Genomic DNA, 72,089 nt, shown 5'->3' on the forward strand with positions numbered 1-72,089 from the left:
ACAGAACAATTCCACACCACCCGCCGTCAGTGGTAAGGTATGCCCAACAAGTACGTGCCATAGCAGGGGATAGTATATGTGGATATACCGTCACAGTAGGCATGTGTATGGGCATATAACGACAATAACATGCCTAAGGTGGTCCTGCTGTGCAAGTATGCTTTTAATTATGGGATAATGTGTAAAATATGTGTAATGTACAGTACTGTAGGTAGATATATCAGATATTCTACACAGCACAACTGTTACATCATGCAAACAAAAGGTATCGTCAATTGGCATGTACAATACACAATAACAGGATACATATTGCTTGTAGTCACGGGACACTGTAACAGTATGATAGCTAATCAAAATGGAAGTGCAACTCAATTAACCATGCACAAAGGACATGTAATAGCTTCACAGGTACATAGTGAGGTACTATGCTGTCTGGCAAGTCTATGTGTAAGCCCAACTACAGTGTTTACACCAGCGGCACCTCTCTAGGGTAGTGTCCTGTCTGTGAACAGCAGAGCCATGTGTTACCTGCACCTCTGTACAGTACAGCCACTGCAGTGATCCCTGATGTATCAGTGTGACCGCCTACAGAGTCACCTATGACCAGTGTGTTGGGTATGTTATAACACCCTATTGGCTGTAGTTGATGGGCACACATGAGTCTGTGGGCTATAAGTAATTGTTGTTGTTGTGTTTGGTAATGGGGGCTGCCTCTGGTGCCTACACAGAGTATGGAGAGTTTCTGCAATTGTCGTACTCATACTATGTGTGGCCTGTGGTTGTGAAGATCTAGTGAGACTATGTGATGAGTGGGGTGTGTTGCAAATATTAAACATCCCCACATGAATGTCAGGTTCAGTCTGGGTTGCTGAGAGCATTACCCCCAGCATGGCCACATATGTGCATCTCCCACAGGCTGTAGTGTCGTATGTTGGGAGGTGAGCATTGACTGTGTACATGAGACAATTGCTCTATTGCCACATGTTTGCCATATTCATCATATAGACAGGCAATAGCACTGGTACGTGACACTTGGACATGCCTGTATATTCAACCATGTCTCACAAGATATGTGAGTTACGTGAGTACAACAGCTGTTGTACTGTAAGCAAGCTGGAAATGTAAGGATAGACAGTGTACTTGTAAGACATGAGTTGGAATGGTTGCTATAGTAATCAGTAGCTCATGAAGTGCTCACATGTTCTGAACAAGTGCTGAGCATGAATATGCAATACAGATAGGGTGTTGGATAATATCAACCCACTGCAACCCACAAGTGGAGACGACCGTCATAATTGGAGGCACTGCACTATTACCCTGCTGAGTATGGTCTGCCAATCTATGAACCGTTATCAACGTAGATGTTAGCAGTACAGAAGTAGATGACAGTACGGATGATTTCACACTGCATAGCATACCTGTGACAGGTCATAGGACATCATCACCCATACCGTGTTCCAGCTACATTAAGTATACTAGATGTACCTTTGTATGTCACAGGAGTGTTCTACCAGTGGCCTGTTGACAGAAGCAACACTACAAAAGATGTCTGAGTGACATGTGCATATCACACCAGTGGCAGCTACCGTAAAACAGGGTTAATGTTGTGTAGTCCCCCCTCAGTGTAGCCCACACCACACAGACAAATGGGAGGCATCTGTGTATGTAAGGATGTGAATGTCCATGACCTAGGAGCAATAGCTGTCTCAGTGTTGTGGACAACATACAGAATGGGCTTTGTGGGTGAGGTGTGTCACATATGTGGACAATCTGACAGCTGATAATAGCATTGTCACCGCTAGGTGAATAACCCTGTACACATTAACTACCACCTAGGCAGCGGTCAACATTATGGATACTGTGTAAGGGATGGTGCTGTGCAGTTCACCTGCCTGAGTTGGTGATGTCTGCAGGCCTATTAGGTAGTCATACAAGGCAACCATGTCATGACAGGGTGCCATCCATGAGCATGGAGATCATTGCACAGGCATACTCAGCACTTGGGTGACCAATATCGGATCACATATCACCTTTAAGGGGTATTGGCCATGCGTGGATGGGCGATACCAGCCTTCACAATTCTCACTTCCACTATGCAGCATGCTGGCTACCTTGCATAAAGACATGTGCTACACTGTGATGATGGACATGCTACACATACATATCCTGATCTGAAAGACATACGTCATGGACAGCCACCATCCTACTACAAGGATCGCCACATGCTGGACAGATCCCTGTGCCATACAGGATACATACTCCTGCCATACCATGCAACCCTGTCCATCAAAGCTGCACATGTCATCTCTGTCATACATGGTGCGATGACCACATGGTAGATGTATTATTAACTGTCTGGATCATTAATGTGGCACTGATGCACCTTGCGGTGGCAAAATGGCTGTCGGATACAGCTAGAAAACCTTGCCCGTACATGCCATAGTTGATAACCATCCCTGCGAATGATGTCCGGCTAGCCATTGTCCCATGTCTATCACATGTGCAACACAGGCGATACGTGGCAGGATGTTGAACTGCTGTACAGTGCCGTGTAGATGTATATGGCAAAACACATGCATGTAAAGGTTTCTGTGTGTATGTGTGCATTGTCACTGCTCATGTCCATTAAGGCAGTGTACGTGTTGATATGTGACATATACACAGCATCAAGGTCAACAGCATTACTGTGGACACATCCAGGCATGTGCTGATAGGTAAGAACACCAGTACAGGCAAACAGACATGCCCACATCAAGACAGCATTCACATGGAGTATGAACAATGTAATGAAGTGACACACATATATGGTGATGATATCCAATGCATAACGGGTGTTACGTGTGTGTGACACAAACATGGCAGTCGTGTCAGTGTCATGACAATTTGCAAAGATAACTGTTCAGATGTACTAGATTTAATACAAATGTATGTGCAGCTGTATCTCTGTACATCTCTGTGATACTGTGACCTGTCTCCATCATTATGTCTTCCAGATAATGCCTCGTTCACGCCTGCCAGCGTATAGCCACCAGGAGGATGATGCCCTCATCCCGTACCTCCATGAGAACTACGAGGTGTTGTTCAGCCATGTGCCACAGCTTGCCCAGCAGCATGACGACCTGTGGCAGGACCTTCGCAGGAGGGTTAATGATGTGGGTGGCCATAACCGCACCTACCAGCAGATGTGCAGGCAGTGCACGGACCTGATACGACATGCAAAACAGTGTGCCAATGCAATTGCCAGGGAACAAGGTGGAACAGGTGGTGGCCCACCAACCCAGCCCCCACTCACACACACCGAGGAGCTACTGGCCAGCCTGGGGACACCCTCAGAACAGCATCCACAAACACTAGCTGCCATTGTGGAGGTGGGTGTCTCCCAACCAATGAGCCTGGAGTTGCCTGGTAAGTCACTACTGCACATATGACTATTATATCCCATTTAGTTGCATGTGTCACTGTACAATATGTAATGTAACATCATATGCAAGGTATGTTTACACACACTCCGCATACTACAGTATGCTACCCTGTGTATGCACATATGTGCATACTATATGCTATTGTACAGGCGAATGTGTTAACATGCACAGTGCACCCTGTGGCTGTCATACAGTCATGGATAATGTTCAAACTGCTGTGTCACCCCTATACAGGTACCTCTGGCATGCCACACAGACATCAGTCCATTGCAGGTGACACAGTTATCAGTATCAGGCATGTTAATGCATATATCTTTATGCCATGTGGCCAGTTAACACATATACACATAATGTATGGTCCAGTCATGATATACAGGTCGCATCTGTCATCATTCACACTGGCTACCCATGTGCAATATATACAAACTAAATGAAACACCAACATGAAACCACAGTACCTGTCATTGCTAGATGTGTGGACAGCTGTGCATACAATGGTGGAGGTGTTCAATGTAGGCATATGTACTATACATTGGAACAACACATGTGTGGTACGCAAACAGTACCACACAGTGAGCTGGGATATGGGCAGCCCACATGAGTCACCATTGTGTAATATGCCCCTGCAATGGGTGCACACATTGTGATGTGCCATCTGACATGTCCCAGACATGTAATGTTCCGGCTGCAATATTGTCTCACTATCCCATAGTACATACCCCACATACCAAACATGCAACCTGTTGTCTGCATAGCCCTGTGGGCAGTGACATATCTGACATCTATGGGTGTATGTCTTATGGGACAACACAGACATGTGAGATAGATGGCCATCACAAACATTTGGCCAACACATGTTCACACATGGCCATGGAGGATGGCCAGAGACATGTAGCCACACAGTAGTTGTGATGTGTATACACCCTGTTGCACATTGTCCACACATGGTCCAACTATAGCCTTAGTTGACTGATTATATAGTTGATGTGGAACACTGGACATAGGTTCATAGGTTCATAGGTTCATACTAGGCTATCTGCCCGAGGGCATTTACAAGCCTAGCCCATAGTTTTGTGGCTTACGCCACCCCTTTAGTATGGGGAACTATTCCCATTATTTTGCTGTGCCTCTGTCGAGCAGTGACACTGAGGTAATCCCTGGGGTATATCTGTGATCTCCCATCCATTGGTCAAGATTTCTCTTGAACAAGGCCAGCGAGGTGCTCTGCCTCACATATACCGGGATTTTGTTCCACAGCATAGGGAGTCTTTGGGTGATGAATCTATCCCTCCAGCACGTCCTATTTATAGCCGTGTCGAGGTTTAAGTCTCCCGCCCTTGTGGCTCTGACGGATCTAGATTTTTTGAGGTGAAGCATATTCATCAAATCTGGGTTTGACATGGCCTTGTATGTTAGGCAAAGGTCACCTCTGAGCAAGCGGTAAGCGACTGAATAGAGCTGGAGTTCTTTCAGTCGGGCAGCATAGGACAGATGTTTGAGACCTTTTATCCTTTTGGTGAGGAACTTTTGTGGCCTCCAGCTGCTGCAAGTGTCGGGTCAGATACATTCTGAATGGGGCATTGTACTCAATCATTGGTCTGATGAGTGATGAGTATAGGGAGACTATGACCTCCCTTGATCTAGATGAGAATCCCTTCATGATAAGGTGGGCAATGTAGAAGGTCTTCCTAACTACTTTAGCTACATGGGTGTCGAATGACAGACTACTATCAACCTGGGTGCCCAGGTCCCTGATAACTTCTTCTGTGCTCAGTGGATTGCCACCTATTTGGTAGCTAGGGGTAACCTTGTTTTTTCGAAGGGTATGACTATGCATTTTTGGCATTTAACTTTAGGCCATGGCTCTGGCACCAGTTATCCATTTCTGTGAGACCCTTCTGAAGGATATCTGTGTCAGATGTGTTTTCTACTATGGCCCAGTTTGCAGTCATCTGCAAACTTTGTCAGCCATAACCCTCCTGTGTTTGCTTGTACTTCAGAAAAGTAGATGCCAAACAAGAGTGGGCCCAGGACTGAGCCCTGTGGTACACCATTTGTGACAGGCTTTGAGTCTGACATGGCGCCAGCAACTCTGACCCTGTGGGTTCTGTCACTCAGCCAGTTTGCAACCCATCTTGTGATGTATGGGTTAACATTTAAGCTGATGAGTTTTTCAATGATACCCGAGTGGGGTATTGTATCGAAGGCCTTTGCCAGATCGAGGTAGGCTATATGGACTGCCTTTCCCTCATCAATGGCTTTGGTGACTGTTTCGAAAAAGTCAACCAAGTTTAGAAGGCATGATCTGCCTTTGACAAAGCCAAACTGGGATGGATCCAAAGTCTGCAAATTCCCTATGTCTTTATTTATGAGGTCCATTATGATCCTCTCCATGGCTTTGCAGATAAGGCTTGTCAAGCTAATGGGCCGGTAATTTCCAGGGTCAGTGAAGGCACCGCCTTTGTGAAGTGGGACCACAATTGCAGTGCGCCACTCCCTGGGTACGTATCCAGAGGTAAGACTATGATTAGCTGTCCTAGCTGTGGGTTTAATTCCTCGTTGAGTTCGTGGAGCACACAGCTGGGGACACCATCAGGTCCCATGGATGCTGTGTTTTTTGCTTTGGAGAGAGCAGTTCTCACTTGGGCGTTGGAGATGTTTGGGGGGCTGCAATCACTTGGTATAGATATCTCTCCTTTGGGGAGGTGAGAAGTTTGCACTGAACCTGTCAGCCAGTATGTTGGCAATGTCTGTAGGATCAGTAATCTTCACATCATTTTGAACTAGTTCTGAACATATCTGGGAGTTTCCTCCCAGGTTTCTAACATAGCTAAAGAAGGCCTTATGATTGTCTTTTGAGTCTTTAGCTATTTTTCTCTCAAAATTTGCTTTGGATGATTTTATGAGAGCTCTTAGTTTTTTACTTATAGTGATCAAGGGTGTCTTACCTTTTAAGGATTTTGCTCTATCTTGTAGTAGCTTCCTCCTTTTGTTGTAGAGTTTGTTTATGGCTGGGGTCCACCAGACTGGACGCTTGCCTTTGGTACAAAGAGTCTTTATTTTGCTTGGGATTGCCTTATCCATGCAGTCCTGCAGGTGCTGGTAGAAGGCATTTGTAAGTGATTCAGCAGCTTGAGTACTGTTTTCCGCCTCGGGGCCTTAAAGGAGACCACACTAGTCTTTAGAAGTGTGAAGTCGGCCGAGAAGTTCTTTACTGTGGTCTTTTTTATTTCAGGTGGGGTGGGATGAGGACCTCCAGCGAGATTAGTTTGTGATCTGATCTCACCAGTGAGGGTATACTTCGTGTTGAACATTGTGCTCCCATGTTCGTGATGATGAGATCAAGTATGTTTTCTCCTCTTGTGGGGATGGTGACTAGTTGTTCCATGGCATTTGAGTTTATGAATTCCAGGAACTTTTGGGCTAGGGTGTTTGGGCTTGAGTAGTGTTCCCAGTCTATATTAGGGTAATTGAAGTCACCTAGTATGATGGTGTTTGGTGATACATTTATCCCTCTAGTGTTTTCAGGAAGGCCATGTGAGGTTCCTGAGTTTGTGAGGGTGGCCTGTAACATGCTACAATTTGCAGAGCAGTCTTGCCTATGGTTAATTGCATCTGGATGGTCTCCGATGCATCATGCATTGCCACCAGTCTTGAGGTGGGTGTCCTTGATGAATATGGATACCCCCTCCTTTCTTGGTATTGTCCGGTTTTGGGGCGGAGCATGATATGAGGTAAAACCTGATAGTGCTGGGGTGCTCTCAGGAGCCTTGAACCAGGTTTCTGTCACAGCACAGACATCGATGTTCTCCATACTGAGAAGTGCCTCGAAAGTGCATTTTGAGATTTAGACTTCTGGCATTGAGCAGCATTACCCTTAATTTTTTTCCTTTTTTGTGTTCTAGGGTGGTAGGTTTAGAATTTGAGCCTTGCCTAAAAAAGGCACTATGGGGGTGGCAAGAGCCTTTGCCAATATCCGGAATCCCAGGGGTGACAGGTGCAAGCCGTCCCTTGCGAAGCAGCGTGGCTTGTCCAGCATGTCATCCCAGGCAGACAGACATTGGATCCCCTTTGAATGACACCAGAGTTTAAGCCAATTGTTAAAGCTGATCATCTTATCTCTGTATTGTGGCATCATTCTTGGTGAAGGTAGGATACTGCTCAAGGTCAGGGTCATACCTGCCTGGGCTACATAATCAGAGAGCTCCTCAATGTCTCTTTTCATGTAGTCCAAATGTCCTAAACGCCTATGCACATCTAGTGGAGGTGTCACTTAATCCGACCATATAAGATGTGTTGAACATCACGATTGTGTCATAGCATGACAGTAGTCACCTGTACAGCATCCACAGACATTAACACCACATCAGGCCACAGATACTGTACATTTCCCTTGCTGCTGTAGGACATCACCGTCAGCTGTGCACCTCGTGTGTTTGGTACATTAATGTCATGTAAAACATGGTGTATTGACAAGTCTGCCATGTGCGGACATGGTTGCCAGGCAGCTAAGACTTTGTAGTAGTTGTGCATGGGTGTAATACGTAGGTCTTCCAGTGACCTGTCACATGACACAGCATGGTTTGGTGTGTATACACCTCAGTGACGTGGGTCACAATCCACAGTTATGTAATGTGTATGCACACTGTTATGGCTATGCACTGTGTGCGTATTACACACTGTATAGCACTATAGATGCCTCATGATGCCATGCAATGTCACAGTGTCTGTACTTCACACTGTATAGCAATGTAGACACCTCACACTACTCTTCAATACTCATGCACATTTGCTAAAAGTGCATTCTATCTGTAGGGCATACAGACAACACTGCAATGTGATACCCATTACAATGATGTACATGTGTCAGGACACCATTGTGTCAGACATGTATGCATGTCAATGCACACATCAGCAGATTACATGTCAAGGTCACTTCAGCCATGTGTACTGTTAACCTGTGCTGGTCCACATGGTGTATCACAGGGATGCATGCTTACTACCATGATTGTGTGAACTGTATGGCTACTGATATGGCACCTGCTTGCTGTTGTCTGCAACCCAGGGAGGTATGCTAACTACCACTATTAATGTCTGTGCTGCATGCCATCTGCTGTATCACATGCATGCTGCATGCCGTCTGCTACTGATATGACACCTGCTTGCTTTTGTGTGCAACCCAGTGAGGTATGCTAACCACCACTATTAATGTCTGAGCTGCATGCCATCTGGTGTATCACATGCATGCTGCATGCCGTCTGTCAAATCACATGCATGGTGTGTCTGTGTGTCTGTGTGTCTGTGTGTTTGTGTGTCCATTGTAATGTAGAGTCTTTCTTTGCATTCACAGGTTATGTAGGTGCGTTACCCTCCTGCAGTCCATCTGATGTTAATGTCCCCACAGATACTAGCAGTGATGAACATATGCATGAGGTACAGGCAGGGTTGTCAGGGGCTGAATCTGTGCCAATGGTTGCCATCCCAGCTATGTCCCCCTCTTCCCCACACACAGTTCTCATGCCAACACATACCCCATCACCAGTGGCCATAGAGGAAGGACAGTCAGCGTGTGTTAGCTCGGAACAGGAACATGTGGTGGCTACTGAAGGTGTGTCTCCACACCATGGTGTCAGTGTAATGACTGCAGATGTGCCACACAGGCATGTGACCAGTGCTGCTCGTAGGAGGACATCTGGCAGACATGCACCTGCAGGACAGAGTGCAGCAGCTGGTGTCACCAGACGCATGTTCCAGACTGTAATGGCGGCACAGGCACATGCTGAATGGCAGAACAGTGAAGGGCAGAGGCTTCAGAGGGCTGCAATCCGTACTCTAAATGACAACATCCAGGCACTGGCAAATGCTCAACAGCAGATTGCTGATGTTCTGGACAGGCGACTGGGTGACATGGTTGGAATCCTTGACCATGGCATGGCAATCCATGAGCGTGAGCTGTCTGTGCTGGAACATCTGGTAGGAGTGAGGCGTAGGCCACATGGACGTAGGCCAGCTACACCACCTAGTGCAGGTCAACGTGAACGAGCCACCATACATGCCTGCTCCCATAGTGCCGGTAGCAGTAGCAGTGCAGCTGGTGCTGCGCTGTCCACATCAGGACACAGCAGGCCATGGGGACATGGCTCTGGACATTCCCAGTGGCGACACGGTTCCAGGGGACAAGTGTCATCAGAGAGTAGCCAATCTGTACCTCCGCCTGGTAGTGCCTGTGAAACCCCTGGCAGGCACAGGTCATGTGGCTGTGGCCGGACACAGTGATCTGTACATCCTGGTCTGTACAATCTGGAGCTGTCAATAATACCCCTGTGTAGGCCTGACAAAAGGCAGAACTGTGTGCACACATTCATGCACACAGCAGAAACATCTGTAGGGCACCGCAACACCCACATGCATATCGACCACACATGTCCATTCAGATCATCGGACCTTAACCACACACATGATGTCATCCACTGGTGCAGCCTATGCCCCTGGCAAACATTATCACCCTGTGCATATGATGATGCCTATGCCGCATCCCTGTCATCCACACCATTGGTGCAGGGACATTCACATATAGTCTGATGCACAGGGTGAACAGAATAGTAAGATAACTGCATATGACATTAGTTGTGTACTATTGACACGCACCAGACATACCATGTAGTAAGGTTTATAATGCATTGTTATATGTTCACAGTATGTGTCTTGGTAACAATGGTAACAGCATGTTGGTAATTATGTCCTGCTTCTCTCCTTAAGGTCCAATTGCATGTGCCATTACGTTACAGTGTTTGCAGTTGGAGTGCATTGTTGTATGTTCACAGTATGTGTCTTGGTAATAACAGTAACAGCATGTTGGTAATGATGCCCTGCTTCCTCCCCTTAAGGTTTACTTGCATGTGCCAATAAGTAGCAGTGCTTGCAGTTTCACATGTGTAAATGTGGAGTACTCACAGGCATGTACGGCAATACCAACATGCTATACGTAGCCTCAACTTCACTGTTAGAAAGGCTACCATTCCACAGATGTCCACACATCTACTGATCCAGAAGCATGTGGGCTGTTTAATAGGCTACAGTGGCTAGAGACGTGACATCCATACCAGGTCACATTACAGGTATGTTGACATGGTGCGGGGGGTTTACACAGCGGTCTGGCCGATGATAACGTTAGAGGCCACTTGATAGCATAAGGCCTCACTGTGTAGCAGTAATACCCTGTCACATTACAGGATGAGGACACACACAGACATACACAGAAACACACAGTAACATGCCCACACTCATGGGGTCAACAACACTATAACACACAATCGATAGTGTTGAGGTGAGGACCCCTGCCTATGTGGTAATCACCCTGCCAGTACTGTGCACCCACACGACGTGACACAGAGAATGAGCATGTACAGGTAGCCAGTAAGGCTGAGACCGATAGCATCAACAGGGTAGTAGACTGCATCACCATGAGGGGTTAGGGATCCTGTCTGTTCTGTATGGTAGCATACACCCTCACTCCATGCACCAGACAGCCATACATACATACACACACACACACACACACACACACACACACACACACACACACACACACACTGTGAAGTCCACAAATGTCATTCACATACAGATAGCTGACATGTGTGTGATACACACACCACCCCTGCCTACATCATGCTTTCCACACTGCAATATGTACAGATCTCTACAACAGTGTACAGGAGTGTGTAACAATTGGGATGTATTCCCACCATATGTAGGATATATGGTCACACAAGCAAACACACATGGCAGTACTGTGAATCATACATCTGCTATATGATGATACGTCTGACAGACATGCAGCAGTATTGGCTGCATTATGTGTACCAACGCTACCTTCGGCAATTGTGCTGCTATATGCACATGGGAGGATGTAAGTGTTACAGGTGTCAAGTGACTTACAGTAAGTAACACCCTGACCGCTGTGTAGGTTGTATGTCTTCACCATCAAGTAACAGTAACATAGCGTACTGTTTGCACATGTAATGGTAGGATGGCTTGTGACACACCTCTGAGCCGTCTTTGGCAAACATCCATCTGCAAAGGTGGATCACCACTTTATGTACACAAATCCATCCATACCTGATGTACCTCCTACCGTACTGTCAGTATTTCACTATATACAGGTGTCAATGATGGGGCTGCATTGCAACTGCATGTTGTAGTTAGGCATAGATGAATTACATACATCAGCTACTGCACATGCATGGTAGCTGCATGCACATCACTACATGTACATGTGTGTTGGTCCTACATGCCTGTCATGTAGCCATGCTTGTATGCATTGCAATTGGTGGACATTTGTGATGACATATATAACACATGGACTATTGTATGATATGATGGTTGTCATGGGTAACTAGTAGAGAGGGAATGTTACCTCAGTCAACATTGCTACCTTATGTACTGTTAGCATTCAACAGCCATGGACCTACCTTCCATGTGCATGCATGTGATTGCTGTAGCCACTTGTCTGCATGGAGGACAGCAAAAGCTATGCTATGTACATATGTGTTTTGTGTGTGTGTGGTCCATGTACATATCCACTGCGATTACATGTATGTTGTATCCAAACATGTGTGTTCTTTGGTGTACAGCGACTGTCATCTGTTACAGCTGTGTAAGACCCAGGGCCCCTGTTATGTGTAGAGCCGACCTGGTTATGAACAGTGGTATCATTGCATTGCATAACACATGATGGAACCCTGTCAGTACATGTGTAGTCTGCACAGTTGCTGTAGACCTATGTACAGTCCACTGGTCATGAGTCACATGGTGTTGTGGTAATGTATGGATGTGTGTTGCTGGTCCAAGGACATGGTGATGTCTGAGGGCTAATAGTAGAATGTGGCATTTACCTCTGTGATCTGGACCTGAGACATCTGTGATGGCTCTTGAGTGTGTACTATTCAGTACATGTGAGTGGCCTTCATGTACGTGGGGACAGTAACCCCATACTGTGCCCTTCCGTGTTTAGAATCCGTGTGCATGCAATACAGCCCTTTGCTACTACTAAGTGTGTGAGCATGCCCAGTATGCCATTGTATAGATGGACACACAGTACATTCCAAACGGGCGTGTGATACTAAGTGTGTGAGCATGCCCAGTGACACCTTGTGTCAGTGATGTGCCTCTCTGTATGGGCATGCCCATTCACATCCTGTATAGCGATGGTGGTCATCCAGGCAACAGATGTCCATACCCCACGTCAGGATGGATTCCTACATTGAACACACTGGCTGACTGTCTTGTAGGGTGTACTGTCTGTGGCATGTCTCGTATCTATGTAGTGTTGTAATAGTGCTCTGTAAATAGGCAGTTGTCCCGTTCACACCACTGCCTTGTGTTTGTCTACTTTTACCTTGGGACAGTAATATGCTTTTTGACTGCTCACTCTCTACACATTCCCTATCGGCGTCTTTGCCTTTGCGGATGATGTCATCCACCTAGAAGTATGCCTCTGGGAGTGCTGTGTTCCAGTAATCTCGGTAGCACATTCTGTAACTGTATAATCCTGTAGTGTGATAAGGTAGTTAGCTGTATGTTCATCTCCCAGCCCTGCTAAGTGTGTGTGTGTGTGTGTGTGTATGTGTGTGTGTGTGTGTGTGTATGTATGTGTATGTATGTGTGTGTGTGTGTGTGTGTGTGTGTGTGTGTGTGTGTGTGTGTGTGTGTGTGTGTGTGTGTGTGTGTGTGTGTGTGTGTTTCCAGCTGCCTGGGGACAGAGTAATGCTTTTAGATGGCTCACTCCCCATACATTCCCTATCGGCGTCTTTGCCTTTGAGGATGATGTCATCCAAGTATGCCTCTGGGATTGCTGTGTTCCAGTAATCTCGATAGCGCTTTCTGTAACTGCGTAATGCTGTAGTGTGATAAGGTAGTTAGGTGTATGTTCAACTCCCAGCCCTGCCAGTTGTGTGTGATTCCAGCTGCCTGGGGACAGAGTGATGCTTTTAGACGGCTCACTCCCCATACATTCCCTATCAGTGTCTTTGCCTTTGCAGATGATGTCATCCACCTAGAAGTATGCCTCTGGGAGTGCTGTGTTCCAGTAATCTAAATAGCACATTCTGTAACTGCGTAATGCTGTAGTGTTATAAGATAGTTAGGTGTATGTTCGACTCCCAGCCCTGCCAAGTGTGTGTGTGTGTATCTGTGTGTGTGTGTTTCCAGCTGCCTGGGGACAGAGTGATGCTTTTAGACAGCTCACTCCCCATGCATTCCCTATTGGCGTCTTTGCCTTTGCAGATGATGTCATCCACCTAGAAGTATGCCTCTGGGAGTGCTGTGTTCCAGTAATTTCGGTAGCGTGTTCTGTAACTGCATAATGCTGTAGTGTGATAAAGTAGTTAGGTGCATGTTCAACTCCCAGCCCTGCCAAGTGTGTGTGTGTGTGTGTGTGTGTGTGTGTGTGTGTGTGTGTGTGTGTGTGTGTTTTTCCAGCTGCTTGGGGACAGAGTAATGCTTTTAGATGGCTCACTCTCCATACATTCCCTATCAGCGTCTTTGCCTTTGCGGATGATGTCATCCACCTAGATGTATGCTTGTGGGAGTGCAGTGATGCTGGAATTCGGTAGCGCGTTCTGTTACTGCATAATGCTGTAGTGTGGTAGACTAGACAGGAAGGTGCTCGATTCCAAGGCATGGCAGGTGTGTGTGTTTGGCATTTATACCATATGTGTTGGTATCTGTGGGTGGCTAGCTGAGGGATGTGTTCAGTGTGTTTTGTTGCTGACTTATATAGTGTCCACAGCCCACATATTCTGCCTAGACACTGGGTTATCAACACATACATTTGCCAATAGGTCTGGTGAGTAACTGTCAGCAGCCCTACTCTTACCCTTGATACGGTCTGACCCGTGTGATGCAACAAAACACACGTGCCTTGATAGTAACAACACTACATGATGCAGGTGGCACATGTAGTTTCCTTTTCATTCCTGTCTAATGCATTGCTGTCATGTGGTCCGCTGTTGTGATATAAATGCCATATCTACAAATGTGTGTACATGTATATGTGTGTATGTATATATATATATATATATATATATATATATATATATATATATATATATATATATATCCATGTATATATGTATACAAATAATATATATGATATATGTAGATATAGAGGTGGACATAGATGTGAACATATATGTCTGGAGACATCAGTACTATCGAATGTTTGTGCCGGATGATCTGTACGTGATAACCTGGGATCTATATATATCTACCATGGCGTGGTGGTAATGCACATCGTCTGTAGTGTGCAGGGTCATGGGTTGTAGTCATGTAGACACCGGTTATTTTGTTGCTGTGAAGACCATGGGACATCGAAATTGGTGATAGTAAGGCACCTGTTGCCAGTTGTGTACAGATCTGAGCGACATTGAGCAGTGGTTATTAATTTGGAGGTTCGGTATGGGTCATATAACTATTCATTAGAAGACTATACTATGCAGATGAGGTTGACAATAGTGTATCCCATTTATCACCAGGGTGTGATGCTGGTCCCTGGAGTATATGTGTGTAGTCAGCCGGGTGCAGGTCGCGAACATAGTTGACAGCATGGGAGGGGGGTCAGGCATACTGTAAGTACATTGCAGAACTGTGCCTCAGGAGTGCTCCTGCCTTAGCACACCTAAGCTAGGGGTGTGTCTATACCTGCCTGGTGACATTGGGAGGGATGACAGCAGTGGTGGGGTAGTCAGTGTGTACAGGCTGCACAAACAGGTGTTGATCAGCACAATCAGCAGATGACATGGCCAGTCCGCACCTGAACAGTACGGTAATGCGAGCAAGCAGCATACACACAGGTTTCGTCCACACTCTACACCACCGGTGTATACCTGCGGGGACATTTCACGACACAGTCCAACCAAATGAGACGGGCTGCAGCAGGCAACATATACCAACATGTGCAGGAGGCTGGGGCAGTGAGGATGTGTATGCTGCTGAACAACCCTTACTGGGGTGACATAAGACTTTATGGACCCAGGGTGACTTACCAGGGGCTGCATGGGCTGGGGATGGTGGAGCACTATGGGGTGGACAGAGACCTCCTACAGCAGCTTGTTGACCTGTGCCTGCCACACCTGACACATCAAACAGGCCGAGGGAAACACATCACAGTGGGTACCACGGTATGTGTTGGCCTAGGTGTACTAGCCACAGCACAACTGGGGATATCATGGGTATCTCACAGGCATCTGCATCCAGAGTATTGCACCATTTCACAGACACCATGTCAACACATGCTAGTGAGCACGTACATGTCCTCAACGCATGTGATTAGTAGACCAGCAATATGCATCTGTTCAACCACATGGATGACTACCCTGGGGTACTGGGTGCTATAGCCTGCACACACATACACATCGTAGCACCACCCAGTGAGTGGGGTAGGGCCTACAGTCACTGCAGGGGCATACCCTCCAACAGCTAGGCCATATGTGATGGCCAGGGCATGAGATTGCATGTGTGTGCTGTCTGCCCTGGAAGCTATGATGATTCCGATATATGGCTTCTCACACAGCTGTAGCACAGAATGCCAATATGGACATCCCCTACAGTCTCTTAGTGAGGGATGCTGGGTAAACACTGGTGTCGTGGCTGATGACACCCATCAGCAATGCACACACACATGAACACTCACACCATACTGAGATGGATGCACAGGCAAGACATATACTTATGCATGTGTTTGGGATGCTCAGTTCACAGTTCTGGTATCCGGACACATCCGTTGGAGCTCTGCAGTATTCACAATCTACATGCATACAAGTTGTTATGGTATTTGCTATGCTACACAATCTTATCCTGCAGTAACAGTTGCAGCAGGAACAGCATGGGGCAGGGCCACACAGCCCAACACTACTGCCAAGGCCTGAACAGGCACAGTGTGACTTGGTGAAGGAACTACCTGAGCAGGGCACAGTCAGAGAAAGCCTGTGCACAGTATGACCTGCTCTTGGCAAAGAGGCAACACAAGGAATATGCGCTGACACAGTAGGTACCCACGGATTTCCCCTCTCTGACCCGCACACAGTACAATGGATGCCAAACATGACACTACCTGTGCTTGGCCATGTATAGAAGGTGCACTGTGTGCATCCGACATAGGCAGCCCTCCAGCACCATCCTCAAGTCCAGAACACACCCAGGGTATGTCTATTGACCTAACAAGTGACAGTTGCATTAGAATGTGTATTTACCCATTGCTATGGTATGTATGTGAGCATACAAGTGACTGTGGTGGCCAAATGTTAGGGCAGCAGACAGTACACATCCATAGTGGCACCATGACCTCTGTAGCACATACGGGGGTCACAATGGTAGCCTGTAGTACACAGGGTGTCCTGACCCACTGCAGATTATGGGCTGACCATCATGTCTGTCCGTACAGCCCACACACATTCCATGCAGCTGGACAGATGTGGACCAATACAGACAAATGATATATGATGGCCTATGGATATGCCCAATGAATGACCCCAACCCCCTAAGACACACACAGACTACAGCAGGCCAGGCAGTTTGATGTAGGTTGTGTAAGCTAGGACGTCCAACACCACTGTGCTGGTATTTAAAGCTGGGAACTGACGTACACTGGTATCCCTCCAACCAGCAATTTCGGTAGGTCCACACACTGACATGAAGTACCCGGCATACCAGTACAGTAGCAGCAGATGTGTACAACTGTTGACTGTGCCCCCCATCAAACCTACACATGTGAGAGTCATGTTCGCCACCCACGGTGCTGTGTAGGACTGTGGTTGTGGTTGGATGCCCCCCACGCTATGCAGACATGTAGCAACTGTCAATGCCACATGACCATTAGCTACCCTGCAGACACAGCATGACACCTGTCTGTGTAGAACGGAGTGGTCAGAAACACAGTACTAACTATCTGGACATGTGACACATGCGATACAGTTGACCATACTTGGCATGCTCACACACATGATGGTATGATAGTAATGTCGGTCGACAGCATGTGTAACAGTCATACTGGGCATGCTCACACACTGAAACACAGGACGGCCAGGCATGTATACACCAGTGGTCCGGACATATCTGCCAGTACATTGCTATACTGTTGGATGACTGAGCTGTATGGTGTGTGTGTGGTCTATTGTCTGTACATATGCCATGGTCTATTGTTAATTCACATGAGCTATGTGCCAGGGTACTGCTGCCAACACGTGAATAGGGTGGTTCTTTGTTTGCGGACAGACCGACGCCTTTGGATACGGACTGGGTAAGGCACATTCCAGCAGGTGGGAGCAGTTGTGCATGGGTTTGCACAGTGTTAAGCACTGCTGACCACTGGTCACAGCACCTTATACACATTTAGACTCCACATTTCTTTGACAGTGCACTACTGGCATACTGGTAGACAAACACGCTTACAGCCGCTCGCTCACCGACATTTCTGCTTACATTTGTCTGGGTGTGTGCGATCCCTTGTGATGCGTATTACATCGGACTACATGACTACAGTATCGGGTATGTGTAACCATTTTGCGACGGCAGGCGTTAGACTGTACGGACTCGGTGGCCTGTCCAGTGACGTAATCATATTATATCCGTGTTCCTCATATGATCTGCTCCCATCTGCCTGATACATGGGAACCGATACGCTGCAATGCTGACATGTGACTTGAGTTTGTTAACGCAGCTGTCCGCCGAGTCATGCTACCGCATACCTACTGCACATTGTCCACCTTTCAGATTGCACGATGGGAGACTGTAGGAGTGACACCTTTCCCACTTTGCATGGGACAGTCCCTCATTAGGCATATCTCATGTGACAATACCAGACCTCTCCACCAATCGGGGACACATTTCTACAGAATCAGGGACAGGTCAAGAAAACATCAGGGACACTTTTACAAAAGTAGTGCTATTAACTTGAAACATTGACAGAATCAGAGCATATGACTCAATACACATATTCTGAAGTAAAAGTAGTTCATAACTCTTACTTAATGTCATTAATCAGTAAGTGTGATTCCCCACCTTTCCTTCAACAGTCACTAATTTTAGGAGGGATTAAGAGGGACAGAGTTAAACTTTCAGTCAAACTCAGGGATGTACCTGAAATGCAGGGACAGTTGAGAGGTATGGACAATACTCTAGCCATTGCAACTGTCCTGATTAGGGGACATTCTCATGTTGTACGTGTCTGTACTGGTTGCTTGTTACAGGTCTTGTATACCTGACACGTCGATATGTCATATGTAGTAGCATAAGCAACTTTACTGCTGCTAGACTACGCTTTGATTTGTGCCGATATGTATATTTCTGTACTATGCATGGCTGTAGGTATGTTCTGCCCTGGTACGTCTGACATTTCTACAGAGCAGGTTCCACTTTGGCCATTCAGAATGGTGGCGGCCCTATAGACCCTATATGTAGAGCTATCACATGTGTCAAGGCAACACATACCCACAGCCAGTAGTAAACGGACGACTTCCACGGTTTGCATACGTTAAGGTTATTCATGTAGTATTATAATTGATAATACTGTTTCCTATTACATGTAGCTGTTTCTGATACAACAAATTAATGTCTGACACCACTACACACACTATATAGCTTCCATTCCCAAACTCACAGGCCATGTGCCATAACTGTCATTTTGCAGGACACAACTGCCCAGAGGGGTGTGTCCCTCGCAGGCATATGGGTGTTGAACCACTTCTATTATGCTATCATCTACCTAAGGTGGTCAGCAAATTATGCACTTTCCGTCAGTAGCAGAACTCACATACCAATGGGTGTGAATGAACACTGTATCAGGAACAATGCATAACACCCTGTGGGACACACTTAGACGATTGGTTCTATTAACCAGACACATTTACAGTCACAGAGCATATGTATTCATTCACGTTTGTCGAGGTACATGCTGTTTCTGACTCATACATGTTGTCATCTGTCATTACCTGCATTCCGCCACCTGTTCACCTAATATTACTAGTTCTGGAAGTGTTTAGTTGGACTTTGTTACATTTTGATACATAACTATGGACGTCCATGCTAATCGGGTACACGGCACTGATTTGGTCTCTATGTATTCCCCCGATGGTTTACAGACTATCCGGTAGATGTGCTCTTCAGGTTTGGGAGGTGTAGGCGTATGCTATGCCCACATAGGAATATTAATGACTTCCACTGGGCGGGCCTACTACATCTCTGCCAACCAGCACCTGCAAACTTAAGCCCATTATTGCATACCCTTGGTCCATGTACACTTACATCCTGCTCATATCAGTGTCAGCAGATTCACATGTACCCTAAATTTGTGGGGTCCCGCAAGGGACACCGTTATCCATGTTTAAAGTGTATACCTTGCAAATCTCTCCCACTGGTACTTTCCTACCGGTGTTTTGGACAGCGGCAGTGTATTGATCTGTATTGCCTGTCTGTATGTCTGTCCGGCCTAGCTGGGTGATGTGGGGGGTACAAAGTTTATTTATTGGACCTCCCAGTCACATATGCCCAGGCTGTAAATATGTTACCCCTAATTGCTGTGAAGTAACCTATTTATGTACATGTGTATATCTACACTGACATATATATTTTGTTTTGTGTGTATGTGTATATATCAATACCTGTTGTTTGTGTATATATATCTATCTATATATATCCGTAGTATATCCTTGTGTGTGTGTGTGTGTGTGTGTGTATATATATATATATATATATATATATATATATATATATATATATATATATATATATATATATATATATATATATATATATCTGTATGACTATGTATGTGTATGTAAATGAATATAGATATATGTATATATACGTTTTTATCTATATATACATCTGTGTGTCCGTTAACCTATACATTTCCCAGACATGGACACTTACACATGCGTATTGGGTTTTATCTCTGCTTCAACAGCATACTATTGCCTGAGTCATTATGACACCGACACTTCACTCCGGTGAACTTGTGATCAGTATATTGCACTTTATACAGCGAACAGATGTCGCGCGCTTTTCATGTCTGGGGTGCCGCTGCTAACTGGGATGTGATACAGTGTCATTCTACCTATTACTCGTATGCGCAGCCTGTTATTCCTGCTACTGTGTTTGTTTCTGTGCACATTCATATTATTACTGTTGATAGGATGAGTGTTTGTGTTACTGTGACTGTACGTCAACATATTGTTGTCTTTATGTAGTTGTGTCGCTCCATCTGGGAATCACACCTACGTACTAGCTGACCTCCACGGGCCGCTCCATTGCACGTGGCGCAACATACCCTAGCACTCCTGTGTCCATAATCACATATCCATAGTTTCTCCTGCACACCCGTGTTGAGGTTCCATGCATAACAGCCATTATACACCTGAAATCACAGCCATGACACACCTTTACACATTGCCCTCTCATGAGCATTGGGGCCCTACACACATTTTGTACCGCCTCGTGTATTCACAGGCTCACCATCCATTCATATTTGCACATACGTGCCTTTCCTGGTGTTATGGATTATGAACGATTTGCGAGTTACAAGTGTAGGTGGTCACAACATGTACTACATTCCGTCTGTTTACAATGTTGACGTAGCACTTCAACGATGTTATGGCCACTGGAATAACCCTGCCTCTGGTGTGAAGAGAGGTGCTCTACTCACACTTGTGCAGCTTTATGTGACATACGCTGCAAGCACTTTATAATTCCTTACTTGCTCTGGATTCCCTTCACAACCCTTATGTTTGCTTTCGTCTTTCGGCGTTCCTTACATATCTGTATATCTATATATATATATATATATATATATATATATATATATATATATATACATATATATATATATATAAATATATATATATATAAATATATATATATATATATATATATATATATATATATATATATATATATATATATATATAGATATATATATATATATATATATATATATATATATATAGATATATATATGTATGTATATATATATATATATATATATGTATATGTATATATATATATATATGTGTGTGTGTGTATATATATATATATATATATATATATATAAAAATATGTATATATGTGTATATATAGATATATATGTAGATATATAATTGCATATTTCTGTTATGTCTGTGTATACACACATCTATCTATCTATATATATAAAAGTTACAGCTGTACAAGACAACATACATTTGCTATGCTAATAGCTGCTTACACCTGTGCAGGAACACTTGCATCTCCTTATTCTGAGTTACATATGTTTACAGGCACTTCTTTGGGATTACATGTGCCTTATTCATTATGAAAGTACCACTTTGATGGAATCCGGTTAACGGACCCATGCGAACGCGGTCACCTTTACATGTATAAATGTTGGCTTTACAGCACAGAGGCATTCATTACACAATTAATATGTGCTATAGTCGTACTTGAACCGGGAATGCCTTTACATTGGGCGGATGCTGTAACCACTACACTATTGTTGTTCTGGCTCATTTATATGTATACCCATGCTTCATAGCTACTCTGACATATGCCTCACCGCTTCCCTTACACAGCAGGCATCCATTCTCCTGCTGGGAAAACCGCAGTACTACACTTAGGACATTCTCTGTTTCCTACTGCTCTGGACCCGTGCTGCATGTCTACTCACTCCAAGGATATTCAGAACTCCTACGCTTATAGTCCTTGCACATATGCATGTTTGATTGTCAGGGTGTTCATGTGCTGGTCCGGGTTTAGGCTCAGCTGACTGGTGACTAGAACTGCCCTGGCGCTCTTCAAAGATCAGACGTAGCACATGGACAGAGAGTCCAGATTTTAACATTCTACCTGTGTTTACAGATGCAGGTGTTTGGGCACCTCTGACAACATTATTAGGTTGGCGCTACATAATTTATTGTGGGGAGTGGTTCCACTACATAATGCAGGTTTGGGGGGGGGGGTTTCCATGTGTTTCCCTTCCCATTTGACTATTTAATTCATTTATAGATACAATGAATATTATTCTGGACATCAGTTATAAATTCACTACAGGTATGCAATAGTCCTGTCAACAGATGTGACAGTTGGTTGGTGTACTTATGTGTACGGACCTCTGTGATACTCGGGGACTCATTTTTACAGTGACAGGGACAAGGCTATGACAACTCAGGGACAATCATGGACACTTCCACCATATTAGTACTATTAACTTGGAATGTGTTGACAGATTCATAATACTACTATTTTTCTGCAGTTAAATGCGCCTATTACTCTTCATTGTTGTAAGTATTCATTCTCATTCAACACCTTTCCTCCAAAGGTCACTGGCTTTGTGAGTGGTTAAGAGGCTGGCCAGTTATTGTGCGAATGCTCTGACCATTGGTAGTGCTGACATTGTTATATGTACAGGTTGGGATGTATTCTGGGGACTAGGGTTGCCACATTTTCAAATGGCCAAGATGGGACATTTTCGGAACACACATCAGATTTTTAAGGCCGACACATACCCACGGTCAGTACAAAGGATAGAACTTTACTTATTTGCCTACATAAAAGCCTATTGTTGTAGAAGTTTAGTTGCTTATTCTGTTTCTTGTAACATTTAGGAATTTTGGATACAGAAATAATTATTTTATGCAGCTATTACATAACATATGGGACATAATTATGTCCTACAATCTCAGGACATTTGCCATTTTTAATATATTTTGTCAGGACACAACTGTCCAAAGAGGGACTGTCCCTCACAAAGTGGGACAGATGGTAACCCTACTGGGGACACCAGATTGTTTGGGCCAACACATAGCCACGGTCAGTGCAGGTTTAGAACATTCATTTGTTTCTTAGCTGTGAGCCTATAGCTTTGACACTTTTGTTGTTTGCCTGTTTCTTGTACGAATTATGTTTATTCTATCCTGACGTGACCGCTTTAGGCAACTGTTACATGCAGTATGGTGCATAGTTATTTCCTATAATCACAGGACATTTGGCATTCTATCATTGTTGGTCAGGTCACACCTACACACACATTAATTGTCCCTCACACAGTGGATCAGGGGGTATCCTGTTAACGTCATGTATGTGAAATACGGACACACCCATATACCATGTGCCACTATGTGAATGTGTGCAATATATTCTCTCGCTTATTCGTGTCGGGACACGTGCATCACGGGCAGGTGTTTGATCCTGGGTAGTAGGTTCTGCTTGACCATCTAGGGCTGGACAGTCTCTTGCACCACTACTGCACATTCCAACTTGTATCCAGATATCTACAGGACTGGACATCATTTCTTCATACCTATTCTAATGTTTACACAGGTTACTTATTGAGGGATATCCCAAAAATTTAACAAGACCAAAACAAGACGAATAGCGAACATTCTTCTGGCATTATGAAAATGTGCTGGGGGATTTACATGCAAGGGATACATAGTTTGCAATCCTGAAACTGCCTAGGGTGACACTACCTACTACATATGCATAGTGGTCACTATGTGTAGATGTGGCTGCATCAAACTAGTAGGCCAAGTATGGCTGGATTTGGTGGACATTCAGGTATGGGGGCAGGTTGTGTGCTGTGGAGGGGATGCTGGGTAGTCCATTATGCATCCAGGTGTGTTGCATTTGATATGGCCAGTTCCATCAGGACCAATCTGTGGGTATGTGCCGGTGACATGTCTGTACATTTGTATCGCACATTTTAATATTCATATGTTTGTGGGATTGTGTTCTACAGTATGGCCTGTCTGGTTGTATTATACATGTTTTTGTGTTTCTTTCTGCTTCACTGCTGCTCCCTCATACACCTCCGGTTCACCTATTCTGCATACGACACAGTGTTGCCTTGGAGGATTATACCATTACCCACCCCCCTCACACACACATATTCCTGACACTCCATCCATCACTGCTTTGGTTGATGGCCTATGACACGGTCAAGGTAACACATTGCATACCCTACATATGTCAGGTACCTGTATGGTTGTGTGGACTACCCTGCCATGTTTGACTTTTCACATGCTATACCTCACGCACATAGGTACACGCCCATACTTAACTTTCATGACATGGTTGGTATACCCGAGTAATACCCGTTCAACTGTGACACATCCTGACAAGTTCGGCTTGGACCGCTGATGTGCGGATTTTGGCCAACTGTTCATTGGTAAAATGCCACCTTTTCCTATGTCCAGGATGGGATATATTCCAGACACATATCCGAATGTACTGGACAACACGTACCCACAGTCAACACTACGGATAATACTGTTCCTTTCAGCCTACATGTTGCCTTATTATTGTAGCAGTTTATATGCTCCTTCTGTTTCGTTTACATGCTTATTCTATTTCCTGTCACATTTGGTATGTGAAATACGGACATACCTATTGTATGTGACTATTACATGCTTTGTGGGATATAATTCGGTCATATGGTCGCTAGATATTTACATTTATCGTGTTTTTTGTTATGGACACTTCTGCCCAGCTGTGTACCCTCCCTCACAATATGGGTCAGCTGGTGACCCTGGCCATTGGGTTGGACGTACCTATTGGTGGCGCGCTAACATATGATGCGTTTCACTTCCACTTGGTATAACCATCTACACTGCGTTGGACTACGGGCACATGGTTTTCAATGTCATTTGTTCGCGGGATAGGGACCCGTTATTCCCTACCGTGCATTTGTGTTTGCTACTTCAATTTGTGTTCGCAGGAACTGTCTTGCATGCTTTCCATATGTTTCAGTATCCACGGACACTGACAGATGTGATTACTATTGCTTGCAAATTGTTATATGTAAGCATTTAGGTTGCACATCGACAGCTGACATTTCCACGCCTCCGTGCGGCACTTCGACACGCACTATGCACTTGCACTCCTTTCCTATGCACGTGGCTATGACGGCAGCGCACCTTCATTAATATGCATTTGGCGCTACTGCGCCATCTTCATGCCACACGGTTGGCGCAAGCCTAACGCCAGCCTTCCGCCGAGCTTCATGAATCCCAGGGTAAAACTTCCAGAATATCACAATAAGCCACAAAAACAGGAACTTAGATTGAGAACAAGAAGCACAAATTTTAGCGTAGACAACAATTTATTTTCCACTTTCATCATTAGACTTCATCAGAAAACAATACAGTCAACTGTAAAAAACATTCAGTTTAAAAATATCTGTAAGCCAATAGAAAGTAGTTCTTCATCCTACAATTAAGTGACATCACAAAATCAACTATTAAAGACATACACTTCTGTTAAAAACTTTTTCTTCAGGTGAATCCTGCGGTTCTTTAAAAAACACTTAATGTTGACTACATCATTCAACCCTGGTGCTTTGTCAGAGTTTAATCTAATCTGCCACAATGCTTCTTTTTGTTCTAACTCTGTCTTAAAATCCCCACCCTTTATATGGGGCGTTCCCTGTTCCAGAACTTAAAACAGGAACTTATTATAGTTAGTTCACTTCAAAGTGTGTTTAAAAAACGCATTTCTACCATCTTTCTTTTTTATGCTATAGTAGTGCTCTTTAATCCTGGCACAGAAAACCCTGGTGGTCATCCTGATATAAAATGCAGTAAAATGAGAACATAACTCAATGTACACCACACCTTTGGTTTTACAGTTGAAATAACCAGGCACTGGAATAGTGTGTGGCAAATGGGGCAAATTTACAAAAGGTCCCTCTAATATGTACATACAAATGGTACAACTTCCACATTTCTGCATGCCAGATGGTTTATTTGTGTGTAAAATAGTCCTTTTCTCTGTTTTTTTCTTCACCCTCTCAAATAATGATTTTAAATTATAGTGATTTTTATACACAGAATGGAGGTGGGGGCCAACTGTCACAAAAAGGTCCTGATTACCCTCTAAAATTTTCCAGTTGTCCTGTACAATGCCGCTTATCAATCCACTATCCAAAGTCATGCTCAAGTTACAAAATATTTTTTTGTTGGACTTGTTCAAGGCTTTGGACCTACTATAAGGAACTTGTAATATGGGCGGGCAGAGTGACATCTGATTGTCCATGACATACTTAGCTGTACTTACTAATTTGTCTTCATGGTAACCTCTTTCCAGAAATAGTGAACAAATAAAATCCATTTCATTAATAAAATCACTGTCTTCACTGGTCATTCGACTGGCCCTGATGTACTGGCCCTTGGGTATGTTGTCTTTCATGAATTGCAGAAGTTCATGAGATTCTAGAAAGGGTTTAGGCTGACTACTCAACTCCTTGACCTTGAGTACCTTCATGAGGACAGGTGCAATCAAAGTCTCCAGTAAAACATAAAAAGATGGTAGTTCAAAAAAAAATATTAGAAAATCATAAAGATAAAAGGACTGAGGTCATGCAAACACAAAGTAAATTGCTAGGTCAATCCAGGATCAAACCCATAAGCAGTGGATCACATGTCTGAAGCTAATCACAATTATGTTTCAAAGTCAGAAATTTTAAATTCGTACTGCATCAATTCCACAGTGTCTTTGAACAAACCAATTGTAAGCTCTATGTGATCTTCCTGGGAAGTATCTTGCCAGATGGTGTCCACTCTATCAATAAAAATTCTAGTTCACATTCACACGTAGAGAAGACCTTAAGTAATCAGATATCCTACCTTTCACAACCTGTCCATCATTCAAAACAGCTTAGAAGGTTTCCTGTTCTGAACATAAATATCTGTCAATAGGTAATACACTTACTGGAGATCTCAGACTGGCATCTGGAATAATGCAAGTCCATTGCCAAGCTATTTTATAGGCAACTGAGTATACTTACAGAGCACTCTTTGTCCTTCTCTACATAGGGTGTGGAATAGAAGATTGTATCATAGTCCAACACATAGCACAACTGTGACATGCAGTGTACAAATAGGGGGAACTGGTCCGGAACTGTGTTTTTTGTAGAACCAACAACTCTGGACCATTTATACTAGAAGGCAACAGTTGAAGAATACAGACAGACCCAACTAGTTGCACTGCATAAACTCCTATACTAAACAAGTTTAGCATCAGAGAAGATGAGACACAGCAGCTCAAAGTTAAGTAAAGACCATCACATGGTGGTCTGACTAAGTGACAAGTTCTACCACCAAGTCAATGTGATCACATCATCTGAAATCTCAAGTTTAAAGAGTACCCACATGTATAAGCAGAAGAAACATTTACCTGAGCAAACTCAAATTCCTTCATTTTCAAGAACCACAGATTTTTCATTAAGCTACCAACTGAAATCACCCTGAATTAATCAGTTTGGTTAAACCAGTACTAAGTCAAGGAGGAAATATTTAAACTCCATTAAAATGTCTTTGCATTAACAGGTGAATGGTGAATGAAAGGAATCCAGCTCATGAATCATTCAGAGGTACTGCAATCTTCAAATGGAAAGTGGATCACCTGAAAAAGGGAGGCTGCTAACAGCAAACCTGGGTAATCTCACCTGATCCTTGATTTCCTACTGTTCTCTTGCTGCACATGTAGGTATGTGCAAACCCAACCAATGCTCTGCCCAGGAAAAAAAGTAACAGAGCTGTACTCACAAAGGCTGAAAATTGCCATTACTCCAGCATGCAGGCAGGGAGTTTGACAAATGACTATGGATCCTCAAGGAACAGAGACATGCATAATGCTAGCATTTTTTTTTTCAATTTTCTGAATGTGCCTTGCCTGGGATAGTGTTACTTCATTGTCAACATTATGGCCTTATTGCCCAGGAATACTGACTTAAAATGCATTGCAAATAATTACTGAACAGTAGCACATCTACCAGGGAATTTTCTTATAAGATATGCTGTCTGTCAGAAGAATGTCTCGTTTAGTTTGAATGCTATGTAACAAAAACTTTTGCTAATGCAGATATCATGATCAGCTTCATAGTGCAGAGAGATAAGGCCCTGCCTATAATCCAGATGGCTTGAATGGAGTAGTAATCTGGGCACTGGGAGGGGAGAAGGGAGTAAAGAGCCATTATCAGGCCACCATCTAAGAGGAAGGGAGGTAGATCAGCCCTCAGCTGTACTGGCATACGAGTGGAAGAATTTATGCATCACAAGTTGGTGGTGTATGCTCCCGCTCCCAATGACACACACATATCTGATATATTTGGAATTAATAATGCAGAATTTTGGCAGGATCTACTTCTACTGCTACAAGATAAACTCTGAATATTATTATATTTCAGTAGAGTTCCAGACATAGTTTTGTAAAATAGCAATTGTCATTCCTTATACTATTTAATACTGTTTAATCCATGCTAATGGCACATACATAACAACCTAGGAGGGCACATTTATATGATTTGAAAAATAATCTGACATCTGTATAACAGTTCAGATTACTTCAAAGAATATATTTGCTGTTATGAATCTCCTCACTGTAAAATTATATGTTGTGCCACTTCTATCACCTGATTGTAAATTCTTGTGCATTTATAAGACTGGGTAGTGTATATGACTGAAATGTTATATATGAATGTTGCTGTATTGCTGCTAGATGTAGTTAGCCTGCTAAAGATATACTATTAGCCACCTTTCTCAACCAGTTTCACAGTGGGAAAGTGTAATCCTCCAGTTTTTCAAAGATAATAGTTTTCTTAAAGCTCAAATTCTAGTTGACCAGTTTATATATCAGGATGGTGCAGGATAGAAAGGTATAAAATGATATTCTAATGACTCTCGATGACCGTGGGATGCTTGACTTTTCATTAAACAGTATTGCATTGTTGGCTGCGCATAAATGAGAGCGAATGACAGTAAAGAGAGAATTTTTTAGTCTGGTTTTAAAAAAAATCACTCTCAGCCATCACTGTAGCACAGATATATAAAGCCTTGGCAATGATATAGGTGACCTGGGTTTGATTAGCAACTCTGGTGTCTGAGACATTGGCTGGGGAAGATAGGGGTGCCAATCCTGGGAGCAAAGAGGGAATGACCTGCGTGAGGCCCATGATTTTGTTAGCTTTCCCTGGCAGAGGCTACAGAAACAGCCATGAAGTGCTTGTTAAGGATGGTTGAGGCGGCTTACAGACATCAGCTCCTTGTGGAAGTGAGAAATGGATTGCCACAGACTACCAAATGAACATTTCACCCACAGGGTGTTACTGAAGTATGCAAGAAACAGGGAAGAAAATTAAAAGAAAATACCCCCCCCCCCCAACAGCAGTATGGTGTGAAATCAGGCTGCCTTGAACTTTTTGGCCCTGACAAATATTATACTGAGGCCAGGGAATGCCAGAAAGGTAGACAGACCTGGTGACTGAGCTGTGGCACTGGAGTTTCTTAACAGTCAGTTACAGGAGACAAAAGTAAGCAAAAAAATAAAAATAAAAAAAGGGAAAAAGGGATCACTATCCGGGAACTTTGAAGGTGGAGCAAATGCAGAGATGCCTTTATGGAAAGTTTGTTAAAGACCAGCATTTGGCCCAGCCATGAGGACAATATTGAGGGCCACAATCTATACTGCAAAACATGGAAGCATAAATAGGATCATTGTGATCCCATTGTGATCCCAGATTTTGTCCCATTATCTCAACAATCCAGTAATAGCGGAGTATTTCCTTCTTGTGAAACTTTTCATGAGTTGTTTAGCTTGACATACTCATGAATGGCTCAGTTTGAACAAATAAATATTGTGTTAAAAAGCTGGTTAATTCAAGAATGTTTTTTCATCAGTATTCAGGCTCAATATATAGTTATGAAAGGAGAGATAAGCCTAGACAAGAGGGAAAGAACATAGACTTTGGGAGTTCTTTCCCAAGTATATACAGTCAGATGTTAAACAATGTGAAGCTAAGATGAGTTACACCTGAGGGAATATAAATTTAATGGGCCAGCTGGAGGAAACTCTAGGAATGTTGAACTAGAAAAGGTCTATGTTCATAGCATAGGACCAACAAATCTATATTATCCATAATTGTTTTAGTTCACTGGCTTAGTTATACGATTTGAGACACATAAGAGGATGCAAATGCTTGAGGTGTGAGAAGGAAGATAAAGGCTTGGTGTACATGTTCTAGGAATGTACAGAAGTTAAAGACCTATAATATGAATGTATTTACAACTGGTAAAAATACTTCTGACAAATGAGTATCCAGAGAGTGGAAATTTGTTCTGCTATGTATTGGGAGCAAGACATAGGAATGGACTGTAATGAAAAACCCAACCAATACACTTGAGTGGATGAGGCAAAGCATTATAGCAGAGGGTTGGAATCCAATGGGATAGTGGCAGGACAGTGAGCTGAATATGCGAACACACAGGAGGGTTTTAGCAACATAAATGGGTTGAAGACAGAAGGAGATGATATGCTCTAATTGGCATGTGGTGGAACACAAGTACCACCAGAAGGATGGGATTGGTGTAATTGGAGAGAAGTAGCCACATATCATACAATAATGTTGTACGCTCTATGTCTGAATGAGTGAAATTCCATTTTAGACCTTTGACGGAATTTGTGTTAGAATGCAAATATGTTATATATGTATGTAACAAATGACTGCATACTTTGTACCTGTTATTATTCCATACTGTTTCAATAAAATATAATAAAAGTAGTCCTCCAAATGCTTATTGTATGTTTTAATGTTGGCATGTAACCATTTCTACTGTATATCCTTGTACTCTTCCAGAAATTACATAAATTATATTCCTTGAAAATAATTTAATTTGTAAATATTTCTACTGTTAATAATTTTTGCTCTGCATGAGAATTTGTTAAGTTATAACATCTAACCCTTCTGCTCTATTCATAATAACTCTGCTACATTTTTTCCTGGGCAGAGCATAAAAATGGTCCACCTGATCCAGTATTTTACCCCACTTAATAAATGGTAAATTTAGTGAAATAAAAGAAAAAATAAAAATATTCTAAGTGTTTTTTCCTTGACATTTAACTGCAGTACTGGAAGAAGAGCAGCCAGGGTTGAATCAGGGGAAACACCCAGTAATCACACAGCCCCATATGGTAGATACTAATGAAATGTTGCGCTGACAGCCACATACTCTGCTCTGCCTCAGACCTGATGAAGTCATCATCCCTGATTACCCAGCGGAAGTGTTAAGCCAGTAGGTCTGAGTCCTGCAACTCTGAAAAATAGTGTGTGACTTCAAGGGATATGCAACAAATTCTAAAAGTCTCTGTAACACAAAGTATTTTTGCTGAAGGACTTCACTGCCCTGCACCCTAATAAGAGCTAGCTTCCATTTCTCTTTGTCTGTCTGTGTTTGTCTTTCTCTCTCTCTCTCTCTCTCTCTCTCTCTTATATATATATATATATATATATATATATATATATATATATATATATATATGTATATACTGTATATATATATATATATATATATATATATATATATATATATATATATATATATATATATATATATATATATATATATATATATATATATATATATATATATATATATATATATATATCAATCTTAGATCACAATACCCTGGAGAACCAAGGTACCATCACCTCAACCTTAGTATACATATTACCCATTTTCATATTCACAATCTCTTTCTGCTGAGGATCATAATTTCAGCTGTCAGAGTATCACCAGTCACACACCACCCCTAATACCATCAATTATAGATGGAGTGTGTGCAAAGTTTGTAGATGTGCTGGGTCATAATGTGAAGGAATGTCAGACATGCTAACATCTGTATTTTTTTATCTTGTAGATAGGATCAGTGTGGTGACATGTCTCAGACCAGCATGCAACTTTGATCCATCAATGGTGACCATCAATGCCCTCCTCCAAGTTCTCCCTTTGCAGCTGGCTAGAGAGTGTTTGAGATGCAATTTGGTGTTGCTCTCCACTGAAACTGATCACAGGAAAGTTTAAAGCTACTAACTCTTTTGAGTTTACCATGGGTTCAAAAAAAAGCTGTAGGTTCTTTGACATTTACCATCTACCTAGTAAGCTGAGAATATTCTTTGAAGAGTTTTTAGAATTCCTCATTAACCAAGTGGGCTTGGCATCTACCTGCAAAGTTCTGAGTGACTTTGGGACCTAAGTTAGTAATAAGACCATGACTGCTGCACAGGATTTCCTCCATATTATGGAAGGATTTCATTTTACTGTTACCCATTACTGTGGACACACTCTGGACTTGGTTTTCCACACTGGTCAGTCTTCTGACATGGTGGTGGAGTCAGTCTCTTGGTCTGATCATAACCTTGTTTATTTCTCACTGTATTCTCCATTGTTATAGATTACTGGTGTTGACATGGTTGAATGCAGGAAATAGTTTGCTGTAATCCATGACCAATTTGCTCCTGTCTTCAACTGGTTCCTTATGTTGCCAGTGTTGGAAGTCTAAACAACTGCTTGCAGCTTATAATATGGTTGTACATTGCTCACCACATCTTCTGGCCCCAACTTGTGTATGCTAGTTTTCCCGTAGGCCACAAGAAGCATGGGTTCACATGAAGCTACATGTCTTCAAATAACAGGGGCAAAAGCTTGAATGAAAATAAATATGCACAAGTTGCTTTTATGTCATGCTTCAGCTTTTTAAATACTATGCAGAGATTTACCAGGAAAACAGCAATGTCATGTTGAGATATTTGGTCTATGGCTGATCAACTTGCCATGCACTTTCTCGTGATTGACAGCCAGAGTTCTGCTGCCTGTTTTTTAACTCATAGAATATTTTCATCAGATGAATGTGAAATGTCTGCTCAGTTCTTTACAGCAAAGCTGGCCTCACAGTAGAGTCTGACATCTTCCATGATATGTCCAAAAGGCACGTGCTCACACTGTGTGGATTTAGTATGAATTTCAAAACACTGGCTGTTACCTGTCGATTGGATCCATGCCAAACAGGAATGTTTCTGCTCTACTTTGATGTACTTGGACCACTGATCTACAGATTTGTCACTGCATCCCTTACTAATGGGTGACCAGTACTGAAGAAGCATACTATTGACTCAGATGACTTAGATAACAACCTACCCACCACTAAACATCCACTTATTGGTAACTTTATTGAGATGGCTTTCTGTTTGCATCTTGGATTTATACCTATTGAATACTGCATCCAAGATCCTTTCCATTCTGGTTTTCACACACACACAACATAGTACAGGGACTATCCTTACACAGGTTGTGAAGGACCTCCTAGTGATGAGAGATCACTTATATTACTCTATTCTGGTACTACCTGATCTGACTTTTGCATTTGAGAATAGGTAAAAATCTTTTATATCAACTTCAAATCCACTAAGAGCACTATTCTGGAATGATTTGCCTCTTACCTCATACAGCATACCCCATGGATTGTTTCAGGTACAAACTCTTCTTCAGTTGATCTTGTGACATATGGTGATCCTCAAGGATATATCATATGCTGTTTATTTTTCTCTCTATGTTCATGCCCCCATCCTGTCAGAGGTCAGAGTCCTGGTTCACTATTATACTGGCAGTCAGAGTTTGCTGTCCTTCTTCGGTTACAGGAGGTTGCCAGTAATGTGGTACACCTTATAAATGCTGAGTAAACATCTCATGGAGACTTAAAAAGCATCCTATGTTACTCTGCAATTTATGGAGCAGTCTAACAAGTACTGTGATGTTGCATAATAGATATCACTTTCACTTGTTTATGAATCACAAAAGTAGGACCGTGATCACTTCTGATATCCCATTACATCCCTACTATCATTGTGATACTACAGTGTGATGTTAATACCAAATCACTGATGTTCTGCTTTACAATGTTTTTGTTATTATGGTCTGAAAGTAACTGGCTTAGGCCACAGAGCTGAATAACGACATTTGGTGCTCACTTCAGCAATCCAGGCAAGAGCAATCAGAGTTGCATGACCATCCCACTACAGCTTCTTCGGTAAACAAAACTCCCTTAACTGTTGGTTAGTGACTGTGGTCCCTGCCCACCTAAATCCTGTCTACCTCCTTACCTATTCTTGTGAATGATTTGATTTTTTTCCCAAATCCCTTATAGATTCCACAGGTGAGTAATGCCCCCTCTTAGACTATGACAAAGAATGTATCATCTCTAGTCTTACTCCCTAATTCATGCTCTGTGTCTGATCCTCCCATCCTTAAAACAAATTCCTCTGTATGTCTGTTATCATATATCACACCCCATACCTCTGGCCCACATGCTTGGTGTACACCCTAACCCTTATTCTCTCCTTTAAGTAACCAAACACTATCTATATAGTAAGAAGGCACATAATTATCCTGTTAGTGATAAGTACCTCAGCAGCATTGAGTTAAGTCTCCAAAGATCTACATCATGCCATTCTGCCATTAAGTTAGAGACCCAAACTGGATACCTCCTACTGTCAGGCATCACCCTCAAGGCCCTGACCAGAACACTGCCAGTGTTTAGCCACTGCTACCTGCAGACTTGTTAAGGCCAAGCTGGAAATGGAAGTAGGTTGCCAGGTCTTTTTTCTATATCACATATGCACACATACACCTATGGGCAGTTTAAGGTCTCCGCTTCATCTTACAGGATGTCTTTGGAATGCGGGAGAAAACGAGAGTAGCCAAAGAAAATCCATGTGAATCATGTCACTGCTAGTTCCGTTAAAACTCAGTGCACCTCAGTGCACTCATAGCCCTGAAAATATTGAGCTAGTCTGGAAAAAAATCTACATCTTCATTTTTATTCCTTCCTTATTAAAATAAATGGAGAAAGCAGTAGCTGACTGTGGCTAAATATTTTCCTTCCCTTCATATCTAAATTGAAAATTCATAAACATAAATATAAATACAGCAGTTTTACCATATACAACAAAGAATTGCAAATATTTATTTTCACATAGTAAGGCTTGTATATGCTTCTGAAGTTTTATTTTTCTTTGTACTAATCGCATTGTTAACTGCTGCAGAACATTTCAGTATTAAGTACAAAAAACATTTAATTACCTCTTTAAGGAATAAATGGATTATTCTATTAATTAAGAAACATCTAGAGATATATTACACAGCTTGTTCATTTGTTTTATGTCTTAGATATGCCTGACTTTTATTACATGAAAGTCTGTATTTATCATGTTATTAAATGAATTGAATTGATTCAGGCGAATGAGTCATCTTCATTATTTTGTGCAGACTTTTAATACTTCACTGCATTGCAGCTGAAGAAACAGTAAGCCTGGGAGACACCTGTGACCTTGAGTCATGTTTTCCAAGTGAATGCAAAAAGAGGAGAACAGCAAATATTAAATATGCTTAAACTACATTGATAATTTCTGTCACAATATTTTAGGAATACACAAGTCCTTTTTAACTGGTAATGTCAAAGTATTTGCAATGACAGTGCAAATCATGCCAGCCTGATAATGAGACTCGACCTTGTAAATATAAATATGACTTTCTTTTCAGTTTATCAGCAGATAATCTTTACTTTTCATTTCTTTTTGCTGCTGAGGATATTTGTTTAAATACGGAGAGCAGACTCCTGTCACAGAGCCATGAGTTAGGGATCAAGATTAGGGATGGTACATTCTTTGTCACAGAAAGAAAAAATATTTCAAAAGACAAAAGTCAGTCAGTGGTGGCACTCTGCTACTCTGTGGTGGTTTTTCATATGGAGAATATATAAATATCTGTGATATTATGACAGGTGAATTACCAGCACTGTGGTGCATTGCTGTAACTCTTCTGTAAAATATGGAACACTACCTTCCATAATGTGCAAAAAATGGGCAAAATGTGGCACACCACCTTTCATAAAAGGGAACAAATGGACAAAATGTGTGACAACACCTTTCATAATGTGGAACAAATTATTTCGGCAAAATATAGCACACCACCTTTCATAATGTGGAATAAATGAACAAAATGTGGAACACCACTTTCATATTGTGGAACAAATGGGCAAACTGTGGAACACCATCTTTCATAATGTGGAACAAATGGGCAAAATGAGGCACACCATGTTTCATAATGTGAAACAAATGGGGAAAATGTGAAACACCACCTTTTATAATGTGGAGCAAATGGACAAAATGTGGCACACCACCTTTCATAATGTGGAACAAATGGACAAACTGTACAACACTTGTTAAGAAATTCAGCTGGGAAGCTCATGGCATCATTATTACTGTTTATTTTTTTCTACATTTACTGAATATTTTTTTTCAAAAATTACTACAATTCAGTATTATTTTCAGTGGATATCTGTTAAATAATTATTAACAATGAAAATGTGATAGTGGGATAGAATAAAATGGAGTTTAAAAATAGGGCAGAGGTAAAAGAAAAAAGAGATAAGGTTAAGAAGAAACACTTAGAGGAGTCGACAAATGTTAAAGTATTGCAGAGTAAGGGGAATCTTGCAGAATAAGAAGATTCACAATTGCAGAGTGCTAAAGAAAAAATAAGGGAGCACCTTGATAATATGCATGAGTTTAGAAAGATTGTTCTTAAGCAACTGTTTTCTGATAATAACTCCAGAACACAAAAACATTTAGCAGAACGACTTAGGCAACAAAAGTAGAAAGGGTTGTCGCCAAACTTAGGGAACCTATAACAAGAAAAATAATCAAAAATCTTGTGGAGGCATTAGATGCATTTCAGAAATTTTATGACAATTTGTAAAAAGTGCATAAATGTGGAAATCAAGAAAGAGCACAAATGGAAATATTTATGGGAGACTTAAGTTAGAGGTAAATGAGGCTCAACAATTAACAGTTAAGATAGGAGGAGATGAGTTTAAAACAGTGTCATACAATCAATCTACAGGAAAATCTCCAGAATAGATGGTATTCCTGTGGTGGTTAGGAAGCTAGAAGGGAAGAAAGTGATAAAGATCTGAAAGGCTTTGTTTAAGGAAGGGAAGCACCAACATCCTGGAGGAAAGCTATGTTGGCTGTAATACCTAAAGATGGTAAAGACCCATCAGAAGTAGCTGCATATAGGATAATTTCAATTTAAACCATGATTATAAAGTGTGTATCTCTACAATAGGAAGAAGAATGGCAAAGGTGTTGCCAGAATTGTTAGATATGGATTAATGTGGCTGTATGGAGGGGAGACAAACATTTGACAACATTAATAGGACAATGATGACCCAGAGGAAGCAGAGTATAAGAAAATATCATTGGTATTGGTGGGGCTTGAGGGCAGCCATGGTGGTGCAGTGGTTATCATTGTCTGACAAGCCTTATCTACAAGGCCATGGAGCGTATTATCTTGGAACTTATAAACAAAGACATTGGCAACCTTCAAACACTGGACCCCACCCAGTTTGGGTTTGTGAAGGACCGATCTTGTCTCCTGAACCTGATTGACTTCTTTGAATCAGTCTCCAGAGCCATGGACAAGGGTAAGGTGGTCCACACAGCCTATCTAGACCTTGCCAAGGCCTTTGACACCATCCCCCACTCTGGAATCATAGATAAACTTACTAAGTTGGGTATTAATCCCTATGTCACCCAATGGGTTGCTAAATGGCTTACTGATAGAACCCACACTGTAAAAGTAGCCGACTCCAAATCCAGCTCCAGACAAGTGACAAGTGGAGTACCTCAGGGTTCAGTCCTGGGGCCGCTCTTGTTTGGCATCTACTTCTCTGAAGTACAGGTCAACACTAAGGGACTCTGGCTAACAAAGTTTGCAGATGACTGCAAACTGGGAGCCATTATTGAATCCCCAAATGATGTGGATACTCTTCAAAAGGGCCTTACAGAAACATATGCTTGGTGCCAGAGCCATGGGCTCAAGCTCAATGCCAAGAAATGTATTGTTATCCCCTTTGGGAAAAAACATGTATCCATGAATTACCATATAGGTGGCAGTACACTAAACACAGAAAGTGTGATAAGAGACTTAGGGACACAGGTGGACAGTGGTCTCACCTTTGATAACCACATCGCCACAACAGTCAGGAAATCCTTCTATGTGGCACACCTTATCACGAAGGGCTTTTCATCCAGAAAAAAGGAGGTCATTGTCCCACTGTACTCATCCCTCATTAGACCCATTATAGAATACAACGCCCCATTTGGTATGTACCTCTCAAGACATCTGCAACAACTGGAAAGGCCTCAGAAATACCTCACTAAAAGAATCACAGGCCTAAAGCAGATGCCCTACGCTGACTGACTTAAAAAACTCCAGCTATACTCTGTCGCATATCGTCTACTCAGAGGCGATCTCTGCTTAACATACAAGGCCATGTCAAACCCAGAGCTGCTGGACATGCTACACTTAAAGAAATCCCAATCCCTCAGAGCTACACGGTCCAGGGATCTAAACCTTGTCATCACAATAAACAAAACATGCTGGAGGGATAGGTTCCTGACCCAGAGACTCCCCAGACTCTGGAATAGATTGCCCATACATGTCAAGCAGAGTGCCTCTTTGGACCTCTTCAAGAGGAACCTTGACGATTGGATGGGAGAAAGGAAATTCACCCCAGGGATCATGTCAGTCTCCCTGCTAGACAGGGGTCCAGGAAAGTAAATAATGTGGGAAGAAATAGCCAGGGAATTGTTATGGCTAGGCTTGTATAGGCCCTAGGGCTGATAGCCTAGTACCAACCTATGAACCTATGAACCTATGAACCTTACAGCAAGAGGTTCTCTAGTTCAATTCTCAGCGGGGATGCCTTCTGTGTGGAGTCTGCATGCCCTCCCTGCAGTCACATGGGTTTCCTCCAGGTGCTCCAATTTCCTCCCACATTCCAAAGACATGCAGTAGGTGGACTGGACACTCTAAATTGGCTGTAGGTGTGAGTGAGTGGTATGGATGTACTACCAAGTTGTGTTTGAACAGAAGAACCAGGCAGGGGTGTGATCTTTCCCCTTTGTTATTTGCTTTATATGTATAGCCATTGGCAAAGAAAATTAGGGACTCCGAAATTCAAGAATATAATTGATATGGTAATCAAGAAAAGTTGGCTTTATCTGCAGATGATACTATTGTGTACCTGCTAAAACTAGAAAAGGACATCTCTCAGTTTTATGGAACATCATGAGACAGTTTCAAGTCTTTTCAGGATATACAACCAATGACAACAAAACAAAGGCTATAGCTGCACACTATGTACCCACACATGAACTGGTCCAGCAATACCCATATTTATGGGGACATGCTAAAATGAAGTATTTAGGAGTATGGATTCAAAATGATTCTGTAATGGCAGCTAAGGATATGTGGGAAAACACTAAACAAAAGATACTACAAAAACTGAGAAACTGGAACCTGGAGTTCATGGATATGGATTGCAAGATACAAGCAGTGAAAATATTTTTAGTTAATTTAGTTTTATGTACATGTCAGGCATACTTTTATCAACCAGAGGAGAAGTTGTGCACATAAATTAATAAAGAGCTGAAAAAATGTATCTGGAAGGGGAAGAAGACAAGGGCCAAGTGGGATAAACTGATCCTTCCAACAGAACAAGGTGGTTTTGGATTACCTGATTTGAAGAAATATTTTAGAGCTAGACAGTTAAGACTCATAGACATAACACAAGCAGAAAGCTATAAATCAAAGTGGAAAGGGATTATGATGAAATGGGAGAAATTCAAGAAATAAGCAGAGACTGGGATTTTGGATGCAGATCCTTAAGTAGAATAGCAACAACCATACAGAATAATACATTCATAAAGTAGCAGAAAGTATACTAAAAATTAAGCCAACATGAGAATGGAGAAAAGGCAGTTTGCAGATAAGGATGGCAGCAATTATGGGTAGAGAATAGGCAATAGGGGGTTGGAATTTATTGGAGAAAACTGGCAAAAAAACAAGATATTGGGAGAAAATAACTCGAGAGGGAAAGATAATAGAATGGGAAGAGGCCAAGAAGATGTTTGGACTGCAGGCTAGATACCACCTTCCCTATCAGGGATTGATATCAGAGTACAAGCAAAGAGAAGGGGATAGGGCAATCTTAAGTGAAATACCTGCTCTGGCAGAGATTTTAGTTGAATCTAGAGCAGAAGCTGCAGTTAAAAAAGGGATCATTAGTAGGGTATATAAAATATTGACTAACTATAGGAATCAATCAGAGAAGGTTAGATTGGGAAGACAAACTTGAGAAGCAATTCACAAGGAAACAATGGGATGACGTATGTAAGCCTTCCAAGTATGTAACAAACTCTGGAAGATTTAGGATTTTTGCTTGGATGTGTTTGCATAGTTATTTTCATATACATTTATAGATCCCCCTCCATGGTTCATGACGCTCATGAAGCCTTCTTGACCAAACTGGAGACAATCCAAATATTACTGAAGACTCTGCTTATAGGGGATTTCAATTACTCCACCATCAGCTGGTTAACCTATGCTAGCTCTAACTCACTAGCCCTGAAACAAATTGTTCATACTCCAACTAGAGGAACAAACATACTAGTTCTGATCCTCACTAACAGGTCAACCAGATCCAGTGTCACAAGTGTCAGACCCTCATTAGTTAAATATGACCACAAGTAAGTCACCTTCAAGCTGACACTAACACCAGAACTCATAAAGGTTGAAAGCCTAAACAACTTCACCAAGACAAACTATATCCTCCCAGGTGAAGGTATAAATGCATTCCAAGCCCCACCCCCAGCTAGAAGTACTAACTACCCCAAAGCTTGCACTAAAGTCCTGTACAATCACTTGCATAAGTGTATAGATTCAGCTGTACCAGAAAGAATCAAAGCCAGAGGCTCAAGTAAAAAAAAAGCTGCCACGATGGACATCAAGCATCAACAATCTTTACAATGAATGCAAAAAGTTGCTGTCCAAGAAAACAAAGGAGCTGCCCCAAGAATGGAAAAGCACCCATTTCAGACTCAGCAGGCAAATGACAACTTGTCAAATCCTCTAAGGGCTTCTTTGAGAAATACTTAGCAAGCATGGCCAAGGATAACCATAAGGCCTTTTACAGCTAACTATGTAGGCTAAAATGTAAGGCCCAAGCATGTGCAGAACTAGTGACCAACAGTATCACACACACTGACCCCACAGAGATACCAAATCTTTGTGAGGCACATTCCTCCTTTGAAGGCATTGACCTTAGCCTGTTATCCTTGTCCAACCTCTGTACTTGTCACTGTACAAGTAGTTTATGTGTTAATACACAACATGACAGATATCACAGTAATGATGATTGCTCATGCAACATGTGGTACCCCACACAAAATTAAAGCATATCGATGTCTTGTCACAGGAATAATGATGTCTCTGCAGGAAGATAAGAGTTTATGAATGTCTGACAGCATCATAGGAAAGTTGTGGAATCATTTGAAGAACAATGTACAGTGGTTATTTACTTCCTTCCCAATATAAATTTTCCTGCTTTGATATAAGCTAGTATCCGTGCACAACTTGTGTAGTATGCAGCACAGTCTTGTGTTGAAAACTTCTACATTCAGCAAAGTAAATATTCATACAACATGGGAGTTGTACAAGGCAACAAGCAAAAATATGTGGAAAGAGGAATATGCAAATGATAGTATAATGACATACAGATAGAAAAGCATAGTTTAATGGGTGCATAATGAGTTTTATTTATTTATCTTTACTGACTGAATTACTCCCACTAGACTAATGGTCTGTTCAGGGGAGACCAGGTGTGGTATTTATACTACTAGTGGAAATTTGGCCAGGGCATCAGGGGACTTTCTCTACTCATTATACAAGAGGAGGGAGGAATTCTGTGTTTCATTTCCTATTTCCATTCTAGGTGGAGTGGCAACCCAGAGAAGCAGGGAGTACAATGGAGCTAGAATGATGATATGGCAGTAGCAAGCCCTTGCAGCATTTTTTTTCTGTTGAAGAAAACTGTGAGATGGAAGGTGGAGAGAGTGATGTCTGCAGGAAGGCAGTCAAGTCTCTATTAACAGAAGGACCGCATGATGTTGATGTACTGAAGGCAAATGAACTTTCAGGGATAATGTGTACTGAAGAAGGAAAGGGAATGAATGAAGGTGACCAAACCTCCCTCAAAGGATTCTGAAGTAGTGTTTCAGAAGAGAGTGTAAGAAGATGAAGGTATGATCCAGAGAGAATGGGTTGCAGGATGTTATATTGCTGAAATTATTTGTGCAGAGTGAACCACAGAAGTGGAGAGGCAACTCCATGGGTAGATATAAAGCAAAGAGTGCAGGAATAAGAAAGAGATGGCAAAGGAAAAGTCATATGTGGATAAAACAAGAGACGGAGGAAGAAAAGAAGAAGGCTGAACAAAGGAACAATAAATATCCAATAAGTATTAGGACTATGGAAGAGAAATGTCTGGACAGATATGATATTTGGGATAATATAGTGGGGCCATTGGGTATTTCACCAAGAGAGGTACGAGTTTTATACATATCAATAAAGACTGTTTTTGTGACATTATATTTGAATCTAGTCAATGTATGGAAATGTTTTTGGGACAATATGAGTTAAAAAAGAATACATTCCACAGAAAATATTGATTCAGTTCTGTACTGAAATTGAAAAAGTGACTCTTAGAGAATATTTAAAGACTTTGTGTAAAGAAGTGATGGATATTATAAAAATATATGACAACAGAGGTTTATGAACCGGGAGTTAGGAATATGTTATATTAAAAATGGAAAATGATAGAATTATGCATATTCCATGTATGAAAAATGTGGAGTGGAACACAAGTACTGTGAAATATTGGGGGTAACAAAAACATGTTTTTGTGGAAAATTTGATAATTTAATTAGTACTTGTGATAAAAGAGAATGCTACATTTGTGGCAAAGTGGATCATGATGCTAAAATATGCAATTTGAAATATTTTAAATATGAAAAAACAGGTCATTTATAGATGGATTGTAAAGAAAACATTGACAAAAATAAGGAAGGTGGAGGAGAGAACAAGAGATTTAATAAGACATAGAACAAGAGGAAGAAACAGAACCAGAGCCAGAAAAAAGTGCAAGAAAACAGATGATAGAAATACTGAGACAAATGAAAATAGTAAAAGAAAGAACAAAAGAAGAAAGGAGATGAAAAAATACAGAAATAAGTGAATAAGAGAAGGATTGGATAGTAGTAAAAGGGAGAACTTTTTCTATTGGAAAAAAGGGGTAAAAGAAAAAGATAATTCTCAGATTAAGGTGTAAAAGATAATAAAAGGGAAAGGATAGACAGTCACATGAGAATAAAGGCTATAAGAATAGATGGTTAGACAATTATGGAAAGATCATATGGGAATGAAAGAATTCTGTAAGAACTGGATATTGTGGTGGATACGTTACAAAGCTAAATATAAAAGATGTTTGGAATGGCAAAAATTAAAAAGAAGATGAAAAGAAAAAATATAAAGAAGCAAGTACACATGCTTTGGCAGAGTTGATAAGCAACAAGAAAGTATATTATAACAGAGATGAAGAAATATATGAACTGGAAAAAGAAAATATGTAAACATATTTATTTAAACAAAGATATGTTTACAAGGGAAAAAGAAGAAGTATTGTCACATGTGAGCACTATAGTAAATGAGATTAAAATGGTATAAGAGAGTTAAGAAATTAAAAAGGAGAAAAAGTAAGAAATCAACAGGAAATAACGAATGTAGTAAAAAAGCATATAGAGGCATTGAAACCAAGATAGAGAAAAGGCAAAAATGGAATGTTAAAAAATTGACAGAGCAAGATAATAAGGAATTAGAAAAATGTGTAACAATAGAAGAATTGAATACTGTATAAAGAATGGTGAATTTAAAATCAGCTACTGGACCATATGGGATAGAATATCACATGTATAAAGATATGTTAGATCACGAGAAGAAAAATTCTGTGTAAGTGTTAAATGAATGGTTGGAAGAAGGCTTTGGACAAGAAGTGATATGTATTGGAGCTATGAAATATATATGGAAAAAAGGGAAAAAGGTGATATGAGAAACTGGAGGCTGATGATACTTAATAATTCAGATTATAAGATATTTATGAAAATAATAGAAATAAGATTGGACACAAAAATAAATAAAGTATTAGAGGATACAATATTTGGAAGGAAGGAAAAGGAATTTAAGAATTATTAATGATAGTATCATCAATTGTACATGATATCATATATAGGAAAGAACATACAAAAATTATAGTAGTTGATCTGAATAAACATTTGATAAGATACAGCACAAGTTTTTATGGGATATAATGAAAGAATATCATTTAATTGAAAAGATCCAAAATATTTTTGAGACAGCATATAAGAATAATAAAGTAGAAGCATTAGTGAATGGATGGTTAAGTCAGGAAAAAATGTAAAAAGTGGCATTAGACAAGGATGTTCTGTAAGTAATATTTTATTTGCATTATTTACGAATGCAGTGGTTGTCATTGAAGGTGTTGGAATACAGGACTTCAGAAGGAATTAGGATACCAGTTATGTTCACATATGCAGATGACATAGTACTGGTAATAAAGAATAAGCAATGGATGGAGGACGTTATTAATATTCTTAATGGACAGCTGAAAGATATAGGTATGAGTATAAATAGAGATAAGAGAAGAGGATTAGGAGAAGAAAGCAAGACAGAGAATATTCAATTTAATATGATGGAAATAACTCTATTAGGTATAACATTTGGAGATGAAATGGTAAAAATAAAGCAATGGGAAGATAAAATAAATAAATTGAGAAATATATGCATATTTTGGAAAATTATAACCTGTCATACAAAAATGTATATTCAAAAAAATTGGTTTTATTAGGCAAAATGGCATATTTGGCAAACATATTATATGATTCTTATAAAATATAAGAAAGAACTTTTAACAATTGTTTCTTCATTTGAATGGGGTTCCAGGATGAACCCTGTAAAAAGTGAAATATTCTATGGCAAAAAGGAGGATGATTGAGATTGATAAATCTAGAAATGCATGCAGCATCACTGAACTTATATAAAGTGCTAAAGTGGATAAAGGAGGGAAATCATTCATTAATAATTGTGGTAATGACAATAACACAATATGGTATTGATGAATACATTTAAAACAGAAAGAAAAAAATGAATGGGGAAATCAAACACTATCGAAAGAAAATCATATTCTGAAAAATAAAGTAAAGAAAAGTAGAAGAAAAATGGAAAATATCATATATGGATATAATGAATAAGTATTATTGTATCTATCCATGGGAAAACATTGAGGAAGGAAAACTATAGGTGTTAATAATCAGAACAGCATGGTGCAAAAATATGCAGAATGTAGATATTTTTATGGAGATTATCCATAAGAAGTTGCCACTAAAAGCAAATATGGCTTATAAAAAAAGTAGAAGAAAAAATTTGCAATCATTGGGGGTGAGGTCGAGACAACAGAACATGTTTTCTTGAAATGTCAAAGGGTAAAGAAATTATGGGAAAAGTGATGTGAAGAAAATTACTTGAAAGGCATTAAGAAAATTGAAAATATAAATATAGATATGTTGAAATATGGTTATTATGGAAATAAAAAAAAAATGAATTTGTAATGAAAATAGAAAAATCTTTTACATAATTTGGACTACATAGAATCATAGATTGGATGAGATAAAATTTAATGGAAATGGATATTGATAGAGATATTAAAAAATAAGATTATGGTTATGGGAGAAAGAGTAGGGCTCAAAAAGTGAATGTAATTGTAAAGATGAAAATGTAAATACTAAATGATGGAAAGCTAGCTGTAGATTGTAGATAATTGTAAATAGTGCATTTTACATGGAAAATGTAAATAATGTAATCAATTTATTTACTAAAGGACCCATACTCTTTTTGAGAGGTGCTACAGATCTTGAACATCCATCTGTGCTACCACCAACTTCATGTTGGAATAGAACCAACAGCCTTTTGCAGCAAAGGCAAGTGTACTACCTGTTGCACCAGTTCTACTGCTAATATAAATATGATACAAATAAGGACCTTTGAAAATGGATCACAAATCGTAGTCATCAGGCGAGAATCACACAATCAGTTGGATTTAAGTATAATAGCAAAAAACTCACTGAAACCTTTAGAGCTGAAGCTGAGGAAAATAATGGGAACAACAATAGCTTTAGCACAGCAGCAATTAATGTATATAAAACTGTTACTGGCCAACTAGGAGTAAAACAGGCTGGCAGGTAGCTCAATCAAAAGGAGTATATGCATAGGGTACCATCACATTAGCTGATGCACTAGCAGTTCCATGACTCCCTTCATGTGGGGTGACACATTATAACAGTGTTGGTTTTCCTACACAGTTCACAAACTGGATCTGGAGGAATGACTGACCTTCCCATACTAGTGGATCCAAAGATATCTTATAACCTTCCAGAGGCAAACAGGGGACACTCTATAGATCTTCTAAAGATAAGCAGGGGACACAATGGTAATTTCACAGACATTGACCTGTACAATATTCAAGATGTTCCTCAGTAAATTATTAAATTGCTAAGGGATCCCCAAAATGTCAGTGGAGACAGTCACCAACATGTGTAGCTTTGACCTTTCCAAAGTAATTGAAGCCACAGACTGCAAAGATGTGGCAACGTGTGACAAGAAAGTCTTGACCATATGTGTGTGGGCATAATTATTTCAACAGGTACAGCTACCATTTCATCTACTACCAGCTAGTATGCAATGCACAGGAACTGTTAATCAATGTGACTGCACAGCAGTTCTCATGATTGGCATGAAAGTCATCTATATTACCACTTCCTGCACAGGGACATTCCATAAGGGCATGTAGGAGATAAGTACACATACAGATATATACCCCATGCCAACAGTCACAAACAGTATGCATGCATGGCTCACACCCTTCCTATATGTCCATTTTGTATTGGAGGTGATGCTAGAGCCCAATGATGCCCATAATGATCTCACAAAATATGGCTGCACACCAATATAACATCTACCATGTACAAACTAGTACCTCAGTGGAGTGAGTATTTAGATTGCTTAATAGTCCAGTTCCACTATATAGTCACACCTGGGCAGTAACACAGTCTGGCCTGCAAGATTGTCATAGCAAGCTGCATACTATATAATATGATTATGAGGAATGCCCTGGGATTCACAGCAGTCATAGGGCAATGTCATAACCTGTATCATAACATCCACCAGCAGTAACTATAGTGACACCAACAGTTACCAATCAATGGCTATACAACCTCCACACATAAAATGAGTAGAGAATATAGGAATGGAGGTGAATCAGCAATGTTTAATCCAACCCTATGAGTAGTGATAAGCTCATGGTAGCAGTGAGGTGTCACACAGGACAAGCTAAGGTATGCAGTTTTATAAAAAGGTTATGTAGGCCATTGCATGGTCACATTATATGGTGCATCAGTCATCTCCATTTACACCCACAAGAAGGATGTTGGCACAGGTCACAGCTATTATAATTTGTACAGTTACCTAGGGACACAAAGACACATGACTGTGTACACAATTTAGTGGCAAGGGGTATTATTGGTCAATGGAGGTAGCGAGAGGCCTCATTACAAGGCATAATATCAGTACCATACAATAGTTTCTCTGTGGAACAGGTATGAGAACTTCTATGTGTCTGAGCATTGCAGTCATAGCAATAGCCAGATGTAGTAAGACTACACCCCCTGGACATTTTTGTGGCAATACTGGTGGAACATGACCTGAAGCTGGCTCGTTGATATTGTTCCCCTACCACTGGTGCTTATTTTTCAAAGCCATCCACACCATGATGGGAGGCATGTAATAACCCCAGTATGCAGGTGCAGGTTGTGTTGCTTGCAATCAGGTAAGGAAACATCCTTCACCATGGACAACATCAACGGATATAACACCAGTGGTGGTACTTGCTATCTTGCCATGTAGGCAGACATTGTAGCAATATGTTCCAGTATAGTCCTCTTGAGAACTTCCATGGCATTGTTTCTGGACTCCATTATCTCCTGGAGGCATTAGTACTGGTGTTTCACATCTTCATAGATGACACTCACCATGCCAGTTAACTCCAAGTTAGCATGTGTAGCTGCAGATTGCATTTAGATTATAGCCTTGCACATATGTTGATTGTTGGCAAGATCTGATTGCATATATGGATCTAGCTATGAGATAGCAAGGCTTGTAGAGCAAGTGAAAGACAGGCCACACTATCACCCAGATAAGTGGGGGGGGGGTAGGATCACCCAGGCAGGAGACAGACAGTGCCAATTTACTCTTGGACTATGACTTGATCTGTGTGCTGGCATCATCATTAGACCCTCTACAGCTGTTGAGCTCAAGTCTATTGTTCTTTCTTAGTCCTTACACCTGCCACTGGTGGTCTATGCTGTTAATTCTCAACCTGAGAGATAGCATAGATGAAAACACCTGTAACATGTGATGCCCTGTAGTGCACAAGCAAATGACAGGTACATATATGCAGTTAAACAACATATGTATGTTCTGGCATTCCTCTGAGTCTGAGATCTGGATGTACCAAAGGGGAACCTAAACAGTAGTCATTGTTTGCTTCCTGGGGTTATTCTGTATACAGTTGTCATATTGCATATGTGTTTTATCTACTGTCATAAATACTGATCAACTGTCTGGTCTCACTTTGTGACAAGTAAAGACTAAATGCTCCCAGAACATGTATCTTCTCCACCTGGAAGGACATCCCTAGTCTCATTACCTCCATGCAGGGATGATAGAAATGACTCATTATTCATGAGACGTCCAGTAGTAGATGGCCTCTCTCCAGCTTCAGACCTGACAGCTGCTATGCTGTGCACCATCTTCTTTAAGGCTCAACATGACAACATACCATGCTGTTGACACTCCTGTGATCTCTGTGTTGTACAATTCCTCCTGCCCATAGCATTGATGCCTTGGATCACTGTGCCCACCAATAGTTCCATAGAGACTGATAGACAGAAGCTGTGATGAGCCTTTAGTGTGTATAGAAGGATGTCATTCTCCTCAGGGCTGAATTGGACTAACCTCTGTCGTCTATCATCTTTAAAGGGCATGCCAACACCTAGGAGGACAGGAGAGCATTACTGTAGGACAATGATGTCTGGATAGGATGGGCTAGCTATGACACACAATAACTTTATTTGACAATATATAACAAAACAGGGTTAGTCAAGGCTGAGAAAAGAGGTGAGACCACACTTAGGCTATGGACAGAGATGTACACTAGTGGAAACTAAGGAGATCAGAGTTAGGAGTGGACCTGTGCATGTCTTATAGCTGAGGTAGGTAACATACAGAGATCCACAGGAATGGGTAAGTTTAAGGGGACTTCACAGGCTTCTGCACTGAGGGGTGACAAGTGCACACTGATGTCACAGGGTGATGGTCTATGCAGATAGGGCTTGAATGTGTGGACATTCACTTTAGACTACCTATAGTTCTCTAGAATTTCACCTGGTAAATGTTCATGGCTTCTAAGGACACTGATGTTTGCAGTACTTCCAAGTGGTGCAGTAAGGCAAGCAAAAACTTTCAATACATGGAGCATAAGAACCAATAGAATGACCTGACTTGGAACCCCTATAAGGGTCCCCAGTGTAAAGTGAAAGCCTGGAACAGTCTTGCCAAGGTAGTCTCTAATACCACTGACTCACCAGAGTGGGGTAAGTCAGTGGTATCAGTTTTTGGTGAGCAGTGCTGGCACCCCTACTGTGTAGGCAAGGCTGAGAGGGAGAGGAAGGCAGTGTTTTGCTGTATGCTTCTGTCCCAGATACACGTATATATGCAGGTGGGGGTGGCAAGCAAGCATACTACAGACAAATATTGATAATGTACTTACGTTACAGTTACCATAGGGTGTTTCTAGGCATGCACTCAAATATGCATGACACTACTGCAATACATAATATCACAGAATTACAGATCACTGTACCTCCTCTCAATTTCATTCTGAGGCAGTGTTGCTCCTTTGCTGCCAGACATCAAGTGGCTCAAATACCATTGTCACTACTAATTGCATGCTTTGCATTTTGGTTTCTAACATGGCATATTTTCTGTAAATGTAATGTGTATACCAGTTTGCAGTGTAAATATATTAATAAGGCTGGGTCCATATATTTCTATGGATAACTTTGCTTCACAAAGGCACATTAGTAAAATAAGGCATATATATGTAAGCCATCAGCTGCTAAACACATATGTTTATTCCTGCAGGCTGTGGATGTGTGTGGATCTTGCAAAATAAGCAGTCCTAAGGTACACTGCATATGATTCAATGTCCAGTGCAAAACATAAATCAAAGGCTACCATACTGGTCTGTCTATTGTAATGGTGATACTTGCTAATAATAGCACCCCATGGACAGCACCTGAATGGTGTATCGAGCAAAGTAAAATTATACTATGCCCACTGCAAAGCCAATTCAAAGAACAGCTGGCAGGGCTTCATGCAGGTCCATTCTACAAGGTAGATGCCTAGTACAACTTGGAAGAAGCAGGCAGACTAGCATCCTCCATACCAGGCAGTGGTACAATGACCTCTGTTACCACTGCCAGGAAAATCATCAGATGTGGGAAGTAGAGGTGAGGCAGGGAGATGCTAAATGGTACTTTAACTGTCTGACATTTCTACTGTTTCCTTATTATTACTAATAAAGTGTATTTTTTCTTGACAGATGTCAGGATGTACCAGTTTGGCTGCTACAGTTGGTGACTGCCTGTCTGTTGTGTGCCTACAATTGTTGGCAGCTATATTGTTGTGACACTGAGGTGATCTGTGGGCAGGGTACATGACTGTACCTGTGTGTAGTTGCGGTCACATTTTTACATCTTTGCTGCATTACACATACATGTGGTACAACAGAGGCCTCTGCCTCATTGCACATATATGTAACAGTGTAGTTTATTTCTCAAGCTGTGAGCACCATGTGTTGCTTCTGCTTTAATATACATACATGCTTCTATCTGCCAACATGTACTAATGTAGCTAAAGCTTTGCAATGTTGTCTCTGTCTCTCTCGCTCAGCTTTATGTTATAGATGGTATGTCTCCTGTCTTTCAGCATAGACAGAGTGGGAGTAAAATGCCACTGGCTGCAGCAGGTGGCAGCAGAGCCATATAGCACAGCTCAGGTTACTGGACTCCTGTATCATTCTTCTGTAGTGCATTGTGTGCTGTGATTCATCATCAGTACTGATAGTCTACCCTTTGTCTTCCCCTTCTGCAGGTGACAACACCAACTCCAAGCCACAGGTACATCAGTTGTCACTGCGACTACCCTGGGCATAGTGGTGGCTGGGGTGGGTAAGTGTACAGGTAGTGTCTTGCCAAGGAGTTCTGGCCACTCACTGGCATGTAGACTGTCACAGTTGTTCATCCTATCACAGATGGGTTTTAGTGGCTGGTGGAGGTGGTGGGTGACTCGGACTTGACATGGTGAGTTGCCACATGTTTGCTCTATCAGATAGCCACCTGAGGCAGGTATATCCTGTGCCACCAGCCACCAAAATCAGGGTCTCCAAGTACTTTGTCCCAGAAGTATCATTCTGGGCGGATCTGCAGTTCATGCCCCGTCCATACCCACCATATTACCAGCTATTTGTCCACCATCTGTTAGATGGTGTAACCAATGTCTCCTCTTCCTAGTATGTGCATATCTGCCTCTATTTGTTTGTCCTATTACATATGTGTATGTATGTCCCATTGACTACCGTCTCCCTACTTTCCTCTACTGTCATACCTATCCCCGCTTAACTTCTCTCTGTCTATCGTTATACAAAATGTGAGACCTCCCCAAACCAACTTTCATCTTATGTGTTCTGTCTTTGTCCTCCTCTGCTTAGTATTACCTTTTCCAATTATCCTGTTCTTCCCTTCTTAACCCTTTCATGGGACCAATAAGGTATCAAGCTAGGTGGGGACCATTTGAGCCTTTTGAGTGATATTTACCATTTGCTATATTTTTTTGCTTTGCTGCACATAGCAGCAGTTGTTCATGTTACCTGCTGTACCTATCTGCATTCTTGTGTGGCTTGCACAAGGTAGAGTGAGTGTGGTCCCTTTTGTTTTTACATATACTGTTGGCAATGTCCCTGTGCTTCACATGTCTTTTCAGTCCTGCATGTTATGCCTCCATAAAGTGCAACAATCTATCTACTCACTCAGTATGTCCTTGCTGGGTTATGAGTACCCACTTTGCACAATAGTGTATAGTCTCCATGTTGTCCAAGCTAGCCACCATCCTAAAGTGCATCTCTATGAATTCCAGCCATAGATTTTGGATGCAGAAAGGTGGGTAAATTTAAAATATAGAATAAATATACTGTTCTGACCATGAAATGTATAATCATCCATTCATTTGTTTCATATACTATGTTATCCTATTCAGGGTAAAGGGTGAGATGGATCCTATTATGGGAATCAATGTGCTGATGATCAACAACATATGAATATTATGGTCTGTTTACCACACTGAGACATACTGTAGGCCTCACGCACAATGTACATGCACCTACAGGCAGTTTGAAGGGTTACAACTTCCTTTATTAAATGGTGCTCTGATGACACTGAAACCTATGCAGACATAGGGCCACACAGAAGATATACATATCTTGGTATTCATCATTTTACTTATATCTCTCTATGTCAATCTGCATCTATATATAGCTAGATATCTGTCTATATATACATATATATATATATATATATATATATATATATATTTATACATACATATATATATATATATATATATATATATATATATATATATATATATATATATATATATATATATACACATATGTGTGTGTGTGTGTGTGTGTGTGTGTGTGTAGAGGTCCACTTCTAAATCTCGAGAGCTCAAAATCTCGAATCTTAAAAAATACTGAACCCAAAATCTCGAAAGTTCAAAATACTGAAAACTCATAATACTGAATCTAATAATATCGAAAAACATATAGAACACCAGCACTTGCAATACTCCAGGACAAGTACATACAGGAACAAATAAAAGACAAACCATATTAGTCTAATCCAACTATAAGCAGCGGGGCAAGCCCCCCACACCCCCTGCTGCTTAAATATATCAACTCCGAGATCGCACTTCACTACACTAAGATGAGTTATGTTGTAGCATAGTACATTAAAAGGGAACATGACTAAGGTTACAACAGGCAGTTATGCAGCATGTAATGGTATGTTTGGCATTTTCTTCTGTGAAGTGTGATCTCAGAGTTGATATATCTAAGTAGCAGGGGATGTGGGGGTGCAGGGGGGGCTTGCCCCCCTGCATATAGTTGTTAAAGAGTAATATGTTTCTGTATGTACTTGTGCTTCAATATAGTAAGGTAGGTGTCCTGTAAGTTTTTCGATATTATGAGATTCAGTATTTTGAACTTTCGAGATTTTGGGTTCAGTATTTTGAGATTCGAGATTTTGAGCTTTTGAGATTTAGAAGTGGACCCATGTGTAGATATGTATATATGTATATACTAACATTGACAACAAAGCGGCTAAAATAAAAAGCAGTGATATGTCACCATGCATACTGTGAGAGATAGCCTCGAAACATGCAAGTTCAAAGCAGTGGTTTTTGTGGGTGTACAAGACTCCCTGCACCCCCCTATGTGGGGAACTGTGCCTCCACACCCCTTGCTACTTCTATCTTGAATATTGCACAATACCATAGAAAGAGAATATTCCACAACCCTGATATTGTAGAGATCTTGATCTATTGTTGATCATCTGTTTTATAGAAAAAATTCTGTTGAAAAAACAGATGTCATCTAAACACACAGTCGAGAATATTCTTGGCCCTCAAATATATATATATATATATATATATATATATATATATATATATATATATATATATATATATATATATATATATATATATATGGGATCTGTACAGATCCCCGACGGCACTTTCTGCCAAAGCAGAAATCACAGAACAAACATAACCGAAAGTGCTGTTCACTGAAGCAGCACTTTCGGTTATGTATGCTGGTTGTGTCGGTCACACTACGGTGCGTTAAGGGAGAATTCCCTTTTCCCCACTGTAGTATGACCTCATAGTGAGAATATAAAAGTAGGAGGGTGTGGGGGGCACAACCCCCCACACAGGGGATGCAGGGGGGGCTTGCCCCCTGCATACAAGAAGATTTATTGTTTTTTGGAGTTTTTTTCGAATGCACTTTAATGAAAGCGCTTTTGTTAAAGTGCGTTCAGTTATTGTGGATTCGTACTACTGAACTTTCGTTCAATAGTCCTAGATCCATACATATATATATATATATATATATATATATATATATATATATATATATATATATACTTTTTAAATATATGTTTGTGTGTGTGTAAATATTTGTTCATATATATGTATATATATATATATATATATATATATATATATATATATATATATATATATACATACATACTGGTACACACACACACACACACACACACACACACACACACACACACACACACACACACACACACACACACACACACACACACACACACACACTCATGCACAAGCATCCTGGTATTCAAGGGAAGCAAGGTAGATAGGATGCCAGTCTAGCATGGAATATGAGCTTGCACTAACCACCACAAGCAGCACATACATCCTTAGAAAAGTTGGAGATTTGCTAGATCACCTATGGCATGTCTTGGCATGTTATTGAAAACTGGAGCACCAGGCAAAAAATCCATACCAATTCATTGAAGGGATGTATAATTCATAAGGAAGGTTACCCAGCTGAGAAACAAACTGGGAAGCAGATTATGTAATAAAAACTGATGTAACAGAGGAGTATTCCCCTAGAAACAAGGGAAATTAGGTTATTTGCACTGCTAAGACATTCATTTAAAGAAACATGGCTGGGTTCCATGCATCTAGTTAGTTAATATGTGCCCTTTTTTAAATCAGTGAACATTCATTGAATGTTTTAGAAATTAAACCCCAAACCCACCCCAAACAGCACTCATTCCTTTGGTATATTTTAATGTGGTCTTGTGACTGAATCAGTTAGGAAAGTTCCTACAAGATAAAGATACCTTATCATCATCATCATCATCATCATCAACTTCATCAAGCCCTTTTCTCATTTTCTACATGAGGTCAGTGTGTTGTGTTAAGTGTTGCTTCCTCTCCTAATTCAGTGCCACTCTTCTACCTTCTGCAACAGTCATGCTTGACTGTCAAAGGGCTTCGCTCATGCAATCCATCCATCTCTGTGCTATACATCCTCATTTCCTCATGCCTTCCTCCTGCTCAGCCAAATCTTCTTCCCCAGATCATCTTCTCCTTTCCTGTGCATGTTACTGAACCACTAACTCTGTTCCCTTTAGCCATCTCTACTTCTGCTTTGATGTCGTTTTTAACCATCTTTCCCTTTTACATCCTACCTCCCACCTCAGGCACTTTGGCTCCATCACCTCTAGCTTCTTCAGCTGCCCAGTCTTCTCAGCCCATGATTCTGTACCAGACAGAAGTAGTGGTTGCACCGCAGTTTTGTACACCTTACATTTCATTTTTTTAGCATTCTTCTGTCACACGCTACCCCTGACACTGTGCTAGTTGAATGGATCCCCTTTGATTCTAGCTTTGGCATCCTTATTCAGACTCCCTTCTTCTCAAATACTCCTCCAGAAACTCGAAGCTGTTACACTATTCCAGTATTTTTCCCTTCTATATCAAATTATCATCTTTTTATAATTTCAAAATTTGTTGCCATAACAAATTTCTGTAATCAGTTTTATCCTGTGTGCCTTCATTTTTGCATTCAGTTTTCCTGTCATTTACTGAAGTTCCTGCTCAGAGTCTGCTTATAATTCCAAATTGTCTGGATATAGGAATTTTGTTAATTTGTGCCCTCCAACCTGTTGCTAATGTAGTCCATCACCAGGCACACCCACTCCCACTGGAAACCCCTCTTTGAACCCAAATATTGTTCATACTTGGGTCCTTGAGCATAGCCTTCACTAATTCTTACAATATTTCTGGGACTTCACTGGACTATCACAGGACTTCTGAAGTAAGCTTTCTTGGGACATTTTCGTATGCTTTATCTAAGTATAGGAATGCTCAAGCGAGCTCTTTCTTCACCTTTAGCTTCTTCTGTACTACCTGTCTCACAGCAAACACCAGGTCAGTTGTGTTGCATCCTGATATGAATCAGAATTGCTCATTCCCCTTCTTACTGCCCACTACTCTACATATCTGCTTATCAATCACTGTCTCCAGCACTTTCATGCAGTGTCATGGGAGTTTGATACCTCTATACTGCCCACAGTTGTGGATGCACCCCCTGTTCTTCTGCACTAGCAGTAGAATGCTTATTCTCCAGTCATCTGGGATACGCCTTTCTCTCCATACTGCTAAAAATAAAGATAGTACTGATAAAAATACCTTCTCTTGATTGCTGATTCCAAATGATAAAGCCCAGAAATGGTTCTGGGTAGAAACTTTCCATTGGCACATTATATAAAAGAGACAATCTACGATGCTATGTAATTACTTAAAAAAAGAAGTAAAGAGGTTATAGACTGCTTTTAAGGCTCTTGAAAACTCTGAAGAAAAAGGTAAATATACAAGATATTTTATCTTCAACTGGTCAGGTTAACAACACAGAAAAGTGGAATAAGTTATCAATTCTTCAGTCCTAGAGTTTGTAGACTAAGTTGTCATGGCTTGTTTATCTAATGTAGGACATGTGAAACTGGCTTAGAGTTAAATGGACATTATAGCAATGCAAGATGTGCTGAAGTTTCACTATTTCCCGTTTAATCTAATTATGGATACTTAGAATCAACATCCTGTGTTGATACTGTCCAAGTGGACATCACAGACATTTGAGTGTATGTTGGGACCCAGACCCACCAAATGCTGCAGCACTGTACAAGGATCTGGTGAACAGCTCCAAGACACCTGCAGGAGATGTAGGCACAGGCCATGCATGACCCCTTCAATGGGAGTGTCCTCTTCTGGGAGGGTCATAGGCATGATCCATGCTACTCCATGCTGGGAGTGCCTGTGAGTTATGGCACAGTTCATGGGCAGAAACACCCTACTCATGTATAAATCCACATTGCAATGTAAATCCTTCAATACAGGACGGAAGAGTGAAGGTGACAGTACTATGTGTGGCTAATAGTAGCCTCCCCTATGGATATGGAGGTAGGCCAGTCACAAGAAGTGCATTGGTTATGAAGACAAGCCATACAGGTGCACCTACTGTTAGCAAACTCCCTGCACCACGTATGTGGATCATGATGCTGCATATTTGGCCCAGGGCCACGGTGGTGCAGCAGTTGCATTATCGCCTCACAGCAAGAGGCTCTTCAGTTCAGTTCTTGGCTGGAGCACCTTCTGTGTGGAGTCTGCATGTCCTCCCTGCGGTTGAGTGAGTTTTAAAGACATGCAGGTAGGTATGTGTGTATGTGTGCCTTCTGTGATGTGAAGGTTGGGCGCCAGGCTGGCAACTCAACACTGTAAAACTCCACTGCCAATTAATCTGCAGACTGGTGATTTGCTGTGGTGACCCCTAATGGGAGAAGCTGAAAGACATTGTTTACTCCCAGATGTTATCATGCAGGCCACGTACTACCCATACCAGTTCAGCAAGGGGTGTGTTGGTGTCAGTGTATCCCTGTATTAAGTCTCTGCATAAATGTTGCATTCTGGCCACTGACATACCTAGCTCAGGTAGTAGACAGTATCCTTGGTGTGCTTAGTGACAAGAATGATGTCCACATATGATGTTGTCTTGTTCAGTGGAACTGGTAGCAACCAATGGGGAGTGTACCACAAGTGAAGGCATCATTCCATGAACAAATCTGTGTACATCTTCCTGTCATTGCGTCTTCTTGGGTTTGTATGGTGGGTTGCACAGGCTCAGAAACTATGTCCTTGGAATGATGTGGGGATATGGGAATCACACTGATCAGCACTGACAGCATGACCCCATAACTTTGTTGGAATTTGACTGCCATGAACATCAGATCCAGACAGTTTTTGAGCAAAAGGCAGCTGTATGTCCTCAACAAAGGACCCTGATAACAATGAATCTGTGAAAATACCAAAACAATTTACCAAAACTAAGTAGGACCCTTCACCAATACTTAAAGCCCATGGAATGAATAAGTAATACCTAAAACAATGGTGTGGGAAATTAATAGTTAACATACCTTGTGTTGGTGGTCTCTGCACCTGCAGCTCTGATATCCTTGTAAAAAAGTATTTATTATTTTAAGCTATACTAAACCAGACATTTACCTATTACGGCAGATACTTACCTGTGGTAAACTATACTCACCTGGGGCATCACTAAAAGATATTCAATGTGGTTGACTGAACTCTGCAGCAAGATCCAGGACTCCAGAGTGTCCAAACCCCCATGCAGAGATGCCAGGGACTCCTTTTTTGTAAATGGTGGTTCAGTTGGCAAGCTGCCTCCCGTTGCCCACTACTCCTGTGTCAGGTGTGCAGCCTAACATTTTGCAGCACTTATCATGGCCCAACATCCCACTTGGTCATATGCCATGTTCTGGCTACTGATAGCACTGATGTAATTAATTACATCTCACTAGGCTTACTAGTGAAACAGGCAGTCAGATTTTCTATGGTTAATCATCTGCTGATAGAGAAGGAGGGTCTATAACAGTGATGGTGAACATTTTGGGTTTGGGGTGTCAAAAATTCTGAAAATGTCTAACTTGACCCTGTTTGATATGTCACCTCCCTAAACAAAACAAAAAAAATAAAATAAATTAAATAAATAAATAAAAATAAATTAAACAACATGGATCTCAATACATCAGGGATAAACCTCAACAGAATCAGGGACAAATCTAGAAATAAGAGACATGGACAGTTTTAAACTACTAGTGCTATTAATTTGAGACACTGACAGAAAAAAATGAATGTGAATTAATATACATTTTCTGAAGTATAATTAGTCTATAAATCTAATTATTGTCATTATTAAGTATAAAAAGTTGCCAGTTTTAGCAGGGATTAAGAAGAACAGTTGAGAGGAATGCAAAACAACAGACTCCTAGAAATGCAGACTACTTGCCCTTTGCAGAAGTATAACCACGAAGAAAAACAATGTCAGTACTGCCCTTTGTAGACTCTATCGAGAAAGTATACTGAAATAGTCTTTGAGGTTAATAACTTCCTTACATCTGCCGCAGTGTTGAACTGGCTCCTGGCACAAAATAATTTAATGCACTTCACACAAGCAACAAATGCAAAAACAGTTTCTTTGGTAACTCGGGTGTTGGTGAATGCTGGTGTGTCACCCAAAATGTCATGGCATGTCACCTTTGACACACGTCATAGGTTTGCCATCACTGGTCTATAATAAGACTTAATTCTCTGCTTGGTAAATCTTACTTTTCCATTGTTTGCCATATTATAACATACTGCTCTGAAATGGAAAAACAATAATGTGTGAGAACATTCACCTTCCTACCTGACATGCATACTCTGATTTAAAGTTTAGGATGGCTGTATAGCAAGAACTATATGTCCTTGTTGTAGCATTGTGTGGAATACCACACAGATATGAGATAACCATGGACAGGTGTTGTTTATTAGGTCTTAACACCCCCACAAAAATACATAAATAAATAAAATGTGAATTCTGTACATAAACCACATTTAAAGGCCTCTGACAGTGTTTCAGTCGAGTATCGTACGTATTACACATGCTACTTTATGAACATAGCCTTAAGCCATGTGTATCACAGCATACATTTTATGCATGTACCTGTTTTGTTTCTAAACATACACTATGGTAGACCACAATGACTTAATTAATGTGAATCTGGTAAGGCCACAAATATTTTTGGAATACCAGAGATCATTTGCAAAGTTACAGGAACATGACATCTCCTGTTGTAGAAATTATGAGGCGCAGGTAAAGCAAAGCAAAAACAAAAAATGGCCAGCACACAACCTTCAGTAATATCTCCACAATATCTTTTATTTCTCCTTTTATTTCACTACTTGCATACCAGTTTCTGCAATTCTGCCTTCATCAGTGCATTGTGTACATAACTATTTGAGGCCTATATGCGTGCTGCTGATGGATTCACACAATTTACAGTTCCTCATACATACCTATGTAAACACACACACTCAGCATCAGATATCCAAAGACATTAGTAAACACTACATACTTTTTCAAGAGAATGCTGCTTTCCTCTCAGATACTATCCACAAGGTATATCAGATATTAATATCTGGTGCTGCCCATTAAAAAGAATAACAACTATTAAAGTATACATAGTATAGTAAAATGCAGTTGGGATTAAGAAGCTGTAAATGCTCTCAGACAAGTGTCATAGCTGTAACTATTAAACACCTCTGAACAGAAGCGAAGCTGGCTCAGTCAGCACCCTGTGCTAGTGCCAGGAACCCAGGAACCAGCACCCAACCCCCACAGCTCTTCACATGAAGAGCAAAAAAATAAAATAAATAAATAAACTGACATTACTTTTACTGCCACACCAACCAGGTGGTCAGATGCATAACACCCCCCTCTGCCCAGCATTTCTGTGCCAAACCTTTAGCTTTCTCCCTTTTATTATATATATAAAAAAAGAGATTTCTTCTGACAATCTGTAGCAAACTGCTTTCTAGAAATGTAACATACAGTTGCTACAGTTAATATCCTGCCAGCAAGGAGTGCTACTGCACTCAAGTTTTAGTTAAAAAAATTATTTTTATAAACCATAGGAAACTGGTTACTACAAATGTATCAGGCAGTTGCTACAGTTTATACCCTGCCTGCACAGAGTGCTATAGCACTCAAAATTTAATAAAATGAAAGATTTAATTTTTAAACTGTAGCAAACTGTTTGCTAAAATGTAGCAAGCAGTTGCTACTGTTTAGATTACACATGGAGTGCTAAAGCACTTAGATTTTACAGCAAAAGCTAGTATTGCATTAGATATTTGCATCGGCTGACTACACACCCCCAACACTCTGCTCCTGGGGCAGTTGCCCTTTTAGTCCTACCCTAGCTATGCTACTACATCTGAACTTGGACTACAGGCACACATGGATTATATTTACACATGCATGCAAAATAATAAATACACTGCAGTTGATTTTCTTGCTCCATAAAAATGTGCATGTACCTTGCTCTGACGCTGTGCTATCTACAACATAAACAAGTCATGTACATAACACTTTCAGGGAAGTCTTCAAGATTATATAGTGGCATATTAGTAGATAATATCATCTCTTAGCAAATACACATACCTTTTGAACAAAAAAGTTGCAGTGAAAGCACCTGTTCTCCAACACTTTATAAATGTCTGGTAGTTAGTTCAATGCAATATCTTATAGCTCAGTGAGGCCTGTAATGGCTTGTGGGAGTTTATACTTTTAAATCATGCTAATGGAATACCAGTTAATGAATATTTCTGAATCATAAGTTTTACTTAATGTGGCATTGACCATGCTAAGAGGCTGATTCACCTATGTGTAGTCACATGACCACCTAGTAGTCTCACTGACTATGCAGGGATGAGGAGCAATCTTGTTTTGCTTCCTAGCCTGTAGAGGTATTAAAGAGCACGCATACTATCACAGTTAGAATTCATGCTGGTAGTGAACAATGTCTATGCTAGTGATCATACCCTAACACTATCAAGCCATGCCATCAACTTGTGAACTAAGCAATGGTGGCATAGTGGCTGGTCATGCTAACTGTTGACCTAATGTGGCATGATACATGTCAAAGAAGTCAACTTGTGTGACTGTGAGAGGGCTACTATATCTCTCTGGGATACAACCTGGTGAATGGCCATGGCTACCAATGGCACCAATGTTGTCAAGGGATAGAGACTGCTGGGATCACCTAAGTGGGGAGTATTATGTGGGTCCCAAATATAAAGTGGAGACCTGGCCCATACATAGATGTTGACTTGTAAAAATAAATCACTGGTGATGCAAAAGTAAAATCAGCAACAGCTTTAATGAGACAAATAGCAGATAACAGATACACATAAACTGACTTAGCGTTTTCACCCAACTAGGGCATCTTCAGAGTCAGTTAATAACGTGTTAACAGGCCTTTATAAATGAAATTCAAATAACACTGTAACCAATGACCATTGAAATGCAATAAAGTTGTTGTCAATTGTCTTGAGAATTAACTCTTGCTGGTGCAACAAAATTCCACTTGACAAAAAGTTTACCCCACATACACCACAACATTTTAAACAATATTCAATGTATCTCAAAACCATCTCTCATTTAAGAATCCATTGTATTTCTTTGTTACAAAACTTTTCAAATACAGAATGCTTTATATTTTAGTATACATATTACAAAACATTTCAAAAGCATAATGCCTTGTGTTTTAATATACATGCCAAAGATAAAGTTTCATTAATGCCTGGTCGTGTGCTGACTTCTAATCTAATTTGCCATAAGCATTCTCTGACTTCAAGCATGTTTTTATAGTCTCCACCAAAATCTTTAGTGTATAATCTGTCAATGACAAAAAATATAAATTTCTTAAAATTTTTGCAGTCCTTACTGTGAGTAAATAGAGAGTTAGTTGACTTTCTGTTTTTTATGTCCCTGGCGTGTTCCAGTATCCTTTGTCTTAATTTTCTTGTGGTCATTCCAACATAAAACGCTGGGCAGGATAAGCAAGTAGCCACATATATGACCATGTTCATGTTACAATTACAGTAACCTGGACACATCAGGGACCTTTTGTAACTGCCATAGATGTAATGATTTTTTGTCTCTCCTCCTAACTCTTTTTGCTGCTATCCTCTTTGTTTCAGGATTATTTTTTCCTTTTATGGTGGTATTGTTGTTTCGTTTTTCCTACATTTGTTAGGAAAGTTATAGGTTCATAGGTAGGTACTAGGCTATCAGCCCTGGGCCTATACAAGCCCAACCAAAAAGGTACCCTGGCTTTTGCCACCCAAGAAAATTATTTTCCTGTGCCCCTGTCAAGCAGAACCACAGAAGTGATCCCTGGGGTGAATTTCCTATCACCCATCCAATCATCAAGATTTTTCTTGAAGAGTGCTAATGAGGAACTCTGACATAGGTAGTCTGTTCCAGAGTATGGGAAGTCTCTGGGACAGGAATCTATCCCTCCAGCATGTTCTGTTTATTGTGGTGACAAGGTTTAGGTCCCTAGAGTGTGTAGCTCGAAGGGATTGGGATTTCTTTAAATGGAGCATGTCCAACAGCTCTGGGTTTGACATAGCTTTGTATGTTAGGCAGAGATCACCTCTGAGTAGGCAATATGCGACGGAGTAAAGCTGGAGTTTTTTGAGATGGTCTGCGTAGGGCATCTGTTTGAGGCTGGTAATCCTCTTTGTGAGGTATTTCTGCGGCCTTTCCAGTTGTTGTAGATGTCTTGTGAGGTACATACCAAAAAGGGCATTGTACTCTATAATGGGTCTAATGAGTGATGAGTAGAGGGGAACAATGACCTCTTTTTTTCTGGATGAGAAACCTTTTGTGATGAGGTGTGCCATGTAGTAGGATTTCCTGATACTGTGGCGATGTGATTATCAAAGGAGAGACTACTGTCCACCTGTGTCCCAAGGTCTCTTATCACACTTTCGGTGTTAAGTATACTACCGCCTATGTTGTAGTTCATGGGTACAGAGTTTTTACCAAAGCAGATGACAATGCACTTTTTTGGCATTGAGCTTGAGGCCATGGCTTTGACACCAGGCATCTGTCTCAGTGAGGCCCTTTTGTAGGATGTCCACATCGTTAGGAGTTTCGATTATGGCTCCTAGTTTGCACTCATCTATGAACTTCATTAGCCAAAGACCTTCTGTGTTAGGCTGTACTTCAGAGAAGTAGATACCAAACAGGAGAGGACCCAGGACTGAACCCTGTGGTACTCCACTTGTCACTGGTCTGAAGTCGGATTTGGAGTCTGCTACTTTCACAATTACAAAGCATGGCACAGTTAATCACTGCTCTTCACACACCAAGAAGTAGGACACAGAATACATCCATCCTGTAGGCTACCATCTTTTAATTCTGACATGGGCTTATCTGCCCAGCTGTACCGATAAGTAGACTAGTGTCCTGAGAGATGCATTTGCGTGCAGTAACTCAGCACACATTGCATTACACAGAATCAAGTTGTCTTTTTTTGGGGGGGGGATCACTGTGTGTGTGTGTGTGTGTGTGTGTGTGTGTGTGTGTGTGTGTGTGTGTGTGTGTGTGTGTGCGCGCGCGCGTAGTGGTGGGTTGGGAGGAATGTGTCATGGATGGCTACTTCTTATGGTTTGAAGTTTATTTTATGTGGTTTGGGGTGGTGGGGTTGCAGTTTTATTTGTTGCGTCATGGACTTATATTGATCATTGCTTGTGATACCATGGATGGCAACTTTCATATTGCTCAGTTCTGTAGATGCAACTGTTGGTGCTGGTTTCCCAATACAAATCCAGATTTCTATTGATATGTTTAATTTTAAAGTGTGTTGTTAGATAATGCTATTTAGGATACTTGTAAGAGGCCACAGGTACAGTGCTCCACAAACATATTGCGACATTTTATGAACAATACTACATTGTCCACATCTCCTCTTACATATTGGACCATGCATTCTTGGTAATGGGAGTTGTGATAGTGTCCACATGCCTGTTCACCATAATATAGGGCCAGATTATACTTCATATAGACAGTGGTTTGTAACCTGGTATTCTATTATATTCACTGTTTGCTTAGTATAATTTTTGTACTTCTCTAATAAGCCATATCTCCCATACATAGATGTAATTATATTTTCTCTCTCCTCCTCACTCTTTTTGCTGCTATTCTGTTGGTTTCATGTTTATTTTTTCCTTTTTTGGTGTTATTGTTGTTTTGTTTTTCTTTATTTTCTACAGAAATTGCCATGGCTGTGCTAGTGCTGCATCCAGAATCACCAACAACCCCCCCCCCCCCCATCAGTACCAGCTTTCTCCTGCTCCAAACTCACCAAACTCCAGCCCAGCCTTCCTGTTGGGTGCTGAACTGAGCAGGCAGGTTGCAACCTCTGTCAGTCATTCATTAGAAAAAAATCTCCATTGTTTCCTTTAGTAACACTGCCAGGGGTGCATAATTTGTTACCATTAGGGCACTGGTGAATGCGGTGGGGCAGTTGATTGACTGGCAGCTGGATGCCTCCATCAGCTACCTTGAGAGGATTCTCATGCAGTTTCAAGATATACACAGATGTCTGCTTCTGCCCTCACTACTGCAGGTGGGTCCCAGTGGAAAGGTGGCCATGGTATTGACTGACCTCTCCCCAGGTCTTGCACAGACAGTGGAGTAAAAGAGGGTATGCCTTCTCTACCCCTATCCCGGCATTTAACTTCCTTTTGTGTCACCTTCCTTCCTTGTTTTTCTAATCCTCCCCATCACCATTGTCTTCCCCTTTGTCTGTATACCTATAATTGCATTGCCCCCCAAATGTATCAGCACACCTCCGCTGCCAGTGTTTACCTCTGTTTCATGTTTGTTTGTGTGTCCCTGCTTCTATACCTCACCTTCTTTCCATTGCTTACCTTACCCTTAAATCCTTCCCATCTTTCTTTCCCAGAAGGAAAAAAAGTGACTATCCTAAAAAAATATATTTCCTTACTCCCCCCCACTACCATTCTTACCATCCCTAAATATCTCTTGTGTATATTCCTCTCCTTATTGTATCTCCTTTTGCTACTTTCCTGTATACCTACTTCAACCCCTTTTAATGGTCACAAGTTAGATTTAAACATTGCTGTAGCCCTTTAATTTGGCTTAACAGCTGTCTCATAGTGTTATTACGTGAAGCATGTGCATGTGGATAGCTGTGCACCAGCAATTTGTTTACTACCTTTACTCACATCTAACACAGCCACATTTGCAGTACTTTCTCTTTCTACACAGGTCTGCCATTGGCACAAGCAGGTTTTCTAATTAATGGTGATAAGGGTCATGAAATTCACCTAGTTATTTAATAACTGCCTTCAAAAAGTGTTACACTATGAGCCATACCTGTGAAAGGCTAAGCACAATTGCACTAAGTATGTTTCTGTATCCCAGGGCGAGTCTAAAATGCCACATTTTATGAAAATCCTTTCATTTTTATTGCTATTCAAGAAGATCAGATTTCAAGATAAAAAAGTGAGTTTGCTCATTTGTTAAGCAACTTATGTTTCTCTTTAGGAACATTCTAATATGAGAATTTGGATGTCTGCTTTTCTGGCACATATACCATATGGTTATAAATGCACATAAAATGTTGTATGGCAGTAGACTTTTACCACTGTTCTCTCTTGGCAACACATTACATTTTCTATATAACCAAGGAACACAGCAAAGGAAGCAGCAACCAGATGAAATGATAAAAAACTGTTTAATCCACATTAAGCACTTTCTTCCCTCTAGAATACAAGCGACTTCATCAGAACAATTTTAGACAAATCAACCCAGCCATTTATACCTGTTTAATCCACATACTAATTGAATAATGAGTAATAATTAGTGAAATTAAAACAAACAATTATGTGTTTAAAATCTGCAAATATGTTGCTGAATATAACAATAACTACATAATGTAATATTGAATGTAAGCAATAAACATTAAACACTACTATATAACAACTTGATAAAATAAAAACTTCATAAGTGTGGTGAATGAAGGAATAACATTATCCTAAAATGTTTTTTAACTTTAAAATGCAAGAAATACTAATAGCTTAATTTATTCCAAGATATTCAGTTGCATTACACCGCAACTGACATTTTAGTTCACACATGTCAAGATGTAAATCTATACATTTCCATTGTGGGTCTTTTTCAATGTGTTGCACTACCAAAAATTTAAATTGATGGTCTTTATGGTCCTTAATATGCCTAGCAAGAGCATTGGTAGACCTTTCATATCTAATGTCCAACAAATGTTCCCCTATTCTATTTTTAAATAGCCTACTAGTTTTCCCTATATAAAATATGGGACATTTTGACATTTGACTATGCAAACAACATTCGACGTATAACAATTGTAATGCCCATAAATTGTAATAGATCTCCCATTCAGTAAAACCTTGTCCCCTGTTTTAATATGTGTGAACAAAAGGTACATCTATTGCATTTAAAATTTCCTTTTCTCCTATTGACGACAGTCTCTTGTATTTTTGTGAGTTCTCTAATATGTTTTTGAAAGATCTATCCTTTTTATATATAATTTTAGGTTGTTTACTTACTTTCAAACCCACATTGTGATCAATTGTAGGATGTCCCAATTACTTCTAATAATGTCACCAATTTCTGTAGCATCTAAATTGAAGGTGGTAATAAACCCTACACTGATGTCCGTTCTCTTAGTAGCCACGGTCTCGCTGGATAAACCATTTGTACATCCTAAAATGGGTTTATAAATGCCCATGGCACATTTGTTTATTACCTCTTCCTTAATTTTAGTCAAGAATTTCTGTGGGTACCCCTTGTTGTGAACATATGCAAGATAAAATCAATTTCTTCTAAAAACTTTATATCAGAACTCACCATTCTTGCAGCATGTACCAACTGGCCTTTAGCTATAGACTTTTTTAAAAATTCGGATGTCCACTATTGTACTGCAAATATGAGTTAGAAAAAGTCAAATTTCTAAATATTCCTGATTCCAATCCAATACTTGCAGTATCAAAAATTAAATCCTGGAATAAATGAAGCTATTAGTATTTTTTGCATTTTAAAGTAAAAAAACATTTTAGGATAATGTTATTCCTTCATTCACCATACTCATGAAGTTTTTATTTTATTAAGTTGTTGTGTAGTGGTGTTTAATGTTTATTTTTTACATTCAATATTAAATTATGTAGTTATTGTTTTATTCAGCAACATAGTTGCAGATTTTAAGCACATAATTGTTTGTTTTAATTTCACTAATTATTACTCGTTATTCAATTAGTATGTGGATTAAACAGGTATAAATGACTGGGTTGATTTGTGTAACATTTTTCTGATGAAGTCCCTTGTATTCCAGAGGGAAGAAAGTGCTTAACATGGATTAAACAGTTTTTTATCATTTCAACTGGTTGTTGCTTCCTTTGCTGTGTTCCTTGGTTATATAGTTCGTGAACTTGACATTTAATTTTCTAGTAAGTCCCTACACAAATATTTGATGAGATATGTGCAGTGTTGACATAGAAACAAAGTGCCATACAGATATTAGTACATTATAAATATTCTACTTTTGGATAGTCTGTTTCATTTCAGAAGTATATTGTACATATTCTATTGCCTTTTTAATCTTAAATGCCACATTCATTAATTGAAATATGCGGCCATTAAACTAAAAGCATTACTTCACAAACAGTCTGCTTGGGGGATGGGTTCAGTTTTTATGCTATATAATACCAACCTCCGCTCACCCAATACACTACCACAAACCAAAATCACAGCCTTCATCCAGAGAGAAACAAATGAGATCAAATAAACCTCACCACAACCAGTGGTAAAGATACAAATTAATTTATTATGACAAAAAATGTTAAGCGCTTTCATTCACTCAAGCGTGAGCTTCTTCAGAACATTTAACCAATAGATACAAATGATTGAAATAGTATCTTTGGTGCCAAATCCATTTAAAGTGGTATAGCGCTTATTAATGCTCAACGTACTAAAAGTTCATTAAATTGCTAAAACAAAATACTATTATGTATTCAAATACATTGCTGATCTGTAAGTCAATCATCATCTACACAAATCTACTAATACTACACTAATTAATATAAAGTTAAAAAAACTGAAGTAAAAAATATTAAACTTAAATAGATATAAAACTGTTGTGCAAAACTCAAAAATATTAAATATACAATATAGGATAGAAGTTAGTAGAGTGTATATCATATATACAAAAACATAACATATTCTATTCTCACTGTACGTGATGTCCTAATACTTCTACCTAATATTAAGTAATGGTTTTGTTGAAATATGGTCATTCAGACCTGGTGGTGTTGTGGCATCAGTTAACAATTGCCACCATACTTCCTTATATGCAAGAATATTTTTAAAATCATCACCAATGGGGTCCATTACTACACTTTCTAATATCGCAAAATTAAAATTGTGTTTTGCCCCAAACTTTTCTACATGCCTGTATAGGGCATTATTAATATCCTTCATCCTGATACTATATAGGTGGGTATATATACGTTTCTTGAAGTTTCTCTCAGTCTTCCCTATATAGTATCCCGAACAAGCCTCACACTTTGCCAAATTGATGACAAATTTCGAATTACAATTGCCCTGTACAAATCTCAATCTAGTCCTATTAATGTTATCCAAAACTATTCATTCTTTCTCATTAATGGCATAACATTGGTTGCAAGCACTACATTTTGTAGTGTGCTTTTTGATGTTATCTGTTCCTATACCTCTTATGCCCCTTTCCAAATAAGTTTTTATATTTCTCCCCATCTTATATACAGAAGTTGGTCTGGGGCCCAAAATATCAATCATAACTAGGTCCACCATCAGTACATTCCAATTGACAGTTAAAATGTTTTTTTTTTATTTATGTGTGGACCATATTACAAGACACACGCTATAAACGTTGTTAGTCTCCCTACTGTTGATATAAATATTCACATCCTTAGTACTGGCTCCCAATAGTGGGATATATTTCTTTCCTCATTCCTTGGTAACATATTCCTTCACATCCTTCAACATTTTACCATTGTACCCTCTGTCTTTAAATAGTTCAGTGATGAAACTTAATTCATCCATCATATCTTGGTGGTCAGAAGTCATCCTTACGGCCCTGATACACTGTCCCTTAAAAATATTGTACATCAATTTTTTAGGATGGTTGCTGGTATATTCTAAATAGGAATTTGTGAATGTATTTTTCCTATATATTCTGGACTTAAAACCTTCTTCACCATTCGATACAAATGTATCTAAACAGGCTACTCCTTTACTACTACTAGTAGATGTAAACTTAAGAAATCCACTACTATTGTTTAAATACTCCATAAAATTATTCAAACTTTCTTGATTACCATCCCACAAAATATAAATGTCGTCAAGGAAGTGTGAGTAATATTTAATATTTTTATAATATTCACTATTGAAAACCACAGTCTCTTCCCAATCAAGCATCACTTAATTGGCGAATATGGGGGCACAAGCTGCACCCATAGCAATGCCCTTAATTTGTCTAAAATGTTTGCCTTCATAGTATATATATATATATATATATATATATATATATAGTTGTAATCTAGAACTATAGACATAAGTTCTAGTACCAAGCACACCTTGTCCCATTCAAGGTTGCTGTATTTCCTAATACTATTAGTGAAGGCTTCCATTCCTTCTTCTTTGGTTATGCATGAAAATAAATCCACTACATCAATGGATGTGAATAAATACCCATGTTTCCAAGCATTGACTGGATAATTTTTCAAAAACTCCCACGAATCTTTAACTATATGGGTAACCTTCTCATACAAATATTTAAGCATAGTATCCACTACTACACCTAATGGGAAGGTCTTTGACTTACTGCCAAATATTATAGGCCAAAAAGGTGGATTACTGATGTCTTTATGGATTTTTGGTATACCTACTAATGTAGCCAATTTAGGATGTTCAACACTCATATAATTATAAGTATCTTCTGTTATCCGTCTGTCCAATAAAAATTCTTCCACATGTAAATCAATTTGTCTGTAGGCAATATTTATTTCATTAATGGAAGCAATTTCGTAGTTTCCAAATACATATAAAATCTCATGCATTTTAGAGCTATATTCTAAGCTGTCATAGATAACTGCACCTCCACCTTTATCGGGTTTCATTACCCATATGCTGTTGTTAGCTCTCAATCCTTTCAAGGTGTTTTGTTCAACTAACGTGAGATTACTTCTCAATTTTTTACTTATAAGCTCACTTTGCATCTGATAAATCTGTTGTGTAACTAATTTATCATAAATCTGAACAGTAGGATGCATAACTGGAACAAAACTGCTTTTCTTCCTAGGGGCATCAATCTTTTTTAAAGATTTGTCATTGTTATCCTTAAAAAACAGGGCCAAATTAAGTTTCCTGATAAACAGTTTAAATTCACTTAAACAATCTACCAACCTAAAGCTTGTGGTGGGAACATATTTCATTCCCTTAGACAATAAATTAAAATGAGAAGGGAAATTGAGTGTAATTATATATATTAAATTGGTTATAAATGGAAATTACACCATCTGTAACAATATCCTGATCTACTACGGACCGCTCAATATGATTATTCAGTGTATCCACTACCATTTTCTCCCTTCTTCCTCTTCCTGATGATAAAAGTTCTTTTTCCTCCATTTTCCTCCCCTTTTCCAATCTATATGTCTTCCGTACTTCCATTCCTGATGAAAATTTGAACTACCCTTATAATTGTGCTGTTCTGCATAATTGTTGGTTCTAACATTGTGATAAGTACCCTTAAAAGGTTTGTTTGTACTATGATTGTTGTAATTATCCATGTCAGGCTTATCTAGGTGATTCCCCCCTCCCCACTGATAAGCCTGACCCCTATTGTACTGTTCTGTGTCTCTTTTGATTTTTTTGCACTTCTTGTCATATGCTTTTTTGGTTTTTAAATCTGCTGTCTCAGATTGTTTCACATATAGTTTCTCCCATTGCATAAACATTAAATCATTAAGAATGATATCATTCAAACTGTTCAACTTCCTTCATATGTCTACACAGTTTTTCGTTTTTACATTTGAGCAATAATTTCATATATTG

This window comes from Protopterus annectens, chromosome 3.part0 (assembly GCF_019279795.1).
Source record: "Protopterus annectens isolate FY-2018-M chromosome 3.part0, PAN1.0, whole genome shotgun sequence".
NCBI lineage: Eukaryota > Metazoa > Chordata > Ceratodontiformes > Protopteridae > Protopterus > Protopterus annectens.